This window comes from Melanerpes formicivorus, unplaced genomic scaffold (genome assembly GCF_026170545.1).
Source record: "Melanerpes formicivorus ecotype bairdi unplaced genomic scaffold, bMelFor1.0.p_v2 SCAF_2, whole genome shotgun sequence".
Lineage (NCBI taxonomy): Eukaryota > Metazoa > Chordata > Aves > Piciformes > Picidae > Melanerpes > Melanerpes formicivorus.
The window spans coordinates 3334703-3406504 of NW_027142354.1; the positions used below are offsets into that span (position 1 = coordinate 3334703).

The 71802-nt window shown below is 47.2% G+C and overlaps 1 long non-coding RNA gene across 1 annotated transcript; it reads right to left on the bottom strand.

The window, feature by feature from the left end:
- Nucleotides 1–28789: 28789 nt before the first annotated feature.
- LOC137446571 (uncharacterized) lies at nucleotides 28790–43276 on the bottom strand. The gene is made up of 3 exons (XR_010988680.1): nucleotides 42797–43276; nucleotides 33880–34105; nucleotides 28790–33768 (listed from the first exon to the last, which is right to left on the bottom strand). It is a non-coding gene; the product is annotated as an uncharacterized lncRNA (long non-coding RNA).
- Between the last annotated feature and the right edge of the window lie 28526 nt (nucleotides 43277–71802).

Sequence of the window (71802 nt, forward strand, 5' to 3'; positions counted from 1 at the left end):
TGTATTTGATAATAGGCACTGCAGACATTTTTGTCTCAGAGAAATACCCAATAAACCAAAGCTTGGCGGGTTTGGATTTCTTGGGAGATGCTTTTATACACTCTCAACTCTTTTGTCTTGGAAAATTAAGAAATGGATAATTGATGCATGTTTTCTTTTATTAGGGAGAGAACCAAGGACATTGATGAGAATACAAAGATAAATGTATTTTTCTTTGTTTTTATTTTTTCCTCTAGAAAACAGAATTGTGCTGGAAAACAAAAGCTGTGCTTATGTATTTTGCTGAATTGGAGTCGTGGAAAGTACACTCTCTGGTGACTCTGGCCTGCCATGAGCCATATTGCTCATGTAAATAACTTTTCCTTAAAAGCTGATTTTTCTTTCACAAACACACTGCTTTCTGGCTGATTAAAAATACATATTTGATATCCTTATCAGAAGAAAGGCCAGTCGTACAGCGACGTGATTTTGCTTGTAGAGATTACACTTAATGGAATGTCTGAAAGGAAGATATTTCAGCTTAACCTTGTGAAGGACTTTGGGAGCCTGAAGAAATGTCATGATGCTGTCTCTTTTAGGTGTTGTCTTCCTCAGAATCTTTCATATCCCATTTTAGCTGACTCTTCTCCCTGTAACAGCTGCTCATGGTTCAGTTGATTAGATGGTGTTGGGTGATGGGTTGGACCTGGTGATCTCAAAGGTCTTTGCCAACCTGGTTAATTCTATTCTTAATTCTATTCTATTCTATTCTATTCTATTCTATTCTATTCTATTCTATTCTATTCTATTCTATTCTATTCTATTCTATTCTATTCTATTCTATTCCATTCCACTCCATTCCACTCCATTCCCATTCCACTCCATTCCATTCCATTTCCATTCCATTCCATTCCATTCCATTCCATTCCATTCCATTCCATTCCATTCCATTCCATTCCATTCCATTCCATTCCATAGAAATATGCCTGCCTTCCTTCATACTCTTTGTTGGCATTAAAAGAAAACCATTGAGCTTTAAGGAGTTCTTGCTTCTGTTTGCCTCCATAATTTGTCCAGGTTTGCTTATACTTCATCCACTTTTCTGTCTCCCCTACTGAGCATGGTGGCCACGTATTTTTGGTAGACAGAGGAAGGTAGAGCAATTGCAAGGAAAACAGGAGCACCAAGAAAATAGATTTGCTTTCAATAGAGTCCTGAACTTCTTCTCCTGGCAATTATACCCCCTGTTGCTTGTGAGTTTTGCAGTTTGACATTATAATAGGTGTTTGTTCACTTTATCAGGTTTTCAAGATGTTGTGCCAACAGAACAACTTCTTCCAGCAATGTGCTCTTGTGGCCATGAAGGCCAATGCCATTCTGGGGATGTATTAGAAGGGGTGTGGTTAATAGGTCGAGAGAAGTTCTCCTCCCCCTCTACTCTGCCCTGGTGAGGCTGCATCTGGAATATTGTGTCCAGTTCTGGGCCCCTCAGTTCAAGAAGGACCTCAGGATACTTGAAAGAATCAAGTTCAGAGCCACAAAAATGATGAAGGGAGTGGAAGATCTTCCTTATGAGGAGAGTCTGAGGGAGCTGGGGCTCTTTAGCTTGGAGAAGAGGAGACTAAGGGGTGAACTCGTTAATGGTTACAAATACAAAGGGTGAGTGCCTAGAAGATGGAGCCAGGCTCTCCTTGGTGATGCCCAATGACAGGACAAGGGGCAATGGGTGGAAGTTGAGGCATAGGAAGTTCCATGGAAACATGAGCAAAAAAGAAATTTCCCTGTGAGGGTGACAGAACACTGGAACAGGCTGCCCAGGGGAGTGTTGGAGTCTCCTTCTCTGGAGATGTTCAAGACCTGCTTGGATGTGTTCCTGTGTGATTTGGTATAGATGATCCTGCTCTGCTGCACTTTGGCCACAACCACCCCATACAGCGCTACAGGCTGGGGTCAGAGTGGCTGGAGAGCAGCCAGGCAGAAAGGGAGCTGGAGGTACTGAATGACAGCCAGCTGAACATGAGCCGGCAGTGTGCCCAGGTAGCTAAAAAAGCCAAGGGCATCCTGGCCTGCATTAGGAATAGTGTGGCCAGCAGGAGCAGGGAAGTCATTGTGCCCCTGTATCCTGCACTGGTTAGGCCACACCTTGAGTTCTGTGTCCAGCTCTGAGTCCATCAATTTAAGGACATTGAGACTCTTGAACATATCCAGAAAAGGGCAATGAGGCTGGTGAGAGGCCTTGAGCACAAGCCCTATGAGGAGAGGCTGAGGGAGCTGGGATTGTTTAGCCTGGAGAAGAGGAGACTCAGGGGAGACCTCATTGCTGTCTACAACTATCTGAAGGGAGGTTGTAGCCAGGAGGGGGTTGGTCTCTTCTCCCAGGCAACCAGCACCAGAATGAGAGGACACAGTCTCAAGCTGCACCAGGGGAGGTTTAGGCTTGAGGTGGGGAGAAAGTTCTTCACAGTGAGAGTTGTTAGCCATTAGAATGTGCTGCCCAGGGAGGTGGTGGAGTCCCCATCCCTGGAGGTGTTCAAGAGGGGATTGGATGTGGCACTTGGTGCCATGGTTTAATAGTCATGAGGTGTTGGGTGACAGGTTGGACTTGATGATCTTTGAGGTCTTTTCCAACCTTGTTGATTCTACGATTCTATGATTCTATGACAAATAGCCTCAGCCCACTGATTTCTGCCACTGTTACCTCATCCTCCCTCAGCCAAGGAACCTAAGGCCATGTAGATTTTTGTAAAGGCCTCATCCCCAAGACCTCTCCTGGTTCTTTTCCTTGTTTCCAAGGCACCCAGGTGTTTGGAAGGCAGTGACACCAAGCAAAACTGTATGACGACGTTTGTAGTAACTTCCTTCAAGTAGTCTAGCACTGGATTGCATATTGCTCCTGCAGATGGGGGAGAAAGGGTACTGCTGAAAGTATCACTGAGCCTGCTGCTGAATTTGGCCCAGAGACTTCCAAGGAAATTTAGTCTGCCTACTCCAAGCTACATTTAGCACAAGCCAGTCATTTGTGACAGTAGCTTATAAATACTCTTAACTACTGGCATATACAATAGGAAATATAATAGATCTTCTCTAAAGACCAAGTGTTTGTTATTTATTACAGCCATCATTCATTTCCATTGTAGTTCCTAATGGGGCTTTAACGCTTCCTGGGCCATTAGCCCAGCTAAGGGTCCCAGATTTCCTTGGCATAATTATCATCTGTTTTATCTCATTCCTGGCTGGTACATACACAAAGGGGAGCTGAGCATCACAAAAGGAAAGTCACACTTGATAGATGTGCCCCACAGTTCATTATAATGTCACAGTTCATCCGTTTTTCTCCGTGTTTTGAGTTTGTGTTTGGGCTTTTTTTCCCCCCCCGCCCCTTTTTCTTTTTCCATTGGGTTCCTCGTAGCCAGATGAGGATCATTAGCTTCTGAAATGAAACATTTTAATTAAGCTGATCTATGCTGCGCCTTCGAACTCTTCAGACAACATTGCCAAATTAGGAAGGCACAATTGCCTCTGTGTTTGTGTTTAATAAATATTCCAGCCCTGCTCAATAAGGCTGACACTACTGCATTAAAGACATTTGGAGCATTAAAGACGTTTGGAGCCATGTCCTACTGACTCATGGCTCTGCTTCTTCCCTTCAGAAGGTGGTGTGTGAGACTGAATCACATCATTCAAGCTGTGTATACATGAGATTGAGTAGGGAGGCTGTTGGCATGACAGGCATGTCCCTTCTCAATCTGATGGAGTGAAAAAGTGAGTGATAATTAATCATCTTCATTCACTGCCTCCAAAACTAGCTAGTTGTATCCTGCCCTCTGTAAGCTCCTCTTCTCCTCTCTGAAAGTTCAAAACAAATAAAGGAAATGCCTTTTGAGATGAATGCAATGGGAAATGGAAGAGTCACAAGATGGTATGTGTTTTCCAGTGGCTGGATTGGTGTAAGAAGATCCTGCCTACTTTACTCCCAAACAGGGGGTCATGAGAGATTGTTGATTCCTGGACTTCAGCAAGGCCTTTGACACTGTTCCCCATAGCAAACTGCTGGCCAAGCTGTCAGCCCATGGCTTGGACGGGAGCACACTGCGACGGGTTAGGAATTGGCTGGAGGGCTGAGCCCAGAGAGTGGTGGTGAATGGTGCCACATCCAGCTGGCAGCCAGTCAGTAGTGGTGTGCCCCAAGGATCAGTGCTGGGCCCTGTGCTCTTTAACATCTTTATTGATGATCTGGGGCTGCTTAGCCTGGAGAAGAGGAGACTCAGGGGTGACCTTATTGCTGTCTACAACTACCTGAAGGGAGGTTGTAGACAGGCAGAGGTTGGTCTCTTCTCCCAGGCAGCCAGCACCAGAACAAGAGGACACAGTCTCAGGCTGCACCAGGGGAGGTTCAGGCTGGAGGTCAGGAGGAAGTTTTACACAGAGAGAGTGATTGCCCATTGGAATGGGCTGCCCGGGGAGGTGGTGGAGTCGCCATCGCTGGAGGTGTTCAGGAGGAGACTTGATGGGGTGCTTGGTGCCATGGGTTAGTTGTTTAGGTGGTATTGGATGATAGATTGGACACGATGATCTTGAAGGTCTCTTCCAACCTGGTCTGGTCTATTCTATTCTATTCTATTCTATTCTATTCTATTCTATTCTATTCTATTCTATTCTATTCTATTCTATTCTATTCTATTCTATTCCTGAGGTCTGCTGCTGTGTCTACTTGTAGGACTGTGTGTGGAGCAGGCACGGCAATGGATATGACTAAATAAAAAGGCAAGATAAAAGAGCAGAGGACTACTCTCCTCTGTAGGCTTGCCAATAACTGCTCCAGAAGAAATAGGTAAGACTAAATAAGAAGCCAAGATAAAAGAGTGGAGGACTACTCTCCTCTATAGGCTTGCAGGTGACTGCTCCAGGAGAAATGTGGGAGTACAATAGAGTTGTAATGGAATGATTGGGTTGAAAGCTTACAGGATATTGCAGCAGCCATGCATGAAGGCATGATTCTTTGTTTTTGTGGTTGTGCTGAACCATCTATAGCTGGCACTCAGCCATCTTCATCTGCCAGCACCTTTAACTAATGCTGCATGGTGGTATGGGGGCTGGGACAAGTCTACAATGATGGGTGGTAAGGTCTTCACTTCCAATTATAGTGCACTGTTAGGGCTTGTTCAATTCAGGTATGGCAACCAAGTTAGAAAGTGGTCATGGCCAGAACATGAGTGGAAGCATACAGCAATGGTCACAAGCCTGTAGACAATATTGAAACATCAAAGTGTTTTAAAGCTCAAGTGCCCATGTTACTGGTATCTCCTACCTATTTGTTCCAGGCCAGTCATTCATCTCTGGCATGCTTCAGACCCTTTTTTCAGCTGCACCTCTGAAACAGGCATACATCCGGAAAAAAGCCCAGACAAAACTTCAGTGGAGTACCTTGCTGAGCTCAGAAAATGGAAGCCCTGATCAAGGGCTTGATGTGCCTCCCAGCTGTGCAATTGGAAACCCCTTGCTGCTGTCACTCCAGAGAAAGGCAGTGAGTGGTGGTGGCATAGCCTCACTGAGCTGAGCCACCATCCTGTACCAGGCTCTCACTGCTGCTCAAGGTAGGACGCACTGAATGTTACCCACTCTGTCAATTCAAAGATGCCCTAAGAGGTACAGACCGTGGCAGCAGGTGCCTTATCTTCCCTGGAGACTTCACATCCTTATGCCATCATGATCATATGGAAGTAAATGAACTGTTTGTGTGTGTCTTCAGAGGCAGTAGAATTAGGGACATGTGATCACAGGACAGAAGGTGACTTCATAGACTATCCAGTCATCTGAGATCACAAGCAACTTAAGTGATGTCAGACTCCACTCTGAGATCAGAGTTCCTTTGCCATCTGTTTCCAGTTTAATTAGAAGAGAAAGTCTCTAGCTCTTCAATGACCATTTTGTACCTTCACTTAATCCTCTGCCCAACTGTCCCTACAGACCAGAGAGGTTCAGGTACCTTGCTACTGACTCAAAACTTGGGTTTTTTTTTTTGCAGTGCAATATTGCAGGCACCATTTCTCATCAGCACATGCAGAAGTGGAGACCTGATTAAACCTCACTTGAAAGTCATACCTTGAGGTCCTAATCCACAAGCTGGCATGTGCCAGGAGTGGCAGCTTGTTTACCTGCTCTCTGAAATGCCTCTTTACATTGACATTCACTTAGTGTCTTTGTTACCCTGCCTCTGGTTTTTTTCCCCCCCTCTCTCCAGTGAATCATTTATGCACTTTGCTGCTATCAAAGAAAAAAATCTTAATTTTCAGAATGCTGTCAGGACAATGACAGCAAATGAAAGCTAAAATGTGTAGCATCAACTCCTGCTTCTTGTGTTTATGAAAGAGCAAGGCCTTTTAATGCAATTTTGTCCATCTTTCTGTTGCCACAGGTCTATCTGCTTGCTACTATTTTCTCCAGGGTTAGTTCAATAGCTATTCATATTTCCAGCACATTCCTCTGGGGTGGAAATTAGTCCAGGGGCTGTTACGCTCTGCTCTTTCTCTCCACAGAGTAATTGACAGTTATGATGTTTCCTTTCTAGGTGATAGCTATTGCATGCTTCATTCTTCTTGGGTCTTTGTCATTTGGCAACTGCCTATACAACTTCACTAACCTTCCCATAGGACTCAGTATGTGCTATGCATAAGGTGTCATAACCATAACTAAGCTTGGGAGCTAACAAAATTGCCCTGGTTTTATTGTGTTTCTCACTGCTTTCATAGTTCTTCTTTGAGCTCCTGACTACTTATCAAAATCTATTTTTTGAGATGAGTGATCTTAGCTAAAGAGTGGTTGCAATAAGAGCATCATACTGCCAGAGCAATTACACATGGTAATTTTCTGTGTGGAGAGGTCACATCAGAAAGAGTGAGCCCATTACTGTGAACTGTGCCTTCCAATACAAAGACCCTGCTGAAGAAACCCTAAATGGCTTTAATCTTTATCTGTCTCTAAAATTCATTGTAGATTAACATCCTATGAACACTGTCACTCTTTGGTCTCAATATTGCTGCTCCTTCTGATGGTGGCATGCTTTTGCTGTGCATAACTGAACCTCCTTGTGTTATGGCATTCTGCCTGTCACCCTCTTCCTCTTGGTTAGTGTGGTGGGTTAACACCCATTCTGAAAACAGGGTGGAGGGCTTGTGAGTGCTTTGCCCTCCCTGCAGGGTATTTCCCCCCTGGGAAACTGAGTCTGTTCCACTCACCCCTCCCTGCCCAGCTAGGGTATAAAAGGGAGGGCATTACAGTCATTAGCTCTCCTTTTTGGCTCCTGCCTCTCCTGGATGAGAGCTACTGCAGCTGCCTTCCTGCTCCTCTGCCACGTGGTCAGGCCTGATCCTTCTCCCTGCGGCATCTGCACCTCTTCAGAGAGAGACTGGTTTTGTATTCTTGATGTTTGTTTTTTTTTTCCCTCCCATCCATCCTTGTTACTTGCCCTTGTGAACTTTACCTCTTATTATACCTGTTATATACATTTAAAGAAAACTCTTTACCTCTCTACTTCCAAGCCGACTCCAAATTATTGCTTGGTGGATTTGCTCCTTTCCTTTCTTTTTTTCCTCTCTGTTGGGAGGGAGGAGGGGGGAGCAGGGGAGAGATTCTCAGCCTTGTCCCCATCTGAGCTCTTAACTCCCAGTTAAGACTCAAACCACCACAGATAGTGAAGAACATGGACTAGGAAGGACTGTGTGGGTCACTGAAGGCAGTTCTTAGCAGTTCCAGGCAATTGTGCCATACAGGTAAAGTGCTGAATGGTCCTGGATCAGAAACTTGTGCCTCTCCATTCATGTCTCCCAAACTCCTTCCAGCTCCCTGAAAAAAGAATGTTTAACCCCACAGACCTGCAATTGATTTTGTTTAGTTTTATGTTAGGGGTTGGAAAGGACCTCTGGAGATCATTGAGTCCAACCTCCCTGCCAGAGCAGGACCATGGAATCCAGCATAGGTCACATAAGTACACATCCAGACGGGTCTTGAAAGTCTCCAGAGAAGGAGGCTCCACAACCCCTCTGTTCCAGTGCTCTGTGACCCTCACAGTGAAGAAATTGAGGTGGAACCTCCTGTATTGCAGACCAAGGCCTGGCTATAAAAATATAGTGTTGGACACAGTGGCAAAATCTGTGCCACTGGACAACTGTGCTGACCTCCAAACCAATAAACCTAAAAGTTCATGGAGATTTGTAGACCAAGCTCTCAACATAAAGCGCTGCACAAGGAGCTCATGATGAAACAGGAGACCAGGGATGGGTTTTTGTGGGAGTACCATCCTGTGCATCCATCCTTACTGAGGCAGCTCTTCACAGAGAGATTGCCCATTGGAATGGGCTGCCCAGGGAGGTGGTGGGGTTGACATCCCTGGAGGTGTTTAAGAAAAGAATGGATGAGGCACTTAGTGCCATGGTCTAGTTGATTAGATAGGGTTGGTTGATTGGTTGGACTTGATGATCATGGAGGTGTCTTCCAACCTGGCTGATCCTGTGATTCTGTGAAAAGGAAGGAAAAAAAAGCCATCTTGATTAATCCCTCACAAAACATGCAGCCATGCCAAGAGCCTTCAGGGCTCAGGGTCCTGTGGTATCCACATACTGTAGGCTCAGTGCAGCTTGCTAAGGGCTTTTCTGGTACTTAAGCTGTGTTCTTCTGCTGTCTTCAGCAAATATGGAAACCTAACACTGGGAAAATAAATGGTACTGCCGTAAAATCGCTGCTTACAGTCATGCTTAAAAAATGCTCTTGGCTAGCCATGGCATCAAAAGTGTTTATTGTAAAATACTAATGCAGTCTGGATGTGGTGAGCCTTCTCTGGGCAGGTAGGTCTAGGATGCAGCAACCCAGGATATGGGTAAAACTAGACCTCAACTTTGGGTTGAGATCTCCCTGAAGTTTTTAACTTGGCTGGTGAGAAGGTTGAACACAAAATGCTGTCACTGCTTTTGACCTGGGCTGATTATTTACAAACCCTGCACAAGGCCCTCTTACTCCAAATGCTGATAGGGGTGAAACTGAGAAAAATGCTTCTTTGCTGGCACTTTCCAACCTTTATCTCCTTCTTATCCCCCTAAAAATTCTTAGCAACTCAGTAAACCCTTCTCTGGTGGGTCCTTGACTTTCTGTGAGAAGAGAAGGATCTGGGGAGACCTTATAGCAATCTTCCAGTACCTGAAGGGGGGGATACAAGAAAGCTGGAGAGGGACTTTTTACAAGGGTTTGTAGTGACAAAATGGCAGGGAATGGCTTTAAAATGGAAGAGGGTAGATTTAGACTGGATATTAGGAAGGAATACTTTACAGTGAGGGTGGTGAGACACTACAAGAGGTTGGCCAAGGAAGTTGTGGATGCCCTCTCCCTGGAATTATTCAAGACCAGGCTGGACAGGGCCTTAAGCAACCTGGTCTAGTAGAAGGTGTTCCTGCCTGTGGAAATAGATGATCTTTATGGTCCCTTCCCAAACCAAACTATTCTGTGTTTTTCCACTGTTTTAATGTATCTCTGTTCTCTTCTGGTCTGATGGGACTGAGTTTGGTCAGACATGATGTGCAGAATGGCCTCTGCCTACATAAGGAGCCCAGGGATCATGATGCAAACCATCATCTGCATCTGCTCAACTTTCTTCTGCCCCCTCCATCCACTTTATCTGCCTTGGTGCAGAAACAGGACATTGCCCCTTTTCTTTGACAAACACCCAAAGGGTGTTTGCATTTGGCTATATGGAGACACTCTTGCCCTTACCGCCAGGTTGTGGTTCTGCCATGCTGGGTGTTTCAAACAGTGACTCCCACAGTTTCATCTCACACAGGAATATTTCAGCATTGGCAAAACATCCAAACAAAGGGCAGCTTTTTCATCCACTGGCTTTACAAAGATGTACCCAGCACTGGAAAAACAGTATCTGTGCTTTGCAGTTGCCTTTACAGTATCACAGTATCACTAAGGTTGGAAGAGACCTCAAAGATCATTGAGTCCAGCCTGTCACCACCTTTGATCATGCTGCAGACCATCCTCTGCATCTGCTCAGCTTTCTTCTGCCTCCTCCATTCACCTTCTCTGCCTTGGTGCAGAAACAGGCTCCTGGACACCCTCCTCCCCCCTTTTCTCTGACAAACACCCAGAGGCTGTTTGCATTTGGCCATATGGAGACGCTCCTGCCCTCATTTGCCAGGTCCTGGTTCTGCCATGCTGGGGGTTTCAAGCAGTGACTCCCAGTTTCAGCTCACACAGGAACATTTCAGCCTCGGCAAAACACCCAAACAAAGGGCAGCTCTTGCATCCACCAGCTTAACAGAGATGTACCCAGCACTGGAAAAAAACCCAACAGTCTCTTTGCTTTGCAGTGGTTTTTTCACTGCCCTCCTGATAACAAATGTAAACCTTAGTTGTTTGTGTTTGATTAAACTCCAAGGGAGGCCACAAGGCAATAGTTCCCCACACTTCAGAGCGCTTGCAGTGGGCTGTTTGTCTTCTGCAGTTTCTTTAGTAAACACCACACAGCCTCAGCCAGTAGTTTAATGCTTTGTACTGCAACATCTCCCATTGCCAGCAAAAGCAGCCCTTCAGAAAAATCACTGTTAGCACTTTTGTAACTTACTAAGAACACAAAGTGACCCGAGTCAAGGCCTCGCCTGCACAGCCCCAACCTGACCTAAACACAGGGACATGGTGCAAAAAATAAGATGGAAAAAACAAGTCACATTAAATAATCACTCTCTCTATTTTCCCTTTCCATCCTCCAGCTAAGTGCTCTGACCCTCAGAGAAGGGTCATCTGGCTGTGCTACTTTTCTCATTTCTGTAGTTGTTGTTCTATCTTGCCACAAAGCCAGGCAGCAAGAAAGAGAACAAGAAGGGGGTTTGACTAAGCATAGGTAGGTTGGGAGAAAAGGAAGCAAAACCTTGGGGAAAAAAAAAGCATAGCATAGCATAGCATAGCATAGCATAGCATAGAATCAAGAAGGTTGGAAAAGACCTCAAAGATCATCAAGTCCAACCTGTCACCCAACACCTCCTGACTACTAAACCATGGCACCAAGTGCCAAGTCCAATCCCCTTTCGAGCACCTCCAGGGATGGTGACTCCACCGCCTCCCTGGGCAGCACATTCCAATAGCTAACAACTCTCTCTGTGGAGAACTTTCTCTTCACCTCGAGCCTAAACTTCCCCTGGTGCAGCTTGAGACTGTGCCCTCTTGTTCTGGTGCTGGTTGCCTGGGAGAAGAGACCAACTCCCTCCTGGCTACAGCCACCCTTCAGGTGCATAGCCTGTAATGACACAAAACTGTTTCTGAACACCTGACAACCTCAGGAAAGGCAAATCTTCCAAATGAGTAAGCAAATCCTGAGGCATTTGGGGCCAGTTAGTGATGCTTTTGTACTCCTACTTCATGAAGATTGAAACAACTATGGATGGGAAACAGTGCATTTCACAGAATTAACCAGGTTGGAAAAGACCCTTGAGATCAAGTCCAACCTATCACCCAACACCATCTAATCAACTAAACCATGGCACTAAGTGCCTCATCCAGTCTTATTTTAAACACTTCCAGGGACGGTGACTCCACCACCTCTCTGGGCAGCCCATTCCAATGGCCAACCACTCTTTCTGGGAAGAACTTCTTCCTAACAGCCAGCCTAAACCTCCTCTGGCACAGCTTTAGACTCTTGTAATGGGTTGGGGCAAACCCCCTCCCCACCACAGGCAGAAATAACAACTCAGACAAAGGGATTTCAAAAGTGATGGAAAGTTTAAATAGAAAAAAACAATAAAAAGCAACAATGAAAGCTTTACAGAGAACCACAAGCACCGTGACAAAGAGAGAAATCCCACAACATACCCAAGAACATCCCATCCCCACCTGGGGGTACACTCAAACCCCCCCAGGGCTCTTTCCTTCCCCCCCCCAACCCAGCCTTGGGCCTGGGCAGGCCCAAGGGAGGTGGCTCACGCCATTTTACCTAGGCAGCAGCTGGGGACGAAAGAGGAAGTGAAGACCCCGTATGGACATTTTATAGGGGAGCAGGGCATTATGGGAATGAAATACCTGGCTTCCTGTGACCACCCCCTGGGCTGGGCCCACCCCTTGGGACCTGCCAGGTGTGTTTTGCGCAGTGTCATCTGGGCCAGCCCCCAGCCTAAACCACCACAACTCTGTCCTCTCATTCTGTCACAGTTTGCCTTGGAGAACAGACCAGCCCCAACCTGTCTACAACCTCCCTCCAGGCAGTTGTAGAGAGCAATAAGCTCTGCCCTGAACCTCCACCTCTCCAGGGTGAACAACCCCAGCTCCCTCAGCTGCTCTTCATTTATTATTTACCATTTAAAATGGCAATGCCCATAACTTTATTTGGCTTAAAATGCTATTTAATTTGGCTGATTACGTGGTTCTAAGCCTACAATATCCTAAGGTTTCACAACCGCAGCACATCTTCACGCTGCTGTATACATAATGAAGTTTTGCCTGCAAATAAAACGCCAGCGCCTGAGCTTCCAGAAACCTCTGAGGCAAATGTTTTATTACATCATGAAATTAATTTTTACTGCCCTTCTGTTCTGTGAAGCAGAAACACAGAGCAATATGGGGGGGGGGGGGGGGAGGGAAAATCCCAACCAAAATGGCCTTTTCAGCAGGCAGAATTTCTTTGTTGATCTCCAAGGCGATGCACTCTTCAGATCGCTGATCAAAACCAAGGGAGTAACAACACTGCGTGCACTGAGTCTACTAAAAAAGTCTCCACGGTAAGGAAGTGTTAGACATTATGGCACCTCAAGGACCATCTTGCTGACTTGCTCAGAATTACAGCAGAGGTTCTGCCTTGTAAGCTAGCTGGAGATGTAGATATTAGCCTCTGTTTTTGTGTGTGGTTGGAGTGAGAGCTGATCAGGTACTGCATTGCTTTTTGGACCAGCAGATTCGGGGTCTGGCCGTAATGGCTGCTGCAGTGTTGGGATCTGGCACCTTCAGGGTAGGTGCTGAATGATTTGGTTTAAAAGAACTGCTTGGGGTTTATCCTCCCCATTTGCAGGAGGGCAGGAGCTGTCAGCCGGAGATGTGTGTTCACAGGCACTGGTGTGGTGCCGCCATTGCACAGGCAGCACTAGGGGGGGACATAGCTCTTGGGGATTTCCAGGGCTGCTGCCAGGACATGGCATAGGCAGACAGCTCAGACAACCAGCAGGATGCTCCTGGGAGGTGACCTCATGCAGCTGTGGAGGCCCCATCCCTGGAGATATTCAGGGTGAGGCACAACAGGGCTCTGGGCAGCCTGATCTAGTTGAGGATGCCCCTGCTGACTGCAGAGGGGGTTGGACTAGATGACCTTTGGAGGTCCCTTCCAGCCCAGACCATTCTACTATTCTATGACAGGGAACTGCTGTATTTCCAGATGCAGGCATGTGCTGCCAGGTGAACTGGCCATTTATCTGGCTGTTGGCCTCTGCTTACTTAGCTCTTTTCCTAAGGAAGGAAGGCAGGATCAGACCATAACTAGGCAGGGTAAAGGGGGCATGTATTTGCATCATCTGAACAATAAGATGTCTCTGGATGCAAATGGGAGCCCTGTGCATCCTGTGCTGTAAACATATTGATTTGTGTGTGCTCACTGTGGTGCATTGAAAATTTTCCCACCTCCAACATTAACTTTGCCAGACCAGCTCAATTGGAAGCAAATGAAAGCTGTATTTACAAGCAGAACTGCAATCTACAATGAAATGCAATGAATATGTACAAAATAGACAGGATTTACAATATTTACAGATACTTACAATTAATAAACAGCACAGGACCCACCCTGGCCAAAGACCAGGGGAAACTACTAGCTTCTCTATCCTTGCCTCCCACTTACCTCCCTGTAAAACAGGGAAAAGAGGAGCAGATGGACATTAGGCTTAGCCAAAATAATGCAACCAAGGCCAAGCAGAAGCAAGTTAGCATCTCTCCCACAGCAAAGAAGCAAGAACAGAGAGAAAGATTGTTTTGGGAACTTCCCCTGGCGCAGCATGAGACTGTGTCCTCTTGTTCTGGTGCTGGTTGCCTGGGAGAAGAGACCAACCCCCTCCTAGCTACAACCTCCCTTCAGGTAGTTGTAGACAGCAATAAGGTCTTCCCTGAGCCTCCTCTTCTCCAGGCTAAACAACCCCAGCTCCCTCAGCCTCTCCTCATAGAGCTTGTGCTCAAGGCCTCTCCCCAGCCTTGTTGCCCTTCAAGAGTCTCAATGTCCTTCTTAAATTGAGGAGCCCATCCTTTCCTTCCCACCCATGAAAGCCCCACTGGTCCTTCTTGCCTAGCAGACCCTATTTTATGTGTTCCTCTTGTGCCTTGGGGTCCCAGCAGTCTGTCCCAGCTGGCAACTTGCTCTACAGAGAGGTCATGATGCTGCATATGCCCTGCAGGAGCTGTGGAACTCATCTGTGGCCTTCAGACATGATGAGCTTCTAAGGTCAATTGATTGAACACGGGAAGCCTGATTCTTCCTCAATAGACTTGGCACTTCTGTTTGTTCAGTGCACCTTCAAAGGTTCAGCCTGCATTAAGGATTTACTTCAGGATTTAAATGAAGTGAAGATCTAATCAGCACAATTAGGCTTTACAAGGCAAGTCACAGGGTTGAGGTAATTTGCTCTGTTGGGTTAGTATTTGGTCTGCTTACATGGGATAAAGTGGCATTAATGCACAAACACAAGATCCAGGGAAAGTCCATCAGGGACCCTTTATTAGGCAGTCAAAATCTTCCTCTCTTTGCTCATATCTGTACCACAATCTGGCCTTTAGCTCTTTCCTGACAGGTGGGGGTTGGTCTCTTCTCCCAGGCAACTGCCAACAGAACAAGAGGACAGAGTCTCAAGCTGCACCAGGGGAGGTTTAGGCTGGATGTTAGGAAGAAGCTCTTCACAGAACGAGTGATTGGCCATTGGAATGGGCTGCCCAGGGAGGTGGTGGAGTCACCATCATTGGAGGTGTTTAAGAAGAGACTGGATGGGTGTTTGGTGCCATGATTAGTTGATTAGATGGTGTTGGGTGATAAGTTGGATTTGATGATCTTGAAGGTCTTTTCCAACCTGGTCTGGTCTGGTCTGGTCTGGTCTAGTCTATTCTATTCTATTCCATTCCATTCCATTCCATTCCATTCCATTCCATTCCATCCCTACAGGATTAAATAATTCAAACATTTTTAGACTTGTGCTCACCCTCATGAGCTCACGTGTCAGAGATGACCCTGAAATGCTCTGACTTCACACACTGAGACAAGGTAAGTGATGCAGGAGGAAACACTGGCAGCCTCAGCCAGTGCTGTCAACAGCAACTCCCAGCTGCCCTGAATGGTTCAGCATACCCATTTCTAAATCTGTTTGGTTTTGAGCCCTGGAGGAGGACTTGCTGCTCCCTTCCCTGATGACAGTGCCCAGCTGGTGGGGGGAGGTTCAGATTGCAGGTATCTGCCACACAAAGGGGCACACACCAACTTTGAGTTCCAACACCTGCATGGCCGAGTTTCAAACTCTGCTTCCCAGGAATGGTCATTTCTTCTGCCTGGAAACAGTGCCCTTACAAGGCTTTGTGCTGATAAAAGCCTGCCATATGAACATGCAAGGAAGCAAGCACCAAGAGATGTTGCTGGCCAGATTCATTAAAATCTGTGAGTGGCTGTGTCTGGGAACATTCTGGCAGAGCTCATCTAACTCTAAAACTCATTAATCCTTCCAGTGTAGTCATTTGACAGGGGGTTAGCAGGGTGCTGATGATTTGTTTTATCACTATTTAACAGCTCTAGCAATCATAGAATGGTCCAGGCTGGAAGGGACCTCCAAATCTCATCTAGTTTGACATCCCTGCTGTCAGCAGGGACATCCCCAACTATATCAGGTTGCCCAAGGCCTTGTCAAGCCTCACCTTGAATATGTTCAGGGAAGGGGCCTCAACCACCTCTCTGGGCAACCTGTTCCAGTGTTCCACTACCCTCACAGTAAAGAACTTGTTCCTAATATCCAATGTAAATTTGCTCTTCTCTAGTCTGAAGCCATTGCCCCTCATCCTGTCTCTGCAGGCCTTTGTAAACAGTCTCTCCATCCTTCTTGTAGGTCCCCTTCAGGTACTGGAAGGCTGCTATTAGGTCTCCCCAGAGCCTCCTCTTCCCCAGGCTGAACACCCCCAGCTCCCTCAGCCTGTCCTCATAGCAGAGGTGCTCCAACCCCTTGATCATTTTCATGTCCCTCCTCTGGACCCTCTCCATCAGGTCCATGTCCTTCCTATATTGAGTGCTCCAGAGCTGGACACAGTATTGCAGGTGAGGTCTCAGCAGAGCAGGGCAAAGTGGCAGAATCTCCTCTCTGGATCTGCTGGCAATGCATCTTTTGACGGAGCCCAGGATGCAATATAACACAGACCTAAAGACTCATTGCATGCAGTTTAAGGGCTCTAGCTGAAGGACTTCAGATGAGAGCATTGTCTGGATACCCTTCTGAGGCACAGAAGACATGTATTTTTCCCTGCTGCTAGACATCCCCTCTTTCCTTCCCTCCTGTGTTACTGGAGAGAACCCTGCTAACCCATCTCCTCACTCAGGAGCCCCTATCCAGTGCCTGCAATTAGTTGAGAAGATTCTGAGCCAAAACAATCAATATCAGCTGTGTTGTCACTATCTGAAGGGCACTTTAAAGGCAAGGTGAAGGAATGAAAAACCTGCTCAGCAACAGCCTAGGATTGCTACCATGCATGTATAACATAGGTGTCTTTATAGACATAGTGCAGGACAGTCCTTGAAGGAGTTTGGAGGGAACTGAGGTCTAGACAAGTGACAGGCTTTAGGAACAGAAGCCAGGCCCTGATAAGATGCATTAACTGCTTTTACAGGCAACTTCAGGAAGTGAGAGCTTTTTGAGTGTAAATCAGACATTTCCAGGTCACCTGTATGAAGGCCTCCTCAGCATCAGCAAGGGAGATGAGCAAGATACTTTTGATTCATATACAAAGTGAAGGAGGTTAACAAGGAAGTGTAGAAGGAAGGCATGGATATGGAAATAAGTGAGCAGAGCAGACAGACCTCCAGGTACTAGAGGCTTGTGTAACTTGAGAATTTAATCCTTCCCATTTTCAAAAGTGGTCATAGAAAGCTGCTGCCGAGATCAGCTCTCAGCTTGATGTAATTCAGGGTAATAGATTCTAATGGGTTTGTTAGGTCATAAAAGGTGATTTCCTTTAGGCCTTCATTCTGTGCTCCCCAGCAGTATTTCCCAACCCCTGGGTAAGTGAAAAATGCATACTGAAGTGATTAATAACACTCAGGGTTTTAATGAGACTGCTCTCTATCATTTTTACAAGGTGATGATGAACAAGCACTCCAATTCCCTCTACTTCTTTTCCCTAGTATACAGAAGTAAGGGTATATAGCATTATAGCCATAAAACTTCAAAGGAGAAGCAGAGGAAGTTTCCAGAGTGTACATTTCTTCAGTATGGGCAGCTAAAGGCAACTCTGTCTACAGCCAGGGGTTATCTCTGCTGACAGCTCAGGCTAGCCCAACCCCATCCTTACACTGCAGACAATTATGCAAAGAGCCTTTCTCAACCCAAGCTGCACGGCTGACAGGTGAGAGGGGCATCAACCTTCTCCAGATGCCCTGGGTCACTTATCTGGCAAGGGCTTCTGTGGGAATGGGCAGGAACAAGACCAGCTGCTACAGCTCCTTCCATAATCAGTCTCCTGCTTGTGCCTCTCCCAAGGCAAGAGGAGGCTCAGGGGAGACCTTATTGCTGTCTACAACTATCTGAAGGGAGGTTGTAGCCAGGAGGGTGTTGGTCTCTTCTCTCAGGCAACCAGCACCAGAACAAGAGGACACAATCTCAAGCTGTGCCAGGGGAAGTTTAGGCTCGAGGTGAAGAGAAAGTTCTTCACAGAGAGAGTTGTTAGCTGTTGGAATGTGCTGCCCAGGGATGTGGTGGTCCCTGGAGGTGTTCAAGAGGGGATTGGATGTGGCATTTGGTGCCATGGTCTAGTAGTCATGAGGTGTTGGGTGACAGGTTGGACTTGATGATCTTTGAGGTCTTTTCCAACCTTGTTGATTCTATGATGCTATGACTTCACCTAGGGAGATTAAAAAGTAAGTTTTGTAGAACTTTTAAATCAAAATTAAGTATGTGAGGAGGAGGTTCTTCCCCATGAGAGTGGTGAAGCCCTGGAATGGGTTGTCCAGGGAGGTGGTCGGGGGCCCCGTCCCTGGAGGTGTTTAAGCCCAGGCTGGATGAGGCTCTGGCCAGCCTGATGTAGTGTGGGGTGTCCCTGCCCATGGCAGGGAGGTTGGAACTAGATGATCCTTGTGGTCCCTTCCAACCCTGAATGATACTGTGATACCAAACAGATCATCAAAAAGCCCCAAATCAGACGTAAAGCAAACTCATCTCCTATTTCTTCATGGTCTCAGCTAAAGTTCACAGTATCACAGTATCACTTAGGTTGGAAAGGACCTCGAGGATCATCGAGTCCAACCTATCAACACAGACCCCATGACTAGACCATGGCACCAAGTGCCACGTCCAATCTCCCCTTGAACGCCTCCAGGGTTGATGACTCAACCACCTCCCTGGGCAACCCGTTCCAATGACGAATGACTCGCTCGGTGAAGAACTTCCTCCTCACCTCAAGTCTAAGCCTCCCCTGGCGCAGCTTGAGACTGCTGACTCTGTCAGCCTACCAGCAGAGGAAACTGCCCAGGTGCATTTGAAAAGGAGTGAGGAGATACACCAGCAAATTAAAAGAGAGAGCAAATTAAGGAGAGATGGTGTCATGGTCCAGAAGCTGGGAAGGAGACACGGTTCTTTTTGAACATTCCCAGGAGTGAAATTAAGACACAAACAAGGTCACATATCAAGGTGAGGCTGTTTATTAAAGAGAGAGGAAATGGAGCAAACAAAGACAGAAAAGGGAAAGAGAGAGCGGAGAAAGAAAGAGCAGAAGAGATAGTTACCACCCCATGGTCCTTCTTTGATGGTGGGGGTGGGTGAGGAGAGACAGTCCTGGGCTGCTGCTTCCAGTCTGAGATGTCCATGGTGGTGTTTCCCCCCAGTAAGTATGTATGGCCCTGGGGTTTTATTATGTTCCTGGTTTCATAATTTCATAGTTTCATTCAGGGTTGGAAGGGACCACAAGGATCATCTAGTTCCAACTCCACTGCCATGGGCAGGGACACCCCACACTAGATCAGGCTGGCCAGAGCCTCATCCAGCCTGGGCTTAAACACCTCCAGGGACGGGGCCTCGACCACCTCCCTGGACAACCCATTCCAGGGTTTCCCCACTCTCATGGGGAAGAACCTCCTCCTCACCTCCAGCCTGAATCTCCCCACCTCCAGCTTCATTCCATTCCCCCTAGTCCTATCACTACCTGAGATCCTGACAAGTCCCTCCCCAGCCTTCCTGTAGGCCCCCTTCAGATACTGGAAGGCCACAACTGGGTCACCTCGGAGCCTTCTCTTCTGCAGACTGAACAGCCCCAACTCCTTCAGTCTGTCCTCACAGGAGAGGTGCTCCAGCCCTCTGATCATCCTTGTGGCCTTTCTCTGGACACGTTCCAGCACCTCCATATCCCTCTTGTAATAGGGGCTCCAGAACTGGACACAATACTCCAGGTGGGGTCTCACCAGAGCTGAGTAGAGGGGGAGGATCACCTCCCTCGACCTGGTAGCCACACTTCTCCTGATGCAGCCCAGGATCTGATTGGCTTTGCAGGCTGCAAGTGCACACTGAGAGCTCATGTTGAGCTTTTTGTCCACCAGCATCCCCAAGTCTCTCTCCTCAGGGCTGCTTTCCAGCCAGTCACTGCCCAGCCTGGATTTGTGCCTGGGATTGCCTTGACCCAGATGCAGGACCCTGCACTTGGTCTTATTAAACTTCATGAGGTTGGCTTGTGCCCACCTCTCCAGCCTGTCAAGGTCCCTCTGGATGGCCTCCCTTCCCTCCAGCGTGTCTGCTGCCCCACACAGCTTGGTGTCATCAGCAAACTTGCTGAGGGTGCACTCAATGCCACTGTCCATGTCACCCACAAAGATGCCGAACAAGACAGGTCCCAGGACTGATCCCTGAGGGACTCTGCTTGTCCTTGGCCTCCACTGGGACATGGAGCCATTGACAGCCACTCTTTGGGTGCAGCCATCAAGCCAGTTCCTTATCCATCTAGTGGTCCACCCATCAAACCCATGTGTCACCAGTTTGGAGACCAGGATGTGGTGCGGGACAGTGTTCGTTCATCGTAGCTCCACCTGGCCCACACCCTTGTCACATTCCAGGAGGGTCTTTCCTGCGTGCTTGCAGGGGTCAGCATTGAGCAGCCTCTTCCCCTCTTTGCCATCCACTGTCCACCACACCCTCTGGGCAGTTGCTGTCTCAGTGGGCAAGGATGACACACCAGGCAGGTCGTTCAGGATCATCTGATCTTTGTTGAGACACTTCTTAGTTCCTAATGTAATCACCACGATCACCAGGTGATTTACATGCTCAAGAGAGCATTCTATCAAATGGCACCCCAGAGAGACCAGGACCTCTGTAGAGTCCTGGGGATTCTGATGGGGTTATAAAACCAGTAGGATAAGAGCTAGGGTTCCATTACCACTTTGGAGGGAAGATGAGTTATTCCCTTAAGGAAGAGCATCTCTGGTGTGTGCTCGGGGGGGGTCAACATCAGGATCATGGTCTTGGGGTACTGTGTAGCCCTTATTGCATGGTGGAGCAGAGGCAGAGACCAGGCTGGCAATGGAACAACATCCTACAAGCACTGTTACCTCAGCATGACCGAGCCCTGAGGTCTAATCAATGTCACACAGCAGCCCTCTCTGAGTATCAAGGGATTAGTTTAAAAGCCATGAGATATTTTCCAGGGAGGTTGTGACATTTATTATATGCTATCTCTCTGCCTGTTAGACTGATCTGCAGGTGTTAGAAGAGAGAAGTAAAGCTAAAAATAGTACTTGGTTCACAGACAGCTCAGAAATGCAGCTCTGCTCGCACCTCCTCTGGAGCTGCCAGTCCTCTCCTGGTGCTAGCACCTCCCTGGAAGCAGCAGCACTGTCCATCTCACCAGTCTGCCCAATGATAGGATCTATCCCTCATTGCCTTGTGGGGACCCATTAGGGGTCACAGCACATCCCCTAGTGTTCCCGTATGGTTGCAGCCTGTCTAATGGCCCTCTCAGAGGGCCAGGCCCTAAGAGACACACAAGCAGACCACAGCCCATCCTTGCTAGCCCTCCTCCTATCATCTCCTCACTGCTGAGCTTTGCCTACATATACGTGCATGCAGCTGTTATGTCCTCATGGACTACTGACATCTGTTTTCCCACTGTCCCTTTTACTTTACCTATTCCAAGGAGCAAGGGTTTTCCTTCTAATCTCGCTCTGCAGGGCAACTTGAAGGATGACGTTCACAGGATCACAGGATGTTAGGGATTGGAAAGGACCTCCAAAGATCATCAAGTCCAACCCCTCTGCCAGAGCAGGACCGTAGAACATAGGACAGGTTGCACAGCCTCTTCTTTGTTGCACCCTGTGATAAGACAAGGGGTAATGGATATGTCCTCCACACGAGGAGGAACTTCTTCACTGCGAGGGTCACAGAGCACTGGAACAGGCTCCCTGGAGGGGTTGTGGAGTTTCCTTCCCTGGAGCCTTTCAAGACTCATCTTGATGTATTCCTGTGTGACTTGTGCTAGATTCTGTAGTCCTGCTCTGGCAGGGGGTTGGACTTGATGATCTTTGGAGGTCCCTTCCAAGCCCTAACATCCTGTGACCCTGTTATCCTCCTTCCCACAGTGGAAGGTACCCTGGAGGGATGAGCTGTGTGGTGTGATAGAGACATGTCTGTCCAGAATGGTGAGCTGATCACAGTATCACGCACAGTGCATTGGAGATTGGGAGGGACCTCAAGAGATCATGGAGTCCAACCCCCCTGCCAAAGCAGCATCCCCTAGGGTAGTCTGCACAGGAATGCATCCAGGTGGGTTTGGAAAGTCTCCAGAGAAGGAGACTCCACAACCTCTCTGGGCAGCCTGTTCCAGTGCTCTGTCACTCTCACTGTAAAGAAGTTTCTCCTCATGTTGAGGCAAAACCTTCTATGTTCAAGCTTGAACCTGCTGTTTCTTGTCTTATTAGTGCACACCACTGAAAAGAGCTTGGCCCCCTCCACTTGACACCCACCCCTCAGATATTTATACACATTGATGGCGTGCCTGATGTCTCCAACAATGCTGCCTTGTTGGGATGTAAGGTCTCTGAGGTGTGCAGAGGAGATTAACGGTGAAAGGCGATGCTGTGTGCTCCTGGGGCAATTCTTCCAGGTCACTGAATGCAAATGGACAAAACCCACAGCAAAATTAAAGACAACCCCACAGTCTGGCCACAGCTCTGAAGGCAGTAGGTTTAGGAATTGGTTTGCTTACAGAGCTGCTGAAGGGCTTGGAAAAATTAACTTTAGTATGTTGATGTGAAGATTTATGAGGGGATCAAGGAGATAGGAAAATGAAGGAGTCAACAGTATCAGAGCATGACATGAGATAGCGAAGTATTTTATTTCCATTGCTTTAAATATTATCTCTTGGTTGGTAGGAAATAATCTGAGCAGGGAGGCTGCATAGCAGAGGTAGGGAAAATAGATGTGATCATTTTCCACAGAGGCAATGAGCACCACTCTAGATATTTTATAACTTGCTAGTGTTTTATGTCATTTCTTCAGACATCTGTGCATTAGAGTGACTGAGAACTGCAAATGATGTATAGTTAAGATATCCCCCTATAATTAAGCTGAAATAATGCTGGATTATTCCAGTGTAATTATAGGGGGCTATTTTAACTATTAGCTCATTAAAAAGCTATGATGCAAATCTCATTCTGAGAGAGAGGCAAAGAAAAAAGATGAGGGTACATGAACAAAATGTCAGTGGTTCTGTGCTGAGACCAGATGGAGAGGTATAACTACACTCAATTTATCAGTCAATATATTTAATTATAGCCAGGCTTGGATGGAGCTTGCAATGCCCTTTTATTATGCTTCGTGTTTGCAGAGGAGCACAGTGATTCAGAAACACTTGGGAAGGGAATGTGATACCCTATGCCAAAGGTTGGACTTTGGGTGACATGGGTCTGGATTTCACAGGAAGCCCTGCCACATGCTTCTGTCTAGATGGGAGCTGTCCCTTCACCCATCTTGGACTTCAGGTGTGGCAGCACGCAGGGTTACAGATGCTGGAAATGCAAGGTTAAAGTCCATCTCTGTTTCTGTCCCACAGCAAGGTTGCCCCCCAGGAAGTGTGCAAGTGGCTGCAGCCAGCACAAGCCCCCCTAGAGCGCAAGCTGCTCATCTGTGTCTAATCTGCTTGGGGTCAGCGCTGGTCAAGTGTTATGGAGCTGTGGTGTTGTCTGGTTTTGGGCAATAAAAGCGAAGTGTTATGCTTGGCTAGTCTGGTCTCTGACAAAGGGCATCCTGGAAGGCAGCAGCTTGCCCTCATGTGTTTTCTTCCAGCAGCCAGAAAGTTATTCTCCCCCTTGTTTTCTCCCCCTCTTCCCTGAAGGACACCAATAGGGCCAAGGCACCCCAAGCATCTGGAGTGAGGAGCTGCTGCCCAGTTCCCCATGTTTGCTCAACCCCCTTCTCAGCTTTGCTAATCAGCAAAAAGCTGTCCTGGCATGAAATGCTGATCTCTCTGAGCTCATAAAGGTAAGGATCTCTCTCTTGCCTGGCCCTCCAAATAGGGTGGGATACAGCTGAGGCAAAGTTTAAGCAACCAGCACCATTGAAACTCCATGTTTGGGGCTTTCTGAGAGCTCCAGGATCCTTCTCTCCAGAGGAGGGGATTTGTATGTGTAAGGATCAGTCCTATCATTAGGGCACTGTCACTGCTACTGCATTACTCAGGGTGATTAAGAAAACAGTTTGCTTTGCAAATGTGGTCGTGTGTGCCTGCCCTGCCCAAAGGGGCATCTCATCTCTGGCACCTGACAGCAAACAGCAGGGCAAAATAATAGAGCAGGGGCTAAATAAGAAAAATTACTTCTTGCCTCCGAGCATTATGGCAGCAAATGGTGACGAACATGCCCTCAGAGAACAGTGAAGTGAATGAGATGAATGTGTGATGTCCAATAACTGCATGGCAAATCAAAGAGCACACTCTTAAAGCGTGGAGTTATCAGGGGTTGGTGAAAGCAAGAAGCAGAGAGGCAGCCAGGAAATTTATTGTCACACGGGACGGCACGCTATGTAAATCTTGCTGGAGAGCTCCTTGCAGTTGCTGTTGGCTTTTGAAGGAGTAGGTAATGAGTGTTAAGAATCTGTTTCATAGGAAAATAATGGAGAAAAAAAAGAAGCAACAGAAAAACCAAGACACAAAAGAAAGGGAAAAATGTCAGCTCAGGTGAAACTGAGGTCTCACCCACGACTCTTTTTGGTCTAGGTCTCAGCTCTGAGGGATGGAGATGAGGTAATGGGGGGGGGGGGGGAGGGGTTCTGATAGAGAAGGAGGGGGAGGTCAGCTGGGAGAGGAGGTGGAGCTGGCCCCAGCTGTGTGTCGGCATTTCTTTTTCTCTCCTCATCTTTCCCTTGCAGCTGCCTGTTCAGCCCAGGAGCAGCAGTGTGAGGCAGCATGGACAGGGAGACCCGGTAAGGGGCCAGGGGCTGTTGCACAGAGTATTTTTATGCTTGCCTGAAGGACTCATGGATAGATGTGATTGGGAAAGGATATTTCAGAGTTTGGCCCAAGGGAATCAATATTTTTTTTTCATTTTAATTTGATTAAAAGCTGGCTGAAAATTAAGAATGTGACTGCCTGTCTAGGTGAGCTGGCAAAAAGCACTCGTGTGTGCATGATGGACACGAGTGACTGGAAACAGTGTACACACGGTGCCCCACTGGCTTGTGCCAACCTGGCAGCACAATGGCACACCCCAAGACTGCAGAACGTGGTGAGAGATGCAGTTATGTGCATCAGAGTGTGCAAAGAGCTCCATGAGACCTTGTTGCCTGCATCCCCTAGGGAGTATAGGTCTGGGCTCAGGTGTCTTCGCCACTGCAGAGGTGCTCCACAGGAAAGCAGGTTTGGGCACCTGGAGGGTCTGTCACTGGTGAGACCAGTACCCAGTGCCTCGGGAGCCACTGGGTGGCGTATGAACACTTACATACATAAAAGAGGAGCATCCGTGGATAAAAACAAGGCAGAAATATATGTAGATAATTACCTGGGCTGTCTTTGGACTTGTAGGGGAGAGGCAGGTGAAACCAACTCGCTGTACAGTAGGAAAGTGGTTATGTGGTTATATGGCATGCCTCCTTTAACAAATAAAAGCCCAAATGATCAAGCATTGAGGAGTGAAGTTCAGAGGAGGTAAAAGTAATCAACTAATGAAAAATCAGAGCACAGCTTCACCTTGGCTATGAAGGGCACAAACAGGAGACCACAGGGGTGACAGAGCTGCAAAGCTCCTCAGCAGCCAGCTGCCCAGAACAATTTCTGGTTCTTAAATACTGTGCTGCCTACAGTCTTGAGATGCTCCTGTTTGCACCCTACCTGGCTGGGCATTGGTTTGTGCCATGGCTGCAGTTATTTTGATTGTGCAGTCCCCCAAGGTGTGGATGTGGCAGGAGGACTGTGGGTCCCCGGGTATGACTGCACACAACTCCTCTGTTCAACACTTGCCTTTCCTGTAGGAAAAGCCTCTCCCAGGCTGTTGCCTTGGTCCACATGGGCTGAGGACAGCTGGCTTGCCAGCAGTTGGCCCACAAGCCAGCTAAAACCAGAAGGGACATTTCAGCAGTATTCAGGAGCCAGAAATACTTACTCCTAGCATTCTCTGGAATCCTCACACTTTCATTCCCCATCTGGTTTGTCCCTGTCTGATCTATAACCCTTGCTGCACTACACAGGCTCCTTTCCCTCTGCTTGTTTAATGTGATTAAGAAAACATTTATAATGTTTCTATCTCAGTTTTGCTTGTTGCCCACAATTTTTCCTGCAGGAAAGCAAGATCTCAACCTCGTGCAGCTGGGCCTGTGAATATTGCAGCAGAGAGCTGCTTGGAGTAGTGGCTCACTCCCATCAGGGTAAGGCCCCAGAGCAACAGAGAATAGGAGAGACTACCTAGCTGTGACGGGTGTCTGGAGACATGTTTTATCTCCTCTTACCAACTGTCAGTGCAAATAAACAAGAAGCTCACTCTGAGGATGTTTCATTTATATGATGCTGGAGTCGGGACAGGAAAGGCACGACCAGCTCTAAGACAAATGATAGTATTTTGAACTAATTCAGATAAGCATTTGTTCTGAATGCAGCAGCAGCATTATGAGCACTCCTTAGCATCTCTGAGAACCCCCAGATTTACAATACAGGAGCCACTGACATGCTTTCATTGTGTGCAGCCATCAGCACAAGCATCATCAATGTGTCTAAACATCTGAGGGACGGGTGTCAGGTGGAGGGGGCCAAGCTCTTTTTGGTGGTGTGCAGTAATAAGACAACGAACAACAGGTTCAAGCTTGAACACAGAAGATTTCACCTCAACATGAGGAGAAACTTCTTTACAGTGAGGGTGAAAGAGCACTGGAACAGGCTGCCCAGAGAGGTTGTGGAGTCTCCTTCTCTGGAGACTTTCAAAACCCACCTGGATGCATTCCTGTGCAGACTACCCTAGGGGATGCTGCTTTGACAGGGGGGTTGGACTCGATGATCTCTTGAGGTCCCTTCCAACCTCTAATGTACTGAGATACTGTGATCTCACAAGTGGTAAAAGGCAGGAAACTGGAGCTGCTGGCCAGGCTGGAGCTATGTTTACTTGTGTGTTAGCCACACTCAGTCATCCACCCTCCCTCCTTTGCATGAGATGTGATCATTAGGTATATCTGCTCTCAGCTACAAGTTGTGCATCACTCACCACCCACCATCATGCTGTGGGCAGGTGGTGGCTGTCCCCTGCCAGCAGCAGGGGCAAGAAGGGGACTTAGGGGTGAAGAAGAAAAGAGAAGAGAACAAGCAGATCAGAGTGATGATATTCTGGAAGCACACTGGTTCTCCTTTGCCAAAAAGCAGTTTTGTTTTATCCAGCCTGGAAGAAAGAAAGTGGGGGTGAACAATCCTTTGCAGCTTGTCCATATTCCAGCAAACCATGGCAAGGGTGTCCTGCTCAACCATAAGAAGTTCCCTTTCTGTTTCTGGAACTCAGCCTCCCTCTGTGAGAGGGAGGTCATTCCCCCAAGAAGCTGAAGTCCTCACTACATATGACCGGCTTAACCTCTGTGAAAGGATGATGTTCTGTGACTTTTGCAGGTGTCAGTGGAGCAATAGATTGATGCTGCAGCTGCTTTTCAAAGGAATGTCTGGGAAATGGCAAGGCTACTGGGACATGGCTGCCCTTCCAGAGCAGTGACCTCACCTGTGAGCCCTGATGGAGGGGCAGCGCTTCTGCTGTGAGGAGATCTCTCACTCATGGGAAAAGGGCCAAGAGGGCATCTGCACTGTAGAAGGCTCCATATTCCAGAACCTACCTGAATGCATTCCTGTACAGCCTGAACTAGGCAAAACTGCTTTAGCAGGGACATTGCACCAGGGGATCTCCAGAGGTCCCTTCCAATCCCCGACATTCTGCAATTCTGTTTTTCTGCCTTCCCCATCCTCCGTATGGGAAGCTGAGGCAATGAACAAAACCAAATTAGTTTTCGCCCATTTCCGATTAAGTCCTTGGTGGAAAGGAGATGTGGGCCTGGATCTCAAGTTAATGCCTTCAATATCTCCATTTCACTGCAGACTCTCACAAAGACTCCTGTGGTTTTGGGGAATTTACTTCATCTGGATTGAGATGAGGAAGCATCACAATGGGTTTCACTAACAAGCGGTAGCACAATAAGAAGGGAGAAAACAAAGGCCAGCCCCCCCAATCAGACAAGACATTTACCATGCCCTCATCTGTAAAGGTTTCCTCAGCATTTAGCTTGAATGTAAACTCTTTGAACAGCACCTAAAATGCCAGCTGGCTCTGGCAGACTGCAGGAGGCACACGAGTGAAGCCTAATGAAAGCCCAGGCACAGCATCCCCAAAGTGACAGTCACTCTAGTCTGAAGTAGGATAGGGAGCTGCTGATTCCTCCTGGGTTAGCAGAGGGCAATGTGAATTTGGAAGGTTGCTCCAGTGTTGAGGATGTACTGTTTAGATGAACATCTCCTGCAACTGACTCCTTCCCCTCAGTCTACCTCTGTGTGGTGGTTTGAGCCTTAGCTGGGATTTAAGAGCTCAGATGGGGGCAAGGCTGAGAAACCCTCCCCCATTCCCCCCTCCTCTTTCCCAATAGAGAGGAGAGGAAAGGGAAGGAGCAAATCCACCAAGAAACAATTTGGAGTTGCCTTAGAAGTAGAGAAGTAAAGAATCTTTCATTAAACAATACATATATATATATATATATATACACACACACACACATATATATATAAAACAATAACAAGAAGGAGGCTAAGGGTAAGGAACAAGGATGAATGGGGAAAGTACGCATACAAAACCAGTCCTTTGGAGTCCTTTGAAGAAGTGTGGCTGTAGCAGGGAGAAGGATCAGGCCTGAACATGTGGCAGGGAGCCAGCAGCAGTCCTTGTCCAGGCAAAGGCAAGAGCCACTAGAGCTAATAGCTGCAGTGTCCTCCTCTTTATAGGCTTGCTGGACAGGGAGGGGGAGTGGAACAGATGAACTCAGTTTCCCAGGGGGAAAACCCTCTCCAGGGAGGGCAATGCCCTCACAAGCCCTCCCCCCTCTGCTTTTAGGATGGGTGTAACCCATCACACTGTGCCTGCAGAGTTGGTCACACTGCATGATCTTGAGGCAGAGGAGAAGAAAAGATCATTACTTCTTGGTTGGTTTTTGTTTGTTTGGTGGTTGTTATTGTTTATTTTCTTCGTTCTAGGATAATAACATCCTTCCCTCTCCAATTTTATTATTCACATGAGATCATACAGTCCAGGACACTTTGTCCTTATAGACAAAATGACAAAAAATAAAAAGCCAAACCAAACCAGCACAGAAATAATTATGTAAGTCAGAAAATGCTACAGTTAATGAGCAGGGCTGCCTGCTTTGCCTCCTCCTGCACTGCCCAAGAAAGTGCCAATAGAACTAGACAGATGTGTGACTTGATGCTGGGCTTGAACAACTTAGTCAATTTTAATCTTTTTTATTTTGCAATAATTATGGAATCAACTGTGCCCTTTCTGTCTGAGGGAGAGTTCATAATTTTGGACATACCTGGGGAAGACAAATGGGTTTTATCGATGTCTTTTCAGATGAGGTTTTAAAGGCACATCCATTGTTTAGGGTCTCGCTGCCCCCCAAGGATGTATTCCCCCCCAGTGCCAGCCCTGGGCTTTTAGCACCTCATGGCTGGGTTTGTGGGAGATCACAGAATTAACCAGGTTGGAAAACACCTTTGTGATCATCAAGTCCAACTTATCACCCAACAGCATCTAATCAACTAATCCAGTCTTTCTTTAAACACTTCCAGGGATGGTGACTCCACCACCTCCCTGGGCAGCACATTCTAATGGGCAATCACTCTTTCTGGGAAGAATTTCTTCCTAACATCCAGCCTAAACCTCCCCTGGTGCAGCTTGAGACTGTGTCCTCTTGTTCTGGTGCTGGTTGCCTGGGAGAAGAGACCATCTGCCTGTCTACAACCTCCCTTCAGGCAGTTGTAGAGAGCAGTAAGGTCTCCCCTGAGCCTTCTCTTCTCCAGGCTAAACACCCCCAGCTCCCTCAGCCTCTCCTCCAAACCCCTCACCAGCTTTGTTGCCCTCCTCTGGACACCTTCCAGCAAGTCAACGTCTTTCCTAAACTGAGGGCCCCAGAACTGGACACAGGACTCAAGGTGTGGCCTAACCAGTGCTGAGTACAGGGGCAGAATGACCTCCCTGATCCTGTTTCCCTGGTGCTGGCTTAGCTGTGGTGCTCACATAAAACAGGGTCCTCTCTTTCCTTCCACCATGAGCACATTACCTTGCTTCCCTCATACATTGGAATGGCTTCCCACTGCCATTATGTAAGAAATGCAAGGATGCTGAATGTGGCTTCAGGGAAAGGGGCTCTCCAAAGGTCCAGGGGCCCAGAAATGGATGTAATTTTAGGTGAACTGATGGGAAAGCTGAGGGACTTCACATGCACAATTAATGGCTCAGCTGAGCCAGGCAGTGTTCCTTGTTTACCTCTATTCCTACACTGCCACGTAACACTAGCCCTCCACCTTTGCAGACCAAGATCTGCAGATTTAGGTGTGTCTGAAGGAGATGATGGTGACACCAGAGTTTCTATTTGCATGCATTACAAAACACAGAGCACAGCCTCCTATTTAAATAGCAATATTTTTTTTTGCCAAAGCACGAATGCCTCCTACAAGGCTTGAGGTGCCCTCAGTTTGCACTGAAGTCACTTGTAACTCAGGGCACTCACCACCTCCTGGGAGGTGCTGAGCGGTGGGTAGCACAGCATCAGGAGAACCAGGTTGGGGCAGCAAAGGCAGAGCTGGTGGATGCTGGAAGGAGTTGTAAGGGCTGGGTGATGGAAGTGTGGTATAGCACCTGCTTTGCAAGGTCTGGCTGAAATCAATGCTATTTAGTCCCCTGCTTTCCTGAGTACCAAACTCACCCACACAATGTAAAAGTGGCATCTCACTGATTAAAGTCAGCTCTGTCTGTTTTGTACCCTCCTTGCTATTATTCATGCTTCACAGCTGGATCAATGTTGGTGTGACACATTGCAGTCCTTCATTTTTCTCTCTTTGGATTACAAGCATCTCTAATGTTTACCTGCTTGGAGAAATACCACGTTTTACCTCATGATGAATGCACTTGGTACTTATTCAGAAAGGCCAGTTTGCATTATGAATCCAAAGATGATGAATGAATTAGCTGCTTGACAGATTGAAGTAAGAGCACGTTGGTGACACCAAGGAGGGTGCCTAGCAGGTCAGTCCCTCACAGATGTTGTAATATTTTTTTCCATGTTAACATTTCTTGATTTCAAAACAATCAAATACTGCTAGTGGGTAAACTTACTAAACAAAGGAGACTGCCAATGGGCCTGACAACGTTTCCTTGGTAACATTTCTTAGCTTTTACCCCCGTGATTGATATCCAAGGATAGCCATTTGCTTTCTGCAGAGGAGCAGGAGAATATGGCTCAATGATTCTCTTTCTGGCTCCTGAAAGCAGACAGAGGAGCAGCAATCCATTATAGCTGATGTGGCTTTACTCATTATTTAAGAAGGAAAAAAAAAAAAGGAAGAAAGAAAACAAAAAGACCATCAACAACCAAGGTAAAAAATAAAAAAGGGGACACATTTCACATGGAACCTGACTCTAAAAACCTCGCTGTACTTGAGAGAAAAACTCTTTAACTTCACAGGGCTTTGGACCAGACTCCTGATGTGTGTGTTTAAGGCTGACCGCAATCTGAAACACATTTCTCTGCTGTGCTCTTTGCTTTCCTTGATTAAAAATCTTTGTGCAAGCAGTGTTTCTTTCTCTGTTTATGCCACTGCTCCAGGGGAGTCCTCTGTACCCCCTGCCTCGGGAAATAAGCAGGCATGAGGTGCTTACTGCTTTGATGTCGCAGTAAGATATCCCCAAATTTAATACAACCAAGGGAAACTGCTTTTGCAAGGCCAATCAGAGCTAGCCAGGAGCGGGTTTAGGTATGTGGGGAAGTCAGGCTGAACAGGTCACCCTTCACAGATGGAAATTCCTTCATTTCTCTCAACCTGCATTGCCTTTCCATCACTCTCCAGCAGCTTTGCCAGCATCCTTGCTGTTTATTTGCAGAAATAGCACTCCCGCCCAAAAAACCCTCCAATGAACCACAAAAACATCTGTGAAAAAGCCCTTTGCAGTCACCCATAGGACAACATATAGAATAGAATAGAATAGAATAGAACAGAACAGCATAGAATAGAATAGAATAGAATAGAATAGAATAGAATAGAATAGAATAGAATAGAATAGAATAGAATAGAATAGAATAGAATAGAATAGAATAGAATAGAATAGAATTAACCAGGTTGGAAAAGACCTTCGAGATCATTGAGTCCAACCTATCACCCAACACTATCTAATCAACTAAACCATGGCACCAAGAACCCCATCCAGTCTCTTCTTAAACACCTCCAGTGTTGGTGACTGCACCACCTCCCCAGGCAGCCCATTCCAATGGCCAACAACTCTTTCTGTGAAGAACTTCTTCCTAACATCCAGCCTAAACCTCCCCTAGCACAGCTTGAGACTGTGTCCTCTTGTTCTGGTGCTGGTTGCCTGGGAGAAGAGACCAACTCCCACCTGGCTACAACCTCCCTTCAGGTAGTTGGCCAATGGCATCCTGGCCTGGATCAGGACCAGTGTGGCCAGCAGGAGCAGGGAGGTCATTCTGCCCTGTGCTCAGCACTGGTTAGGTCACACCTTGAGTCCTGTATCCAGTTCTGGGCCCTCCCTCTTTAGGAAAGATGTTGAGTTCCCGGAACACAGGGCAGAAGCCCTATGAGGAGAGGCTGGGGTTGTTCAGCCTGGAGAAGAGGAGGCTCAGGAAAGACCTTATTGCTCTCTACAACTACCTGAAAGAAAGTTGTAGCTAGGTGGAGGTTGGTCTCTTCTGCCAGGCAACTAGTGACAAAACAAGAGGATACAGTCTCCAGTTGTGCAGGAGGAAGTTCAGGCTTGATCTTAGAAAGAGGAGGCTCAGGGGAGACCTTATTGCTCTCTACAACTACCTGAATGGAGGCTGTAGCCAGGTGGGGGTTGATCTCTTCTGCCAGGCAATCCATGACAGAACAACAGGACAGTCTCAAGCTGCATCAGGGGAGGTTTAGGGTGGGTGTTAGGAAGAAATTCTTTGCAGAAAGAGTGATTGGACATTGGAATGTGCTGCCCAGGGAGGAAGCCTGGAGAGCCTGGAGAAGAGGAGGCTCAGGGGTGACCTCATTGCCCTCTACAACTACCTGAGGGGTGGTTGTGGCCGGGAAGGGGTTGGTCTCTTCTCCCAGGCAACCAGCACCAGAACAAGGGGACACAGTCTCAAGCTGCGCCAGGGGAGGTTTAGACTCGAGGTGAGGAGGAAGTTCTTCACTGAGCGAGTCATTCGTCATTGGAACGGGTTGCCCAGGGAGGTGGTGGAGTCACCATCCCTGGAGGTGTTCAAGCGGGGATTGGACGTGGCACTTGGTGCCATGGTCTAGTCATGGGGTCTGTGTTGATAGGTTGGACTTGATGATCCTCGAGGTCCTTTCCAACCTAAGTTACACTGTGATACTGTGAAGTGTTTAAAAAAAGACTGGGTGAGGCACTTAGTGCCATGGTTTAATTGGTTAGGTGGTGCTGGCTGATAGACTGGACTTGATGATCTCAAGGTCTTTTCCAAACCTGGTTACTTCTGTGATCTGGGGATGGCTAGTGGTCTTTTTTGCTAGTTTCCATCAGCCCTGACGGAGGAGGTGGCCCCTTGCAGCTCTCGTGGCCGCCACATTCCGAGGTGTGTGTGTGTCTGACAGCTGGGAGGCTGGGGGAAGGATTGATGGACGGGCGAAGGACAAGCAGTGGGATCACAGCAAGCCTCACTTCTGTCAGGGAAGGGGCTGAATCGATGAACACACAACAAATCGATGCTGTTGGGGTTTTTTTGTTGGGTGTTGGTTTTTTTTGTTGGTAATGTGATCTTTTCCATTAGGATGCTCACTGCCGCTCTCTTAACAGTTCACCTCCAGCCTCCAGTGCTGAGTGGTAGCCAGGGCCTGAGGAAATGCAGAATTAAAGAAAATAAATAAATATGGATTGTAATCGATCCAGCAAGTTGTATAATCATAAGATACAAGTGGGAGATTTTATTTTTGTAAGCTGAGTACCTTATTTTCTGAAGCCTGAGATACATTCGCACGCTACAGGAGCATTATATTGCTTATAAAATTATCCAGTCCTTTTTATAATCCAGTATCAGTACAGCCTGTCCCAAATAGCTCTTCTTAAGATGCACTCCACGGACACACTCTGTACACAATTATTTCTCTTGGTTCTTCTCCACTGTTTGTCTCATCCAGCAGCTCCCGCTTTCCAGTGACGGATTGCCTCCACCTGCAAACAAGAATAAAGTCTGTTAGTCCTGTCATGACAGCCTCCACCTCCCAGCTTCAGCACTCCTCTTACTGTTTCTCTTTCCTAAATAGAGACATTTTGGGTGGATGGGTTTGGGGTGCAAGGCTGTGTGCACAGAGGAAGGGAAGGGATCTGTACTCATCACTGGTTAGGCCACACCTTGAGTCCTTTGTCCAGTTCTGGGCTCCTCAATTAAAGAAGGACATTGAGACTCTTGAGTGTGTCCAGAGAAGGGCAACGAGGCTGGGGAGAGGCCTTGAGCACAAGCCCTATGAAGAGAGTCTGAGGGAGCTGGGATTGTTTAGCCTAGAGAAGAGGAGGCTCAGGGGAGACCTTACTGTTCTCTGCACCTAGCTGAAGGGAGGTTGTAGCCAGGAGGGGGCTGGTCTCTTCTCCCAGGCAATCAGCGTCAGAACAAGAGGACATGGTCTTGGGCTGCACCAGGGGAGGTTTAGGCTCAAGGTGAGGAGAAAGTTCTTCACAGAGAGTTGTTAGCCACTGGAATGTGCTGCCCAGGGAGGTGGTGGAGTCACCTTCCCTGGAGGTGTTCAAGAGGGGATTGGACATGGCATTTGGTCACATTGGTTTAGCATTCATGAGGTGTTGGGTGACAGGTTGGACTTGATGATCTTTGAGGTCTTTATCAACCTTTTTGATTCTATAATTCTACGATCTGTGGACCCCCTTCCTCTAGCACACATAAGGAGAGTGGCAGCCACACCCTGTGGGGCAAGGAGGGGTCAGGATGCCTTTGGAAACAGAGATTTGTGCAGGGATTCCTTCAGAGAGAGGGGCTGCTTTCTGCTCACAGAGAGGGTATATTTTTCCCAAGATCTGAGGGAAGGCTTCCTCAGTGGACTGAGCTCTAGGACATATTGCTGGGCACTCAGCCTGGTCCCTGCCTACCAAGAATCAGCATCTCACCTGGCACCAGAGAGAGAAGTCTCCCTGGGCTGACAAGCATGTGAGCTTTGGGGTCATCTCCTTCCCCATTCCCTGAAGAAATCATTGAGCACACTAGCACTGGGGGCTGGGTATCCAAAGTGGAAAATTCCAAACTCAGGGAAGCTCAGAGCCTTGAGGGACAAAGTGGTTGGAAAACAATCCCTCTGCTTCCTGGCTTTGCTACAGGCCTGCTGTGAGGCCAGCAACTTTCAGAAAACTCTTTTGTCTCTCATCTGCAGGTGAAGTCTGACTACCTACCTTCATGCCCTCTGGAGCCCACCTGTGGTCTTCACCCTCTGCAGGACTTTCACTCCAGGCATTTACACAGTTGAGCTACTCTCACAGGAGCCTATTTTCTGCCACATGCCTATTTTCACAGGCAACCTGTGAGATGCTGAAACTTTTCCCAGGGAGATTGTGGATGCTCACCCCTCGAAGTGTCCAAGCCTAGGCTGGAAGGGGCTTTCATGTGGATGCTCACCCCTGGAAGTGTCCAAGCCTAGGTTGGAAGGGGCTTTCATGTGGATGCTCACCCCTGGAAGTGTCCAAGCCTAGGTTGGAAGGGGCTTTCATGTGGATGCTCACCCCTGGAAGTGTCCAAGCCTAGGTTGGAAGGGGCTTTCAGCAGCATGATTTAGTGAAGTGTGTCCCTGCCCATGGTAGGAGGTTTGAACTAGATGATCATTTACAATTCCTTCTAACCCATATCATTCTATGGTTCTGTGGTTCTACAGAATGTTCCTGACCACAGCTACAACAATCAGAAGAAGAAAACAAGCCTCACCTTTCAGCATAGATAGTAGTGCAGACAAATGCGTGCCAGAAGCTACACTACCCACTGCACATAGTGTCTAGCTGCTTACTGCACCACAGTGAAATTTTGTCCATGTGCCATGGAAAAGAAGCAGGTTGCTGAAATCCTTCAGGGTCTGCAGAATCAGGGAAGCATCCTTGTATCCAGACCCTGAGAGGTAATTCTGCCACTTCGCTCTGCTGAGACCACCTGGAGTACTGTGTCCAGCTCTGGAGCCCTCAATACAGGAAGAACACAGACCTGATGGAGCAGGTCCAGAGGAGTGCCACAAAAAAGGTCAAGGTGTTGGAGCACCTCTGCTACAAGGACAGGCTGGGGGTGTTCAGCCTGGAGAAGGGGAGGCTCCAGGGAGACCTAATAGCAGCCTTCCAGTAACTGAAGGGGACACACAAGAAGGATGGAGCGAGACTGTTTACAAAGGCCTGCAGTGACAGAACAAGGGGCAATGGCTTCAAGCTGGAAAAGAGTGGATTTAGATTAGATGTTAGGAACAAGTTCTTTACTATGAGGGTAGTAAAACACTAGAACAGGATGCCCAGGGAGGTGGTTGAGGCCCCATCCCTGAAGATATTCAAGGTGAGGCTTGATGAGGCCCTGAGCAGCCTGATATAGTTGGGGGTGTCCCTGCTAACTGGGGGGAGGTCAGCCCAGATGACCTTTGGAGGTGCCTTCCAGCTCAGACCATTCTATGAGTCTATGACTCTTCCAATAGGTCTATGCTTCATAGATGTATCTGCTTTCATATAGAATGGAGGTACCTAGGAAAAATTAGCCTCTGGGATCAAAGTAACATCCAGAACAGATGTTCAAGATCACTGGCTTGCTCCAAGCCCAGCTAGAGCTGAGGTGGCTTTCTCCCATGGTTTTATAAATTACTGCTACCACTAGTTTTGAGGGCAATGTGCAGCCACTTGCCAGAGAAGGTAACTCAGTCTCCAGTGATCTAGTCCTAAACCTTGCAAGGCAGAGAAGGAGAAAGCAAAAAGATGTCAATCCAGAACTCTTTAACATCTTCATTGCTGATCTGGATGAGGGGGTTGAGTCAGTCATCAGCAAGTTTGCAGATGACACCAAGTTAGGAGCAGATGTTAGTCAGTCAGAGGGTAGAAAGCCTCTGCAGAGGGACCTCAACAGACTGGACAGATGGGCAGAGTCCAATGGGATGGCATTTAACAAGTCCAAGTGCTGCACTTTGGCTATGGCAATCCCATGCAGAGCTATAGGCTGGGGTCAGAGTGGCTGGAGAGCTCCCAAACAGAGAGGGACCTGGGGGTGCTGATCGACAGCCACCTGAATATGAGCCAGCAGTGTGCCCAGGTGGCCAAGAGGGCCAATGGCATCCTGGCCTGCATTAGGAATAGTGTGGCCAGAAGGAGCAGGGAGGTCATAGTGCCCCTGTACTCTGCTTTGGTTAGGCCACACCTTGAGTCCTGTGTCCAGTTCTGGGCCCCTCAGTTTAAGAAGGACATTGAGACACTTGAACGTGTCCAGAGAAGGGCAACAAGGCTGGTGAGTGGCCTTGAACACAAGCCCTATGAGGAGAGGCTGAGGGAGCTGGGATTGTTTAGCCTGGAGAAGAGGAGGCTCAGGGAAGACCTCATTGCCCTCTACAACTACCTGAAAGGTGGCTGTGGCCGGGAAGGGGTTGGTCTCTTCTCCCAGGCAACCAGCACCAGAACAAGGGGACACAGTCTCAGGTTGCACCAGGGGAGATTTAGACTCAAGGTGAGGAGGAAGTTCTTCACTAAGAGAGTCATTCGTCATTGGAATGTGCTGCCCAGGGAGGTGGTGGAGTCACCATCCCTGGAGGTGTTCAAGAGGAGATTGGACATGGCACTTGGTGCCATGGTTTATTCATGGGGTCTATGTTGATAGGTTGGACTCGATGATCCTCGAGGTCCTTTCCAACCTAAGTTATACTGTGATACTGTAACTCTGTAGAATAGAATAGAATAGAATAGAATAGAATAGAATAGAATAGAATAGAATAGAATAGAATAGAATAGAATAGAATAGGTTGGAAGAGACCTTCAACCTATCATCCAGCACCACTCAACCAACTAAACCATGCAACCAAGCACCCTGTCAACTGAACCATTGTCCAGGGCTTTGCTGACCTGGAAGAGGAGCGAGGGCTTGATAATTTAAACAGAAAATCAGACTGACTGTTCAGAGTGAGGAAATTGAAGTTAGGCAGCCCCCATTCATATCTAAGAAAAGAGGATATATGCTTTTGTGTGTGCAGCCTGAATTGGTGAAGTAAGTAACCCTTCCTTGCAGCTTGTTTTTTTTTCTCCCAACAATGGAGAAACTGGAAACATGTTGATAAGATAAGCTGGGTGGAGGAGAGGCAAGGTCAGATGTCCCCTTGTTGCTGTCTTCCTGGTTGTAAACATACACTCCTTACTTCCCTAAGAGCCAAAGAAGGACTCAGACACATAAAAAAAAGCTACATTAGCTGTGTCAGACCCTTGCCCTTTCTACCTGGGTGCACATGGCATGTAACTAAGGAAACTAAGCACGCTGCAGATGCCTTGGTTTGAAATGTCTCTGCCAAGAGCTGTTTGAAATGCAGGACTCAAGAAATCCTGACATTTGCAAAAGTTTGGTTCAGCAGAAAAATGAGTCATTTCCCCCCCCCCCCCCCCCCCCCCAAGAAAGGAAAATCTATGGGGAGGGAAGAAAAGGGGAAAAATAATTGCTTGGGGGGGAAAAAAAATCAAACTCTTCCTATTATTTATGTTTTTCCCCCTCCAATGCAGAACAGAGGAACAGCTGCCTCTGTCTCCTGAGGATTTCCCCAGCCATGAGCTGAGCAGCCTCAAATCCCAGCAAACCGCTGCCGGTGCTGGAGCTCCCATGGCTTTAGGCTTCCCACGGTAGAGCTGAGCCCAGCTGGGGATGGGAGAGATTGTCCTTACGGCAGCATCACCTTGAGCTGGCGGGGAACCAGCTCTGCTGCTACTGGGCTGCTTCTGCTGCCTAGTCTAGGTTTTACCTCTTTCACAATTTGGGGGGAAAAGTCTGTTTTGCTGGAAAATCCCTCACTAGTCTTTCTCTATACATTTAGAATAGAATGGAACAGAACGGAACGGAATGGAACAGAACAGAACGGAACAGAATAGAATAGAATAGAATAGACCAGACCAGGTTGGAAGAGACCTTTGAGATAGAATGGAATAGAACATGCATAACATTTACATGCAGTCACTTGCAGGGCTGCTACTTACAAGAAGAAATAAATATGTGTTTGAAGGGATGGGAAAAAACCCTCACCAACACAAACTGTCACATGGTTGCATCCAAGCCCTGAGACTCACTCCTCATCTGTCAAAACTGACCATGGTGGCAGCACTTGTGCATGCTGAAAGAGACTGTGCTGAGGCTCACGGCTCTGCCCGAAATGGCAATGTTTGAACACAAAACACACTCAAAAGATGACCAGGCTGGGGAAGTGCAATGATATGTGAAACCAATTTTTATTAATACCAGCCTGAAAGGCAGAGCCTTGTGCCAGTGAGAGAAAAATCTCCACGCTCCTGGTAAATGAGACCAGTGCCTTAATGATCATTACACTACTAAAACTGTACACTAATACCACAGCAGGTCACGGGGGTTAGAGCAAATGCTCCTTTCTTTGTGTTACATGCTTTTATGTCTTCATTTACTCCACTGATTCTCTCATTACTTCCTCCTCATCTGCTATTCACAGGCGTAATTCCTTTGGCTGACATTCTCCTCCTCTCTCACTAAGAAACAATCGATATTACATCATCTGCCTTGCTGCAATGCTTCATACGCCACAAGATACGTTGGAGCGGGTTCCTCTGGGACTTATTTTCCAGCCCTGCTCCATCTGAATCAGTAAGGAAATGAGGATGCTGTGCAGAGTCCCTAGGTGCGGCTGGAGATCAGCCTGGGCAGCTTGGTGGCCGCCGCTTCAAGCTCGCTGTGTGGGAGGCGATGCCCGGCAGTGAGAAATCCATATGCTGCCATTTGCTCTGGTAGCCTGCCTTAATAAGCTGTTAATGAGGAAAATAATGGAACAAATTAATTGAGCCCACCCATGCATTAAAAAGGTTGATGGAGTTACTGGGGCTTCACCCCTAGGTAATAAAGTAGAATCTTTGTCTTTTTGTCTCCAAGAAAGAAAGAATAATAATAATAATCTGATAACCATGTATTAGTCCTTCCAGCCTCAGAGTAAGAGCAGCAAAATCTGCCCATCCCTGCTTGGTAAACACCTATCACTGGAGCAGCACGGTGGCTCTCAGGGCTGGCTCCTCTCAGCTGTGTCACCATCAATCTCTGGGTGATTAACGCCGGCTAATTTCCTACAGCGCTGCTTGGTGCTGCGGTGGTAGCTTCTGCTCCTTCACATGCTGCTGTCTTGTACCAGGGACCTGTGAAACAGGGCTCTTGCACCATTTTGAGAGGTATTGTCAGCTGGTTCAGGAGGCAGAGCTCTGCTGTGTTTTTCTTATGTTTTGGTGTTTGGTTCCCCCACCACCACCCTCCTCCCCCTTTTCTTTTCACTTTATTTCCTGATTCAATACTGCCTGCCTTCCCTTGCTCTTAACTAGCCAGTATTTCCTACTCCTGGGCTGTCTGCAAAGGAAAGCTATCTAACTCTGAAATTTAATAAAGGCCTCTTAAGTGATTTGGGAGTGCGTAGGAGAGAGAGAGAGAGAGAGAGAGATCTTTAAAAGCAAACATTACTGCTCGGGTGTACATGTAGCTTAATAGGATTTTCTTCTTTGTGAATCTGAGCTCTTAATAAGACAATCTGAGATTAAGGAAGAATGGGAAGATTTTTATTTGTTTAGGTAACCATCTAAGCATGTTTTTGCTGTTTTCAGTGAAAAGGGTTTCAAAGGATGCCCCACACCCTAATACCATTAAGCTGGGGCTGCGATTTTGGCAGCAGATTTTTTTGCAGGAACACTCTTTCCCCATCCTCTGCTGTTTTGCCTGCACTTTTGCTGATTCCTTTACCCAGTCTCTCTGCCAAATGTCTTACATCCTTCTCTGTTGGTTATTTATTTATTTAGTTAGTTTAAAAATCCTCTGAAACCAGGCCACTTCTTTCTAGAGGATGACTGAGAGAGGAGTGTGAAAATGAGTCGCACAAGTCTTACTCATGGTTTCCTCCGTCTTTGTCCTGCTTTACTGGGACAGACTAAAGCTGCACAGATTAAAAGATGCCCACAAGCTACTCTGAGTAAGCTTCTGTTTAGGATCCTCTTTCTTTTTTCCTTCTTCTTCTCCCCCCCTCCACCCCCCCCCAAAACAGGATGCTCTAAATCAGCAGCCCCTGTAAAAGATAAGCAATTTAATTATAGCAACGAGGGGAAAAGCAGAAACGGCTCTCAGACAAAACCCCTGACGATTAGATCAGAAGTGATGTGAAAGGACACCCACTGAGGAAGAAGGAACTCGGCACTGATAACATGAGGCACTACAGCATGGACCTCAGGAGATAATTTCCTATTTTTTTTTCATTTTCCAAAACTAAAAAGCCCAGGAGCTCGCATCAAAGGGGCTCACAGCTTTGCACTGCACGTGTTTCTTCCCCTTTTTAGCCCTCCCTTGCATCCAGGCCTGATCGTGTTCTGATACAGTACAGATAAAGTGTAAGAGAATAGTGGGAAATGCTGTATTTTAAAATACAATTGCTGCAGCATGTCAAAGAGAATTGCAAGGAAACATCAGAAGGGTCTTGACACAGCAAGATAACCGTGCAGCATTATGGCAAGCGAGATGGACTGCAAAAACTCCAGGAGGCAATGCAGAATAGAAGAAATAATTGACTGTAGTCACTCCAAGGAAAGACTGCATCAGTACCATCAAGGGAAGTGAAATGAAAGTGGCTGCTCTATGGTGATCCAAAAAGTAGTTGGAGAGATGCTAAACTGTAAAGGGAAAGTGCTACTGAGTAATGTTAATGTGATGACATAAGTTACAGAATACAGAATACAGAATAAACCAGGTTGGAAGAGACCTTCAAGATCATCGCATCCAACCTATCATCCAACACCACCTAATCAACTAAACCATGGCACCAAGCACCCCATCAAGTCTCCTCCTGAACACCTCCAGTGATGGCGATTCCACCACCTCCCTGGGCAGCCCATTCCAATGGGCAATCACTCTCTCTGTGTAAAACTTCCTCCTGACCTCCAGCCTGAACCTCCCCTGGTGCAGCCTGAGACTGTGTCCTCTTGTTCTGGTGCTGCCTGCCTGGGAGAAGAGACCAACCTCTGCCTGTCTACAGCCTCCCTTCAGGTAGTTGTAGACAGCAATAAGGTCACCCCTGAGTCTCCTCTTCTCCAGGCTAAGCAGCCCCAGCTCCCTCAGCCTCTCCTCATAGGGCTTGTGTTCCAAGCTCCTCACCAACTTTGTTGCCCTTCTCTGGACACGCTCCAGCAAGTCAATCTCCTTCCTAAACTGAGGGGCCTGGACTGGACACAGGACTCGAGGTGTGGTCTAACCAGTGCAGTGTACAGGGGCAGAATGACCTCCCTGCTCCTGCTGGCCACACTGTTCCTGACCCAGGCCAGGATGCCATTGGCCCTGCTGGCCACCTGGGCACACTGCAGGCTCATGTTCTAAAATGGTACAATCAGGCTTCAGATGCTGAAGCCTGATGTATGTGGTCAACATGCTTTGGAAATGATGTAGGAGCAAACAGCTGAGAGTTCAAAAGGCTGGCAAAAAGAAAGGGGCATGGGCAGGTTTCCAAAGAGAGTAGAAATATCAAAACCTACCTGGGCAGATCAGGGATAACAACAACAGAAAAGACACGGAAGAGCTCTTGTTTAGCTGTCCTCAAGGCTAAATATAAGAAAAGGGAGCACCTGAAGAAGTGACAACCATGTTGTAAAACATCCCTAACCCGTCACACAGCTTACCTTGGCAATCCATGTCTTGTGGATATCTCAGAGTTTTCTTGCTGGAGGGCCATGTGGTCAGTGAGAAAATCACTTTTGCAGGGGTCTTCACTTGCCAGCACAACTGTGTAATGACATCCCAGCCTTGTATCACTGCAGCCCAGCCTGCAGCATTTGTCCCGTTGCTGCCCACAGCCCAGAGCTGGACCTCTCCTGGAGAAACCGAACCTGAGGCAGCCTTTGCCTGCAAGACCTCAACCCTCCTGCAGGTTTGAACCTGGATAGGCAAGCACACTGTGGCACAAACCCTTTGGGTGAGGCGTTGCAAAGTTTCCAGAGCCTGAGGGAAAGTCAGGCTATGAGCACTGAGTTCTCTTTCAGTGAGAGCTTTTCGGGCCATAGCCTCTGAGGTGGCTCAGGTGCAGGTGACACCGCAGATGTTGCATTATGTGGCAGCTAACAAGTCTTCTTGCTGAATAAATGAGGCAAGTTGATTACCTCTCCAGCAACTGCCAGCATTATCACAGGGGTAGTAAATTTTGTGGCTCATTATTTGATGAGCTACGTAAGCCCAGGGCATGATCTGCCAGCAGAGACAAGCCAGGCTGTGACATCCTGAGATCAGAGTGACTGCAGGAGTGTGATAAAGTGGAGACACCCAATTCTCTGGTGAAGTGGTAGCACTAGATATTTCTTCTTAGCAGTGAAACAGGTTTGGTGCCTCTGTTTCTGTTTACTTTTCAAGTTTGCTATGAGACATTTAAGCTGAGGCTCGACAATACTCTGGGAAGCCTAATCTAATTGAGGATACCCCTGTTTACTGCAGAGGGGGTTGGACTAGATGGCCTTTGGAGGTCCCTTCACAGCCAAACCATTCTGTGATTCTAGATATCAAGTGGAAGATAGAACAGGCACCAATGGCTTCAGCTTAAAGCTTTAAACATGAAGAGATCTCCCTTAATTTTGGGAAGCAATATACTTGTTGCTGCTGTTTGTTACTGCTGTTGCATTTGCAGTAGCTCTAAACTTCCAGCAGTCTCTAAGACACATGCCAGTTCCTACTGGGGTTTGCTTGTATTTTAAGGTATGATCCTGATTCTCTTTGGATGTGCCTGTGTCACCAAACTGGGTTTTCTGCACTGCACTGGACACATGGCCTCCCAGGAATCCAATCAGTTTGCACTGCAGCTTTGCACTGAAGCAGGCAAAGTAGTGCCCCTGGGAAGGAAAACTCAGGCAAGGAAGACAGGATAATCTGTGTTGGGATAAACTCTCCCTCCATAAGTATGGTAGAGATGGGGATCACCCTTCTCCCACAAGGGTGCTCCAGCAGACCTGGAGTGCAGTCTGTTCTGCTGAAGTTTGAGAAATGCTGGGACAGCCCTTTCAGTGTGGCACATGCCTGATGGACTGCACTGTGGCTGGACTCTCCCCAAAGCACCCAAGACCCCAGCAGTGTGACCCAAGCAGCATACACTGCACCACACTGACTGGGCAATGCAGCACAGACTCTGCCACAGCAACCACAGGCATTCAGAGCACCATCTCCTCTCCACCTGCAACGTGGAGGTGTTGCTTGAACTGACAGAGCTATGCCTCTGCACAAGGCACTACAGGGAGAAACAGTGAGATGTTCAAACACTGAAACACAGCTCCTGTGTGAGGATCAAGGCCAGAGAGAAGTGTTGCCCTGATGGACAGCATGCAGAGGCCAGAAAGAGGTTTTGTACTGATGGACAGCATGCAGAGGCCAGGTGTCATCCCAGATGTCCCAAATCATGCACCATGCTAGGTTGAGGAGATGGTGTGGGAGGAAGGGGAGGGCAAAAATCTCTTCTGCATGCTTCATAGCAGATCTGCCACCGTGCAGTTTTCCAACAGCAATTTTGCTGTCTGCCACTCTCTTGAGGAGTAGATAACTCATGTCCCTGCCTGCCTCCTCCATCAGAGATATTCTAGTCCCTGATGCAATTAATTCTCTGGTCTCCATTACACAGGCTTCAGATGCACTTAAGCCTTTGAGCCTCAACTTGAGTGAAACCATTTGCAAAAGTGAGAACCACTCAAGTGCAGAAGAGTTTACATATCATTTGCAGCAATTGCTTGCATTTCAACTCTGGACTGTGTAGATTTTTGAGCCAAAAAGATTCAGAAACTCTATATGCAGGATTGTTGCATTCTCCTAAAGCAATGAATGATTCATTCCAGTCGTGACTGAAAAGCTTAGGGCTTGCCTACAGTTGGAAATTTACCAAAATAGTTATTCTGGAAGAAGTCTTGGGGTGGAGGCTCTTCTTCTGGAATGAAAGTGCCCACACAGTGTTTGATAACAACGTCATTATTCTGGAAGAGCTGTTCTGCCACATTTGCAAGTGTTGACTTCCTCGTGTCAGAGGCTGCCAAGAGGGTTATCCTTGCTGTAGGATTTAAAAGGAGGAGGTAAGAAAAGGTTTGTTTTGGAGTCTGAGCATAACAGGAGATCTGATCTGCAACTGCATTTTTGGAAGACCCATGAAACTAAATGGGTGGAAACAAGACATCAGATTATTAGCACCAATGTCCTCCACCAAGCTGGAGGCGGAACACTGCAGTGGAACTTAGCTTGTGACCCAGTTTCTAGTTGAAGTTTTCCATCAAAGATTGCCTTGGACCTAAGGATACATTGCTATATTTTAGTAATATTTCTTCCTTGATTCATGGTGCAGTTTGTGGCAGCTCTAGTCTGTGCCTAGGAAAATTTTCCACAGATCTCGAACAGAAAGTAGTAGAATGCAAATAAATTATCGTTGGATGTAAAAAGGGAAATAATGATAAGGACTAAACAACCTATTGGTCTGAAAACCAACATAAAATTAGTTTGCAAACTAACTCTCTTTTTGGCTTCCTTCACTCTGGCAGATACTTGCTGGTGGCTTTGATTGCTGGGCTGCTGCTGACCTTGGCTGCATTGTTTTGTTGTGGCTAAGTACTAACAAACTACTCTCTGCTCTTCTTTCTCTTGTCCCATGTACAGAGGGGAAGGGAGTAAAGAGGAGGAATGAAATGGAATGGAATGGAATGGAATGGAATGGAATGGAATGGAATGGAATGGAATAGGATAGGATAGGATAGGATAGGATAGGATAGGATAGGATAGAATAGAATAGAATAGAATAGAATAGAACAGAACAGAATAGAATAGAATAGAATAGAATAGAATAGAATAGAATAGAATAGAATAGAATAGAATAGAATAGAATAGAATTAACCAGGTTGAAACAGACCTTTGAGATCAAGTCCAACCTATCATCCAACACCATCTAATCAACTAAACCATGGCACCAAGCACCCCATCCAGTCTCTTCTTAAACACCCCCAGTGATGGTGACTCCACCACCTCCGTGGGCAGCCCAGGGAAGCTGCTGGTAACTCCCTGGTTTTGTCCAGGGGGGTTCTTGTGCTGTTCATAAATTGTAAATCCCTGTAAATATTGTATATTTTGTCCATATTCATTTCATTCCATATTTCTAGATTGTACTTTTGTTTGTAAATACAGCTTCATTTGCTTTCCATCTGAGCTAGTCTGGCAATTTTATGCTGGGAGGAATTTCAACCCACTCCAGAGTTGCTAGCAGAGAGAAAGGTCTAGTTTGGCCTTTGCTACTTCTCAACACCCTAATTTCACCACATGCTACCCCCTGCAATGTCATGCAGTGTAGGGTCAGAATACCAGTGGGCCAACATGTCACTTCTCTGAGAACATAAATCTGGGAAGTCCCTCAGATGTTTTGCTCTCTACAACTACCTGAAGGGAGGTTGTAGCCAGGTGGGAGTTGGTTTCTTCTCTCAGGCAACCAGCACCAGAACAAGAGGACACAGTCTCAAGCTGCACCAGGGGAAGTTTAGGCTGGAAGTGAGGAGAAAGTCCTTCCCAGAAAGAGTTGTTGGCCATTGGAATGGGCTGCCCAGGGAGGTGGTGGAGTCACCATCCCTGGAGGTGTTCAAGAGGGGATTGGATGTGGCACTTGAAGCCATGGTTTAGTTTTCAGATGGTGTTAGGTGACAGGTCTCTCAGAGGTCTTTTCCAACCTTGTTGATTCTGTGATTCTATGTTTTGCTTTCCTTCCCCTCCACATTGTCCTGGGTTAACACAGCCTGCTCTCTGCCAACACAAACAATAAGGGAAGGAAAGGAACACATAAAAAATCACCCCAACCCCCCCCAGATTCAGGGTGAAGATAGAGATCTTTACTGGAAGTGTGGTAATATAAGGCACAATTACCTTAGTCTATTATCATAGTTTTAGGGAGTGGACAGAAGCTCTTTACCCCTCCCCAAAGGAGTGGAAGAAAACACTCCATGCAGGATTGGAAAGGTTTGGAAGTTTAAATGGAACTGGAACTACTATTCACAACTATATACAACAGTTCTCTCCAATCTGGGCATTACCAGGATCTCACCAAGCCAGAACCTTCCCAACACCTTCTCCTAAATCAGGCCAAAAACCCCATCCTCAAATCCCATCCCCCTGCCTCCCCCATATCTCTCTACTCCCCCAACCCTCTGGGCCTGAATGGTGCAGAAGAAATTAGCTTTGCCCAGGCTGCTAGCAGGCAGCTTGAGGCTGAAACCCTCCCCTGAAATACCAAACAAGAGATGAGGTCTGGCTGGGAGACGAGAGAGAGAGGAAACCCAGAAGAATTGAATCTGCAGCCACTTTATATAGAAGATAAAGATTCAATAATATGGGATGGAATAACATAATTTCTGGTGCCATCACCCCTGGGACAGAAGGACTGCCCAGTCCCCTGGGAGGACCTCTCTATGGTTGGACAGATATTCCTTAACCCACAGCACCTATTTCCAGAAAAGCACAGCAAAACGAAGAAGCAGCAGCAGAAGCCAGCGACCTGTCCTCCCAGCCCACAACCTGCAGCCAACCCAGAAGAGAAGACCCCCAACCCCAGAAACCAGAAGCAGCAACTGGAACAGGAAGCCTCTCCTGTTACAATCCAAACTTCAAGCCCCATTAATACTTTACTCCAGCCAGCGCTTGTGTTTTGAAGCTCTCATGATGACAACATGGGATTGAGTATCAGCAGCAGATTCAACTCAGCCTGTGACACCCATAGTGCTAGCTGTGGGACTGAGTCCAAACCCAGAGGGGTTTGTCTTCTCTGCACATACGAAAGCTGCTTACATTGATGTGAACTACCAAGAGGGCTGCTGCCCAGTTGTGCCCTGTACTGCATGGTACTGGTCTTTGTGGGTACCAGATTCATAGAATCATAGAATCAACAAGGTTGGAAAAGACCTCAGAGATCATCAAGTCCAACCTATCACCAACACCTCATGACTAACTAAGCCATGGCTTCAAGTGCCACATCAAATCCTGTTTTGAACACCTCCAGGGATGGTGGCTCCACCACCTCCCTGGGCAGCACATTCCAATGGCCAATTACTCTTTCTGGGAAGAACTTTCTCCTCACCTCCAGCCTAAACTTCCCCTGGTGCAGCTTGAGACTGTGTCCTCTTGTTCTGGTGCTGGTTGCCTGGGAGAAGAGACCAACCCCCACCTGGCTACAACCTCCCTTCAGGTAGCTGTAGAGAGCAATAAGGTCTCCCCTGAGCCTCCTTTTTACCAGGCTAAACACCCCCACCTCTCTCAACCTCTCCTCATAGGACTTGTGCTCTGCAACAGAGCAGGAGTAAAAGTGCTCTCTGCTGTTTGGTCCCACAACTGAATCTGACCATGGCGTTTCATTAAACTCAGCACAGCTTTCCATGAGTACTCCAGGACTGTATGTGGAGTTTGTAGGCCAGGCACAGTGTGGCAGTTTTAGGCTGTGCCTAGGAAAAATTCTCCACAGCTTGAGTAGGAAAGTGGTAGAATGTAAATAAATTACCATGGGATGTAAAAGGGAAAATAATGATGAGGTCTAAATAATCCTGTTGTTCTGATAACTAACACAAAGTTGGTTGTGTAAACTAACTCTTGCTCTCTTTTTGGCTTCTTCCCTCTAGCAGGTGCCAGCTGGTAGCTTTTGCTTGGCTGTTGCTGACCTTGGCTGCATCCTTGTTGTGGCTAAGTACTAACAAGCTACTTTCTGCTCTTCTCTCCCTCTCTTTTACCTTGTATAAGGTGGGGGAAGGGAGCAGTGAGGGGGAAACTGTTGGTAACCCCCTGGTTTTGTCCAGGGGGGCTCTTGTGTTATTCATAAGTTGTAAATATTGTATATTTTGTACATATTCATCTCATTTCATATTTCTAGGTTGTAGTTTTGCTTGTAAATACAGATTCATTTGCTTTCCAACTGAGCTGGTCTGCAAATTTTATTTTGGGGGTATTTTCTCCAAATTAGCTTGGGGGTAATTTTCAACCACACACAACTCTGCATTTTAAGTGCCTCAGTCATGCTGCCAGCCCTCTTGGGACAGAGGAGAGTAGAAAAGGCTGTTAGGCATCAGGATTACTTTGAACCACTATGAAGCAACACACCATGCCCAGCACCTGGGGACAGAGTGCTGACAGAGGGCCTTGGGACATGCAGAGTTTCAGTTCCACTTGAGCATCTGGGTTGTAGGTACAGAGCCCACCTGCTGCTGGTGTGTTTCAATATCATGGTGTGCTTTATGCAGACCTTGCATGCAGCATTGCTCTTGCTGATACTGCTGCTGCTACCCAGAGGAAGGTGGAACTGGCAACACTCCTAACCCCACAGTGTCTCCCAACCTGTGCAGTTCAGAGTCACAAGTTTGGCCACGGCTGGAGGCTTTTACTTCTCCTCACGTCTCCTGGGTAGCATCTTTGGAGCACAAAAGGCCAGAGCACCCTTTTCTCTGTTCAGAAAAATTACCTGCCCTTACTGCCACTATGGAGGGAGGAAAAGAACTTTCCTAAGTAATTTTTTAGTTCTTACTTTGGTAATCTTTGCCCAGAATACATTTGTCTCGGGGCAGAAACATGTGAGATGTTCCAGGCTCCCTTCCCAGTTATACTTTCTCCAGAGAAGTGCATAGATTTTAATGTGTTCCTGCCAGTTTACAGTGCCTGAAAATGAACTGTTTGTGGACGGTCTTAAATCCTGCCTGTGTGTTGCTGTTTGTGTTTGTTTATCCATTAAGAGCCTAAACTGCCTTTATGGCATATATTAAGCCACAGGGAAATTTTAAGAGTGAGACAATAAAGGCTATTGCACAGGTAGTAAATTGGCTTATTTCTTTCTCATTCCTTCCCCAGTCAGCACCTGCTCTGCTGTGTCCATCAAATGGAAGGGGAGGGCACTTGGAGACTAGGTCTGGCCATGGCCCCAATTAGCATCTGGCTTTTAGAGGTAACTGGAAAGAGCTGCAAAAGAACAGGAATTGTGGCTTCTGGCACTGTTTTTGATGCATCCTGTGGGCCTAAAATGTTTGTTTTGTTTTGTTAGCTACTGCTCATTTTTAATGCAGAAATATCAGGAATGCTGAGCCTCACCTTCTTTGTTGTGCTGCAGCCTTTTGTTCCACAGGGATAGAGACATAGCAAGAGCATGAGCCCTTTTAACAGCAGAGACTGACTATCAGCTGCATCTTCAGGCACAAACAAAATCACAGAGTGCTCTTATATACACCTCAGATCCAAAGAATATGATCAAAGTAACTTTTCACTGAATTCAATGCCTTATGTCTTGGTGTGTGTAACACCATGAGTCTTGCAGACCCCCACATGGTTTGGCAGCCAAGGGCTGGAGGCAGCACCCTCAGGTATAGGGGTGCTGACAGATTTTTTTTCCCCATAATATTATTTCCATGTGTGTGTGCCTCACCTCGCCTAAAGGAAGTCCTGGCATCAGGAGGAGAAAGTTGTTCACAGAAAGAGTAATTGGCCATTGGAATGTGCTGCCCTGGGAGGTGGTGGAGTCACCGTCCCTGGAGGTGTTCAAAAAAGGATTGGATGTGGCACTTGAAGCCGTGGTTTAGTTAGTCATGAGGTGTTGGGTGACAGGTTGGATCACCAGGGATGGGGCCCCAGCCACCTCTCTAGGCAACCCATTCCAGTGTTCCACCACCCTCAAAAGTAAAGCACTTGTTCCTAACATCCAATCTAAATCTGCTCTTCTCTAGTTTGAAGCCATTGCCTCTTATTCTATCACTACAGGCCTTTGTAAACAGTCTCTGTCCATCCTTCTTGTAGGTCAACTTCAGGTACTGGAAGGCTGCTATTAGGTCTCCCTGGACACCTAATAACAGCCTGGAAGGACTTGCATCATTCATCCTCTGTAAGCCAGGGCTCTGTCTTATGGCTAATGTGGAGAGTTAGAACACTGTAGCTGCAGCTGGAGACTCCAATTCCTTGGAAGCCCTACGTGGACCTCAGATGGTGACTGTTTATTCCTTGCTATACACTGACCTTCTCTTCACCAGTTTATTGTCCTGATTGTCTTGTCCAGACTTGGATTTACATATATTTTTGACAACAGACCTGAAATGGATAAAAAAGGCTTAAAACCAAAAAACCACACAAAGATTATCCATGCATAAATTGAAAATTAACTCGTGAAGTTTTGCCATGTTCGTTGTTGCTTGCTTCCCTGCTTCAGTACTGGGACTCTTCAGTCTGTAGTCTTAGTACCTGGGGCTGTTTAGTCTTGAGAAGAGAAGACTGACAGGGGATCTGATGATCTCTGAGGTCTTTTCCAACCTTATTGATTCTATGATTCTAGAGCGAAGAGTCCCCACTCCACATCATGAGGAAGGTGTGCCTCCATCACTAAATAAAGGCTAGAAAGGTCTTATTTTCCAGATATATTTCAGTTGATTGGATTTATTTGTAAGCCAGATATAAGCAGAGAATTCAAGAGAAGAAGATGAAATGCATTTCCCTGGTAGATTGTAAAAATGGATATTTAATGTTTTCTGCATGTGTTCATTCCAGGAGCCTGAATTATCCAAGCTACCATGTCCCTAATCACCACTATGCTCTCTGTACTCTCCTTCAGAGGCCTTCATTCCCTGGAAAACTGGTGCTGGCTCATGAATAGGCAATTACTTGTTTCCTCCTTCACACCTGGAGGAGGGAAAGGAGGAAGGTACCCCAAGGATGCCTTTCCACTTCTGGAAAATGATAGCTTGCAAATGCAAATGATGCTTTTTTTGTTTGTATCCTTCAGGAGACTCTAGGTAGAAAAGACTTTAAAAACACCCTAATACAGGCTTGCCTGCAGGGGTTAGGAGTTAGATTGCTGTGAGGGCTTTTAGCAGCAGTGAGAGATTCATCAGGTCTTAGAAGACCATCTGACCTGAAGGACTTCCCTGGTGGTGTGCTGAGAAATGCCAACCCATAGCTTACTAGAGGAGCAAGATAAAGGATTAATGGGTGATGAGGATGCTCTGAAGGGCAGGAAGGTACAAATAGATTTCTCTCTGAATAAACACCCAGCTCCTGCCTGAGGAAGTCTGAGGGGCAGAGGGGGCAGCACAGTGGTGGCTGAAGAGAGTCTGTGTCAGGAGGAATTTATTGATGCGGCAAGAAAAAAGCCTGCAGGCCTCTGGGCTGAGCTAGAGGTCAGCAGAGTGGCCCAGAGCATTGGCATCAAAAGGCTGATGGCTGCCACAGGGAGAAGGAATAAGATAAGTGGTAATGGGAGGTAATGGCCTGATCCTGAGTAGTGCATGGACACCCCATGTATGCTTTTTAGGTGAAAGGGGCATGGCACTGGGAGTTTACTCCACTTTCAGGGAGCAGGTCAGGGAAGAGGATCATCTTTGCTCCTCACCAGGAGCAAGGTTGGCTGGCTGATTCCAACCTGCTGTGAAATATCTTGCCCAGTGTCAAGGTCCAGAGACATTAAATGTCTCGGTCCAGAGACATAGTTCTTTTAAATATTCCCGTGTTGTGAAATGAGAGGCACAAACGAGGCCAAAATACCAACAGCTAGACTATTTATTACATAAATAAAGTGGACATAAGAAGGGGAGAGGGAGAAAATAGAGAGGGAGAGAGAGAGAAGAGGAAAGGGATTATATTACCACACCCCTCATCCCCCCCAAGACAGTTAAAGTCTGTGGAGAAAAGGTGCTGCAGGAGATGTTGGGTCTGTGGAGGAAAGGTGCTGTAGGAGATGTTGGGTCTGTAGAGAAACGGTGCTGAGGCTTCTCTGGGCAGCCTGGGTCTGTAGAGAAAGGGTGCTGAGGCTTTGGCTGGAGCTGTGGTCCTCTGGGGAGATGTTGGGTTGGTACAGAAACAGTGCTGAGGCTTCTCTGAGCAGCCTGGGTCTGTAGATAAAGGGTGCTGAGGCTTTAGCTGGAGCTGTGGTCTTTTGGGCAGCCTCTTTTCTCCAGAGCAACATTGTCCTGGCTTTCCCTTCTCAGCGGCCTGGCCCGTCTCCTGTGTTTTCCTTCATCTCCGTTTTTCTCCCCATTTTTCTTCTCTGTTTCTCTCTACAAACCAATAGTTGCTCCAGTCTTTTATACAGTTTTTAGTCCTTAGGTATGTATTCAAATATTGTCCCTCAGGAATTCCAGGGACAGGAAATAATCCTTAGGTCGTTTCCCCGGAAATCTTTCTGTGTATTGCTGTGTGTTTGGGCAAGATTTTTGGATGGAGGGGGGCGGAATCTCCGTCTCCCCCATCTCCATACAGACAAGCCCCCCACATTCCTTACACATCAGGAAACAGGTGGTAAAAAACATTGTGTCACCCTGCCCAGAGTACTTGATGGTTGGAGATTATCTTGCCCTAAAGGCGTGATGGCTGGGTCCTTGGGTCCATTGTTGTAGTCCCGTGTTATCACGATGCAATCACAAGCTGATTTGCATCCAGGATTGGTAGACAGGATTCTTTCCACCTTCTTTCCAGTGGCTCTGCTATCAGTTTATCTTTGTTGACTCACATCAAGAGAGACAAACTTATTAGTCTTTCACACCCAGGGAGTTGTTATTTCTCTCCAATGGGTGCTTTATTTTTGTGGTGTGGTGTTTTCTGTGCAGCCAGAGAGCCAATATGCAGGAGGTTTGATTCCAGCTTGTTTTGGTATTCCAATAACAAGATAGTAAAGCTGTTATGTTTGTTATGTTAACAAGCTGTGGTGTTTGTTTTAGTTCCAAGGCTTACACTTTCTATAGTTCAGCATGAAGCTCACTGTACTTTATGAAGTACAGCTCTCAGTGCTCTATGTACTTCTCTTTCCATTCTTTATTAAAATGCTGTTTAAAAAAATAGGAGGTTACACAAAAGAACCTGTACCTCTTTATTGTAAGTGTGCTGAATAGGATTGCCAACCCTATGAACCTTTAAAATATACTTACTGAGCCATTTACCTTCCTGAAATTGATGTATGCTTTATATCCAAGCTCAATTTGATTTCCATATGTGGTGGGTTGAAATTTCCACCACCCCCCCCCAACATTGACTTTGCCAGACCAGCCCAGTTGGAAAGAAATGAAAGCTGTATTTACAGGCAAAACTACACTCTACAATGAAATGCAATGAGTATGTAGAAATACACAGGATTTACAATATTTACAGGTATTTACAATTAATAAACAGCACAAGGACCCCCTTATCAAAGATCAGGGGAAGCTATTAGCTTTTTCTTTTCTGCCCCCCCCCCCCCCCCCCCACTCCCCTGTACGAAAGAAGGGAGAAAGGAGCAGAGAAACTTGCTGTTAGGCTTAACCAAAACAATGCAGCCAAGGTCAGCAGAAGCAAGTTACAGAATCATAGAATCAAGAAGGTTGGAAAAGACCTCAAAGATCATCAAGTCCGACCTGTCACCCAACACCTCATGACTACTAAACCATGGCACCAGCTGCCACAACCAATCCCTTTTTGAACACCTCCAGGGATGGTGACTCCACCACCTCCCCAGGCTGCTCTTTCCAATGGCTAACAACTCCCTCTGTGAAGAACTTTCTCCTCACCTTGAGCCTAAACCTACCCTGGCACAGTTTGAGACTGTGTCCTCTTGTTCTGGTGCTGGTTGCTTGGGAGAAGAGGCCAACCCCCTCCTGGCTACAACCTCCCTTCTGGTAGTTGTGGACAGCAGTAAGGGTCTCCCCTGAACCTCCTCTTCTCCCAGGCTAAACAACCCCAACTCCCTCAGCCTCTCCTCACAGGGCTGTGCTCCAGAACTCTCCCCAGCCTTGTTGCCCTTCTCTGGACACATTCAAGAGTCTCAATGTCCTTCTTAAACTGAGTCCAGAACTGGACTCAAGGTGTGGCCTAACTACTGCAGAGTACAGGGGCACAATGACTTCCCTGCTCCTGCTGGCCACACTATTCCTAATGCAGGCCAGGATGCCATTGGCCTTCTTGGCCACCTGGGCATACTGCTGGCTCATGTTCAGGCAGCTGTCAATCAGCACCCCCAGGTCCCTTTCTGTTTGGGAGCTCTCCAGCCACTCTGACCCCAGCCTGTAGCTCTGCATGGGGTTGCCGTGGCCAAAGTGCTGCACTCGGCACTCGGACTTATTGAATGCCATCATGCTGGACTCTGCCCATCTGTCCAGTCGGTCGAGGTCCCTCTGCAGAGCCCTTCTACCCTCTAACCAATCAACATCTGCTCCCAACTTGTTGTCCTCTGCAAATTTGCTGATGACTGACTCAATCCCCTCATCCAGATGATCAATACAGATATTGAACAGTTAGTAGAACAGTTAGTATTAGAAGTGAGAAGAAAAGAAAGAATTGTTTTGGTACAATCAATTTAAGTTCATTATCTCTCCAATGGGCTTGTTTAGAATTATCTTTATTTTCCTTTTCACACCCAATAGTGATTTATTTACATTTTGTGACTTTTCTGCTTAAGATCTGTGAAAAATTTTAAAGGCACAGCCTAAAACTACCACCCCATATTAACACCATTATCTGGTTAGGCCACACCTTGACTACTGTGTCCAGTTCTGGGCTCTTCAATTTAAGAAGGACATTGAGACTCTTCATTGTGTCCACAGAAGGGCAATGAGGCTGGGGAGAGGCCTCAAGCACAAGCCCTACAAGGAAACGATGAGGGAGCTGGGGTTGCTTAGCCTGGAGAAGAGGAGGCTCAGGGGAGAACTTACTGCTCTCTACAACTACCTGAAGGGAGGTTGTAGCCAGGAAGGTGTTGGTTTCTTCTCCCAGGCAATAAGCACCAGAACAAGAGGACACAGTCTCAAGCTGCACCAAGGGAAGTTTAAGTTCGAGGTGAGGAAAAAGTTCTTCACTGAGAGAGTCATTCTCTGTTGGAATGTGATGCCCAGGGAGGTGGTGGAGTCACCATCCCTGGAGGCGTTCAAGAGGAGATTGGACATGGCACTTGGTGGCATGTTTTAGTAATCATGAGGTGTTGGGTGACAGCTTGGAATTGATGTTCCTTGAGGTCTCTTCCAACCTTATTGATTCTATGATTCTAAATACAGAGGGCACGAAGTCTCCCTTTAAGAGAGAGCAATAGATCGATTTGCACGAAATGGTAGCAGATGTTCTTTTTCTCCAAGAAATTCATTTAAATGAATTGCATTAAAAAAAAAAAAAAAAAAAAAAATCCTGCAGAAAGAACTGGGGAACTGAGCCTATACTTCTAGAAAAATGAGTTTGTGGCAGTTGTGTTCTGGAAATGTATTCTGTTATAAAATAATGGAAAACTCCAGCGGCTGTAGTAAAGAGCTCGTTTCTAACTACAATTGATTTGCCGGTGAGGTACCCAACAGACTGAAGAACTGCTGAAAGCAAAGTCATTTTCCCGACCTGTAGAGAGTTCTGCTCCCATCTTAGAGGCCATTTGCTGTCAGGTGACTTTCAAGAACTTTTAAATCAACCTCCTTGACATTGTAAGTGAAAATTTTGACTGCCCCGAGCACTCAGCCATAGCTTTATCAGCAGGTTGAAGACTGCATTTCCATAGCACAATTTCTTTCTTCCTGAACAACTAAAGTACCTTTTGAGGCCATCCACACAGATATCTCCTAGGGTGGTTTTGCCAAGACATCACCTCTGCTCAGGTGAATACTCATCAGGCTCCAATTTTCCTATGCTTGCCTGGTTCCAAACTGCAACCGTTGCTTTTTATGCCTGAAAGGAGTCTTCACAGTGCTAAATGCAACCTTGAAGAGTGGCAGATCTTTGTAGAGTCAGCTCTTCCCTCCCCCATCCCATTGCTGCAATGCATTTCAAATACAACTGCACCTCCAAGATCAATGAGTGCAACAAAAATCAAGAAAAGGGACGATCTAGTCTGTGGGGTAAAAAAGAGGGGAGAAAGAGCAACAAGTCAAAGAAATGCAGATATAAGTTGATCTTATTTTTCCTTCTCACAATTGCTCCTAAAATTTAATCTGACATTGAATCTGTGAGGGAAGAGGGGAGAAGGGGCAGCATAGTTGTGTGGTTGAGGAAAAGGAGGTGGAGGAGCAGCTTTCTCTTTTCATAGGAGGCCTGACAAGCCATCTATACAGCACCAGAGAAGAGATCCCATTATCCTGCTTCCAGCCTCTGTCTTGGCTCTCACTGTCTGGCACATCTCTGTTTATTCACTTTCCAAATCTCATCACCCTAAGCAGAATACACTCCAGGAATATTCTCCCTGTCACTGCTCAAACAGACTGATGAGAAATTCACCCCTTCTTTCCTAAGATCATTTTCCCATCCTCTTATCGTTACAGGCAGATCCAGCCCAGGAGCTCAGCTGTGTCAGCTTAGCAGTTTCTCCTTAACGTCGCCACTTGTCAGGGAAATAGAAACTGCAGATTTCCTGGTGCTTTGTGCTGGAGAGACTCCCCCAGTAACTCAGCAAGGTCCCTCAGAGGAATCTCAGCATGGTAGGCAGGAGTCAGCCCACAGCAATTGCCCTCCCTTTGGGCAGAAAATGGTGACAAAGGACTCAGTCCCACAGAGAGGCAGTACCAAAGCCTCCTGAACCCCAGCATTTCCAAATGACAGCAAAAGAGACCTAAATAACCTGTTCATAGAATCACTATGGTTGGAGAAGACCTCTATGATCAGCTTCCCTGCAATTAAAAGCATATACAGTGGGAGAGACTCTCAATAGTAATTCAGTGGAATTCTGTTAACAGTGAAAAATTCCCAGGTCTGGCCCTCCAGGATTTTTTTTCTTCCTTTTGTTTTTAACATATACTTCTTACTATTTAAGGCTGTGGTGGTTTGAGCCTTAACTGGAACTTAAGAGCTCAGATGTGGGCCAGGCTGGGAATCCTTCCCCTGCTCCTCCCTCTTCTTTCCCAACAGAGAGGAAAAGAAAGGAAAGGAGCAAAGGAAAGGAGCAAATCCACCAAGAAATAATTTGGATTCGGCTTGGAAGTAGAGAGGTAAAGAATTTTCTTTAAACAGTGTGTATATATATATATATGTGTGTGTGTGTGTGTATGTAACAATAACAGGTAGGGTTCACAAGGGTAAGGAACAAGGATGGATGGGAAAAAAAGAAATATGAAATACAAAACCAGTCCTTTGCAAAGGTGTGGGTGCAACAGGGAGGACCACGTGGCAGAGAAGCAGGGAACCAGTGGCAGTCCTCGTCCAGGCAAAAGGCAGGGGGCCAAGAGAGAGCTAATGGCTGCAGTGTCCTCCTTTTTATAGCCTTGCTGGACAAGGAGGGGGAGTGGAACAGACTAACAATTTCCCAGGGGGAGAACCCCTTGCAGGGAGGGCAATACTCTCACAAGTCCTCCCTCTCCTGCTTCCAGGGGTCACAAAGGTAGACTTCCTTTGGCACCATAAATCACTCTGTAAAAACCTGTAAGGACAATTAAATTGATTTTTTTCCCCCCAGTTAATCAGGCCATAGTAATTTCCTGTGTATTCTGGTGGAGGTGATCCTGCTCTGGCAGGGGGGGAGTTGGACTAAATGATTGTTCAAGGTCCCTCCCAGCCCCTGAAATTCTGTGATTCTGTGATTCTGTGGGTGTGTCCAGTTGCAGGCATGTGTTTGACAGGACTGGGATGAGCCCACATTTGGAGACTATTGAGAGGTGCATATGGCCTGCAGGGAGAAGGAATCATGTCCATACAGCTGAGTGCAGAGCTAAGCATTCCCATTGTCATTCTCTGTGTCCACCTGTGCTACCCTGACCCAAAGTGGCCCTGCCAGGACCTATGAGCCATGCTTCTGAGATGCTGTACTTAACCTGCAAGTGGTGGAGGAACTTTGATGGCTTACCCAGGGAAGAAAATGTTAATTTTGCAGCAGCTGCATCAGCCAGTAAGACAGGTTCCCTTGTCTTAGTAACTGAGTCAAAGCATGACCACAGAAATTAGCAGAAGAAGAACTTCTAAGGTCTGTTAAATACAAGCATGTGAAGTTCCCTGAACCCCAAACCACAGGAAGCTGGTAAAATATCCTGTGAGACACACTTGCCTTCTCCTGACAGTATTCTGCTCATCTCCTTTTGGACCCCATTAGAGATCAGAAAGCATCAATGGTCCTTTCCCACCTCAGGGACCCTTCTTTCTCTCCAATCTTGCCACACACTCAGGTGTTTCCAGCTCCTCTGGCTTCCCAGCACCAAGACTTGCACTGTATGGTAAATCTGAGGGAGAAGGAGATGCATGAAGCAGGCTGCCTGAGGCTCAGCATTTTGCAGTAGTCTGAGATATCTCCATGTGTTTTCAAGAGGAGGTTGTCAGGTTCAAAACCTCAGCAGTGTGATTTCAGTATAGTCAGTGGGGAGTGAGGGGCAATGGCTGAGGAGCCCCTGGAGTTGGAGCCAGAGGGAAGAGGTGATTCTCCATCCTTACTGACCGTGCCTAGTACCTCCAGTGCTCTGGGGAAAACAAAGAGAGAAGGGACTCTGGTTTTTGTCCCCTGGCAGTAGTCTTCCCTGAAGACCTGCCCCTCCTCAGCTTTCCAGTTATGGCTCTTGAACATGCTAGGGAAAATTGCTCCCAGGACAAGAGGGCTGTTTACCTCTTCTGTGTCTACATGGGATGTGAGGAACAAGTTCCAGCTCTGGAGTGAAGAATATGGGAGAAGCAACACAAGAGGACCATCACAAGAAAGTGCTGCCTTCAAGTCACCATCAAAATGAGCTTTCCCCTAGGGCCTAGGGAGGGATTTCCCATTCAGATAAGTGAGATTTGTAAAATAGCCAAGAGCTCACCATGGGGGCAGAGCTGCCCAAAACCTGCAAAGCAAACATCCAGTAAATGCAGCTCCTGCTCTTGCCTCAGCTGCTCAAGAACAGAGGAAAAGGGCTGGCCGCAAGGAGCAGCACTTAGGTCTCATTAAGGGCACAGCTGGCAGGGAATATCTTGTCAACTCTGGTAGTCTGAAAGAGCAATGGATCAGCTCAGGACACTTCAGACCTTCAGAGTATGTAAAGCACTGGCTGGATTGGGTTGTTGCACAGCAGCTGTAGCATGCAAAGGCACAAGGGGTTAGGGATGCAGGTTCTGTTTTCAAAAAGGGACACAATTTAACAGCTGTGTCCAGAAATATATAGGGTGTCATGAAATTGTGAATTAGCATTTCTTTTCCCAGCTTGTTTTGAACATGAAGCACCTTTGATGTTTAGCAGAGGTTTGAAAGCATTTCATTACACGTGAAAATGAAGATACATCTTTAGCATCTTGCCTCATATTCAGAGGAGACAGTTTCAACCTTGACTTTCCTTCCAATAGCTTTTCCCTCCCTAATGGCACATTCTCTTTGTTCACATGTGAAAACTGAAGTGCTTAGCAGCAGAGACCAGCAGAAGCAGCCATTCAGCAATGGAACATTTCAATCATAAGTAGAAAGCAATAAACAGGCTCAAGTATTTGGATAGGGTGAAAGAGACCAAAAGGGGGGGAAAAAAAAAAGAAACAAAAATCTTTTAGTATAATTGAAAATAAGTTTACTGCTTTATTCTCCTTGAAACTGGATTATCACATTTCAGAAATAACATTTTCAGACCCATTTCTCACGGTGTTTTTCAGTCTTCTCTTTAGGAAATATGCATCAACTTCAAGGCAAAGTCCTGGAGGCAATATATATCTCATCCTACAGGAGATACAAGTTAATTTGTCTTGTTCTCTGGTTCCTGAAATTCAAGAGAGGAAGCAGTATTCCCCACTAAAACTGGATGCCCACTACCCAGCTTGAAAAAGCTTCTCCATCCCTCAAAGGCTCAGCTCAAAAGACCTCCTCCAGCAAAGCCTGGCATTAAAAATGTGAGTGGTCCCAGAACCTCCACTGCCTGCTTCAGTGATTTCTGTGATTTGTTGGATTAAGACCTTCATGTGCTTACTGCACTACAGACTTCAGTGCCACTACATGCTCCAGAAAATTAGGAACTGCTTTTTTTTCCAGGCTGCTGCCAGCTCACATTCTGTACATCAGGAGCAGGGAGCTCTGCTATACCATTTCCCCTTCAGCCCCTATCTCAGTCTGACCGTTCCTCCTTCCTAGCAGTCCTAGCCTGCTAGACCCTGGGAGGACATGGCATTGGTGCCATCACATGTTGTAGGAGATGGGAAAAGCAGTGTCTTTCTCCATATTTGAGGTCAGACTAGATGACTTGAGAAGGGCAACAAGGCTGGGGAGAGGCCTTGAGCACAAGCTCTAAAAAAGGGAGGCTGAGGGAGCTGGGATTGTTTAGCCTGGAGAAGAGGAGGCTCAGGGGAGACCTCATTGCTCTCTACAACTACCTGGAGGGAGGTTGTAGCCAGGAGGGGGTTGGTCTCTTCTCCCAGACAACCAGCACCAGAACAAGAGGACACAGCCTGAAGCTGTGCCAGGAGAAGTTTAGGCTGGACATGAGGAGAAAGTTCTTCATAGAGAGAGTTGTTAGCCATTGGAATGTGCTGCCCAGGGAGGTGGTGGAGTCACCATCCCTGGAGGTGTTCAAGAGGGGATTGGATGTGGCACTTGGTGCCATGGTTAAAGTCATGAGGTGACAGGTCGGACTTGATGATCTTTGAGGTCTCTTCCAACCGTGGTGATTCTGTGATTCTGTGACTTTTGGAGGTCCCTTCAGGCCTGGACCATTCTATGATTCGCAGCTCCCCAGGCACCTCAAATTCCTTCCAGCATCTCTTCACTGTAATGGTGCCCTGAAACACCTTTCAAAGCCTTACAAACATGAACTTTTCCCTTTCCTGCAATCTCTCTGACCCCTCCCTGCCCCTGGCATCTCTACCCAGAGCCTGTTCACACTCCTTCAAGTCCCCCACTCCCCTCCCCACTATTTCCATTCTTTCCTTTTTCATTTTAGCACTGGCATCAAACCACGTTTTTCTTCCTCTGTGAAGAGCTGCATCTGGTTCAGGTAAAACCCATTATTTGCACGGTCTGGGAAGAAATGACCTGCAAATATTGTGTTTTTCCTGATTTGCAACCCAAACAATCCTGTATTGAGCCCGTTAGGGCTGGGAATAAAAATCTGACAGTGCTCAGTGTGGCCCTCAGTCAAAGGCAATTTCTGCTCCTGACTGGAATGAGGAAATTCAGTGTAGCCTCCACGTGAACCTATAAACCACCACAGGCAGTGGTGGAGAGAAGAGCTTTATGGACTGTTCAATCCACTTGGCTGCTGAGACAGATAAACATATAATTTTACAACATTTCCAAGCAAGATGATGCTTCTCTGTTTTGCCTACGAGCCTCTTGCACAGCTTCAGCAGTAACACCGAGTCCCAAAGCGGGGAAAGCTGTTGCTGAAGGATCAGCCTTATGCCGGTTTGTTCCATCTGAGACGAGCTCTGTCCAGCACATAAAGCAGCATTTACAGCGCAGGGTGAGCCCTACATCTGACAAACTGAGCTATGGCATAATCAATAAATTTAATTACCTATCACAGCCTGACCACCTAGTACATAATTTTAATTCAATTATAACTGGGGAGAAAAAAAAAAGGACAGAAAGAAAGGGGGGAAAAAAGATACATAGCAGAGCAGTTATATTTATCACTGAGGTCTAAATCAGCTGTATCTGTCAAGGCTGACACTTAAAAATGAAGATGTTTATAGTTTCTGGAGCCCAAAGAAGCCTACATAAAAAAGCACATTCTTTCCTTCTCAGAATAACTAAAAATGATCTGTCACTGATGGAGGATCCTCCTCCCAGAAAATGAGTCCAGAACCAAACTTAAGTACTGTTGTTTTTCTTCCCCGATCCGGGTTGCCATTGGGTGATGAATGAAGGCACGAACCCGGTTGCTGTATAGCAACAAGACTCCAGAAATACAGAGAGCACAGAATCTCAGAATTTCTCCCCACAATTTCTCCCCAGCATCACAGAGTCTCAGAGTCCCACTTACAGTAGTCCTGGAAGTCCTTAACAGGCAAAGCAGCTAACAGAAGTAGAAATCCTGCCTCGTGAAGTTCAATGAGGACAAGTGCAGGGTCCTACATCTGAGGAGGAATAGCAGCAGGCACCAGTACAGGTTAGGGGCTGCCCTGCTAGAAAGCAGCTCCATGGAGACAGACCTTGGAGTGCTGCTGGACAGCAAGTTCTGCATGGGACAGCAATGTGCCCTTGTGGCCAAGAGAGCCAATGGGATCCTGGGCTGCATCAAGAGAAGTGTGTCCAGCAGGACTAGGGAAGCTCTTCTACCTCTCTACTCTGCCCTGGCGAGACCACACCTGGAATACTGTGTCCAGTTTTGGGCTCCTCAGTTCAAGAGACAAAGAGAGCTACTGGAGAGAATCTAATGGAGAGCCATGAGGATGATTAGGTGACTTGAGCATCTTCCCTATGAAGAGAGACTGAGAGCCCTGGGGCTGTTCAGTCTTGAGAAGAGATGACTGCGAGGGGATCTCATCAATGTAAGGTGGGTGTCAAGTGGAGGGGGCCAAGCTCTTTTAGGTGGTGTGCACTAATAAGACAAGGAACAATGAATACAAACTTGAACATAGAAGATTTCACCTCAACATGAGGAGAAACTTCTTTACAGTGAAGGTGATGGAGCACTGGAACAGGCTGCCCAGAGAGATTGTGGAGTCTCCTTCTCTGGAGACTTTGCAAACCCACCTGGATGCATTCCTGTGCAGACTACTGCTTTGGCAGAGGGGTTGGACTTGATGGTCTCTTGAGGTCCCTTCCAACCTCTAATATACTGTGACACTGTGCTACTGTGATATCCCCAGCAGCATCCCTACACCAAAGCCCTAGCCAGATGAAGTAGCGAACTAGAAGAAGCGGAAGTCCCCAGCAGCCCTTACCCCCTCCAATCTCACCTTATAGTTCAGAGTGCCTGTTTTTATACTCTTTGTTATCAATCCCTTAACCAGTAACCCCCAACCACATCTATAATCTAAAATCTTTTCCCAATAAGAGGTGCCAGAATGTCCAGGAGGTGGCTTCTGCAGCATGTTCCAATCCAGGGGTGCCAACATAAGGATGTTGCTCTTGGCACACATGGAATGTTATTGTTTTGCTCTACACAGCTTGCTAAGGAATTGGTCAGCTAAGGAATCCTGCACTCTGCACACATCCAGCAGCTGCCCTCAGAACAGTGACTGCAGCAAAGGAGCACATTGCTTCCCCAGGGCCCTGAGCATAAAAATCAACCCTCCCTCTTCCATGTGGCAGTCAGGGGAATCACAGAATTGTCTCCAGTGAAGTGGCCAACCCTGCCTCCACTGGCTCCAGGATGCAGCATGTCAGGAAGATGTCTCCTAACCCAGTGGGGCTAGAAATGGTCCCCAGCCTGCCTAGCACTATGTCAAACCACAGAAACTTGGTCATAGTTATCTGAAGTGCAAAAATCTTCTATGTGTGTCCTCACCTGAGGGTTTCTGGTTTTCCTTCTTTAGGGATTTCATTCATCTGTATATCTGCCCCTGCAGGTAAGCAAGTTTCAATAACTGCCCCACTTTTTAATGTTCGTTTAGCCTTTACCATAAGGTGTCATTTAGGCAGACTCTTCTCTTTTCTGTCCCTGCCTTTCTCTCATCAACATCAGGGACAGCTTTTCCCATGCACTGCGTGACTGGGGATGTGGGCCGGGGGTGGATTAGGTGCTCTTGATCTAAATGTGTCTTTCCTGTGACAAATACACCAGGGTGTTAACACTCTGAGGCATTAAAAATGACTAGCTGGCAAGGAGCATAAAGCTAATAGCAGAAAAATTAATCAGGAGCAATAGCCAGGGGATTCACTGCACAGCTTAAAACCAATGGGGTGTCCTGGTCACCAAGGTAAGTCTTTTGCTATTGTGGGCACTATGTCCTGTAATCATATTCACAAATGTATTCATGGCCTGTTCAGACCCTTTTGTTCTTGTGCAAGTGCTGTCCTTCAGCATAACAGCTGTTTTCCTTCCCTGGTTTCTACCCCCCAATGTATTTATAAGCAGCAATCAGTTCCTTTGTTTTGCCAGCTTTAACAAGGTGAACCCCTCCTCCTCCTTCTAAGCTTGGCTGCTTGTTCCCTCGAGCACGCCCCTGGGTCTGTTCCAGTTGATTTTGTCTTTTGTGGATGTGAGATACCAGGTTGGCATGGATGGATTGAGGTCTTACTGGTGTCTTCTACACCAGCCTGGATCTTTCTCTTGTGCAAAACACCTGGCTTCTGAATTGATTTGACTGGTTTTGGGGGGTGCTTACAGTCACTGTTATGTCAGGTGTGACAGAAATCAATCCATGCCATGTCTCCAAACATTATCCATCCTAACCCGACCTAGGTTCTTCCAGAGGCTGTTTGTCTGAGATATAGTCTTGCAATTAACAATGTCACCTTGCTTCTTTTCTCTGTGGTTTCTTTCTGTGTGGGGGAGGGACAACTGAATCTTCTCTCACCACCACACTAAGGCAAAGCCTGTTTTAACATTCTTTTAGGGTCTCTGGTCTGGAATTCAATCTCATTTGCTGATCTTAGTTGTCTGTCTAGTGCCAGTGACTGTAATGCTGGATGTGCAGGAGCCTGCAGGTGTCCTGCAAGGAACCATGACGATGAGGCCTTGAGCAGCTGAGTCATAGAATCATAGAATCAATAAGGTTGGAAAAGACCTCAAAGATCATCAAGTCCAACCTGTCACCCAACACCTCATGACTACTAAACCATGGCACCAAGTGCCATGTCCAATCCCATCTTGAACACCTCCAGGGATGCTGACTCCACCACCTCCCTGGGCAGCCCAATCCAATGGCTAACAACTCTCTCTCTGAAGAACAGGTGTCCCTACCCATGATGGGGAGGTTGGAGTAGGTGATCTCTGAGGTCCTTTCCAACCTAAGCCCTTCTGTGATTTTGTGATGACTACCTCAAAGCAGTAGGAATCCATCAGAGCCTCTTCAATCTGTATTGTCTTTTGCTTCTAGCATCTTAAACCAAAGCCATTCGTCACCCACATCCTACTGCCACAGGCTTGCTAAAGCTCATGCAGTTTTGTTCCTCCTGCTGTCTCTGTGCAGAAGTGTGTTTCCTATGTGACACAGCTGTGTCTCATTTTTATCTGCTCCCGCTCCAGACTTGGCTATAGGAACTAAGGAACCCCAGCAGCCATTTCAGCTGGAGGCCTCCAGGTATGGCTTCTGAAAAACTCAGTCTAACGTGCCAGGAGCTGGTAGAGCCAAAAAACCTCTGACTAAATGAAGCCAAGATAGGTGTATTCCCTACAATCTCCATCTCTCCGCAACAGACATGCCAAACACCTGCCTTGTTGGCTGACTGCATCACTGCAGTTAATGTGCCTTTATAAATTTGCCTTATCTTTCTCAAGGAAAAAAGGCTGTAATCCTGCTAGGTGTCAGCTGTGGCTGAGCCTATTAAGACAGTTTGCAGAATTAAAACAAACCACTAGGGCAAGATACAATTTTCTCCTTCCCCATTCTGTTAATTCTGGCATAAAAACAACCATGAAAGCTACAGATTGTCTTGACTTCACTGGGGTTTTACCTCAGCAGTACTAGACACAGTGGCTGATGTAAGCAAGCAGTACATCTTTCTCTCTTTTGCACATCCTCTGCTTCTGCAGCATCTGAAGTGTTACTAAAAAGAACAAAAAAGAAAGAAAGAAAAAAAAGAAAAGGAAACAAAAGGAAAGAAAAAGGAGGGGGGAAAAAGAAAGGAAAAAAAGCCTTTCTGATTACAAATTAACCCCCAAATGTGAGCAGAGCATAGCTGATGCTGTGCATGCTTCCTGCTGCTCCTGGCAGCCTGAGACAATGGCTGGGAGGTGTGTGAGATCTGCTGCCCTTGTTAATGCACCAGCAGCGTGGGCAAGAGTACACGGCCATAACCCCCAGCCTGACTTCACATTGTTGGGAGGAGTGCGGGCTGAAAAGGAGCCAGAGGCCTGTGGAAGACAGGGAGTCCTCACAGGGAAGTTCCAGGGCACTGGAACAGGCTGCCCAGGGAGATGGTAGAAGCCTCATCCCTGGAGGTTTTTAAGGCCAGGCTGGATGTGGCTCTGAGCAACCTGATCTAGTGTGAGGGGTCCCTGTCCATGGCAGGGGGATCTGAACTAGCTGATCCTTGAGGTTCCTTCCAACCCTAACAATTCTATGATTCTATGATTCTAAGTCAAGTCAGCATGAAGAGATCGGGGTAGGTGTCTGAGGGACTGACACTGCCACCTCTTCTCTTGCACAGCTTGCTTAGGGGCTGTCTGTCTGGAGGGGCTCTCCTGTCTGCACACAGTCACCAGAGAGGACCTAATGGTAACAATCAGTTATTAGATGGTTGTCCTGTTCTCTGCCCGTCACTGCTCCTTCATTCCTCTGACACCCACAGGACATAGCTGCAAATCCAAGGTTAGGACAAAGATTAATATTTATGGAATATCATGCAGATAAGGGTCCAAAGACCTTCTGAAAGTGCACCTGGTGGCTCAGGGTCTTCCCCATTCTTTATTGCCCTGGACCTGTATGCTGGGTACAGACTAAGATCTGGAGATAGACATGATCCTTTGTAGATACTCTGGGATATAGAAGAAGTAAAGACAGAACAGAAGGGGAAATCAGAGAAAGCTTCTGTGTTGCCATTTCTTTCTTTTATGCATCTTTCACCTGTGGCAGGTAGCAAGGAAGGAAGACCTCGCTGGTTACAGATGAAGTGTGGGAGGTCCTTTCTTGTATAACCTGCTGACCCAAGAGAAGCACAAGGAAAGGAAACAAAAGGGCTAAGAGGCAGTTAAAGGAGTCTGTAGGGACTGGAGGAAAGTTGGAAAAAGGGATGTGAATGCTACTGTGATTGGAAAGATTTTGTACTTGGACAATGCCAGGAAGAGCTTTAAGCAGAGTGAGAAAAACCAGCAGGAAGGGTATGAAAGAAGGGAGCACATCAAGGTGAAGGTCTAAGAAATGCATTTTATCAGAGGAGTTTTGGATGGCAAGGTATGTGGCAGAGAGCCTGGAGAATATGAGAGTGGTGTAGAGCCTGGGATGGGTAATCTGAGTCACTATAGACTCAGAGGTGGCCGAAGGAGTCCCACAGTTGACTTTGGGCAGGAAGATTCAAAATCTGACCAATTGCAGAGAAATCAATATGTTGGATGCATGTTTGAGGGGAGGAAGTGTCAGATCTATCCTCAGGCCAATAGTCTGGGAGCACACCATGGCTTGGATGGGAGCACACTGCGATGGGTTAGGAACTGGCTGGAGGGCCGAGCCCAGAGAGTGGTGGTGAATGGTGCCACATCCAGCTGGTGGCCAGTCACCAGTGGTGTGTCCCCCAGGGATCAGTGCTGGGCCCCATCCTCTTTAACATCTTTATATATGATCTGGATGAGGGCATTGAGTCCATCATCAGTAAATTTGCAGATGACACCAAGCTGGGGGCAGGAGTTGATCTGCTGGAGGGTAGAGAGGCTCTGCAGAGAGATCTCGACAGGCTGGACAGATGGGCAGAGTCCAAGGGCAGGAGATTGAACACATCCAAGTGCCAGGTTCTGCACATCGGCCACAACAACCCCAAGCAGTGCTACAGGCTGGGGTCAGAGTGGCTGGAGAGCAGCCAGGCAGAGAGGGACCTGGGGGTACTGGTCGATGGTAGGCTGAACATGAGCCTGCAGTGTGCCCAGGCAGCCAAGAGGGCCAATGGCATCCTGGCCTGCATTAAGAACAGTGTGGCCAGCAGGAGCAGGGAGGTCATTCTGCCCCTGTACACTGCACTGGTTAGGCCACACCTTGAGTCCTGTGTCTAGTTCTGGGCCCCTCAGTTTAGGAAGGAGGTTGACTTGCTGGAATGAGTCCAGAGAAGGGCAACAAAGTTGGTGAGGGGTTTGGAACACAAGCCCTATGAGGAGAGGCTGAGGGAGCTGGGGTTGCTCAGCCTGGAGAAGAGGAGACTCAGGGGTGACCTTATTGCTCTCTACAGCTACCTGAAGGGAGGTTGTAAACAGACGGATGCTGGTCTCTTCTCCCAGACAGCCAGTACCAGAACAAGAGGACACAGTCTCAGGCTGCACCAGGGGAGGTTCAGGTTGGATGTTAGGAAGAAGTTCTATACAGAGAGAGTGATTGCCCATTGGAATGGGCTGCCCAGGGAGGTGGTGGAGTCACCATCATTGGAGGTGTTCAGGAGGAGACTTGATGGGGTGCTTGGTGCCATGGGTTAGCTGTTTGGGTGGGTTGGATTGGTTGATGGGTTGGACGTGATGATCTTGAAGGTCTCTTCCAACCTGGTTTGGTTTATTCTAAATAAAGGTTTATTCACATGAAATAGCTGGGGGACATGAACCAGGTTTAAAAGAAATCCTGTGAAGAGACTTCTGCAAATAAATCTAACCTGGCTCTTCTGCTCTCCGGTGCAAGGATATATTTATGGTGATTATGGTGGATGAGCAATGAATGCTCAGTTTTTGTATTTTTTCCTCCTGACATCTATTCTGATTTGCAAATGATAGGCCAGCACTCTACTGATTACAGAATTATATGACTAACTTCCAGCAGAAAAAGAGAAAGCTGTCTTTTTTTTCCCCCCCCTGCTTGAGATGGAGGCAAACTCATCAGCGCTGAAGATTTGGCACCAGGGCTCTAGTTTATTTTCAGCTGAATATTAAGAATTCTGGGCAAACTCAGCACAGTCCATCACACTCAGACCTTTTTGTGTGAGACTTAGCAAGACTCATGGCACTGACAGAGTAGAGGAGAATGGGGGAATGACTAATGCCAGCAGCATTATGTAGTGCTTTGTACCTACCTTCCGGGAATAATAGGAAACATTGCTGACACGCAGCACACTTTTATTTATTCTCCACTGCTCAATCTGTTTCCAAATGGCTAAGGCTGAGATGTGAGGCAGGATGGTCTAGGAAGGGAAGGGGAAGGAATTTGACTGTGTGCAGATATTTGCACAAGGTGCACCTCATAGTATAGTATCAGTCAGGGTTGGAAGGGACCACAAGGATCATCTAGTTCCAACCCCCCTGCCATGGGCAGGGACACCCCACACTACATCAGCCTGGCCAGAGCCTCATCCAGCCTGGGCTTAAACACCTCCAGGGACGGCGCCTCAACCATCTCCCTGGACAACCCATTCCAGGGCTTCACCACTCTCATGGTGAAGAGCTTCCTCACATCCAGCCTGAATCATCATTTTGATGTCTTGTGTGAGTCCTTGTCCCAGGATGGACTAGCACCTCCTGCTTGTTTTGATGTGCCTGCATCCTGTCCCAGAAGGATACACATCATTTGGAAATCCCCTGAAAGTCCTGAGGACAGCTCTTGGACCCTTCATGGCCACTGTCCAGTCACCTAGATTTCCTTTTGTTTTTCCATAAAATAACATTGTAAACATCACTGCTGTGGTGTGGGGCTAAGCACGATGATATTTGGAATGTAGGCTGTGATCTGATGACCAAAACAGCTCCAGGGTGGGGCATGGGTCTGTGTACCAGCCTGGAAAAAAGGAGGCTCCGGGGAGCCCTAACTGCAGCCTTTCAGTACCTGAAGGGAGCCTACAGGAAGGATAGAGAGAGACTGTTTACAAAGGCCTGCAGTGATAGCACAAGGGGCAATGGCTTCAAACTGGAGAAGGGCAGATTTAAATTAGATATCAGGAAGTTCTTCACTACGGGGGTGGTGGAACACTGGAACAGGTTGACCAGGGAGGTGGTTGAGGCCCCATCCCTGGAAATATTCAAGGTGAGACTTAACGAGGCCCTGGGCAGCCTGATCTAGTTGGGGATGTCCCTGCTGACTGCAGGGAGGTCAAACTAGATGACTTTTGGAGGTCTCTTCAAGCCTGGACCATTCTGTGATTCTACCAGGGTAACACATACAGTGCCAGAAGTATGGAGTGAAAGAACAGGGGATGAGTGTGTCTCCTCATATGGGAATATAAGGCAGGGGCTGGGGGGCAGAGCAGAAGGGGGAGCTGTCAGCCTTCCCAGTCCTTTTGACTTATTGCCACTGAATATTCAGTTCCTTCACAAGCCCAGAGTGGTGATCAGGGTTTGTGCAGTTTCTGGAGAACTAAATGTTCCAGGTAAGTGCTATTATTAGGTGTCCTACAAGCAGAGGAGCAGAACAAGCAAGCAGCCAGCTTTTTAACCTATGGATACTGGATTTGAAAAGTCAGGAAGGACAGAAATGAGAGGAACTGGGAAAAGGAGATGCTCTTCCTGCAGACATAGAAGCTGCCCTGACGAAGACATGCATCTAGAGCAGACAGAGATGTAGGGTAACAAAGAGGTTTGAGCTTCAGCCTAAGTGGTCTGACTTTTGTATCTGCAGAATGCAGCCTTGCAGAAATAGAAAAGCTTTGGGATGCCACAAAGCTTGTCTCTGTTCCAATGGGGGGAAGTCACACCTAGGAAATCAGACAAGGTACAAGGGCAGCAGTGAACAGGGAGTCATTGTTCACTGTTTCTCATAACACAGGGCTGCTGTTTCTCCCGAAACAAGCAGGCAGTGGATCTAGCACCTGCTGTGCATGTGTGTTTTCTCACCCAGCACACCACTAACAAGGGAACTCCTTGCCACAGGAAGTGGTGGGGGCCGAATGCATTAATCAGCTTGAAACCAGATTGGGTGTAGTCAGAAACATCAGATCCTTCAGTGGGTATTAAATGCAATGATCCAGGTACAATCTGCTGTGGGAGCTGATGAAACACAGTTTCCTGGAGCCTGAAAAGCTCTGTCCACAGGGAGAGCTCTGTGTGTGTGCCCTGTTTTCTATTCCTGACAGATCTTTTGCAGATTG